Genomic DNA, 72089 nt, shown 5'->3' on the forward strand with positions numbered 1-72089 from the left:
CACTTTAATTTAACTTCCAGTCAAACCTGATCTATGAAATTAGCACTATGAAAACTGTAAGTTTTTTGCTTCTACTTCAGTTTTTCTATGGTCTCGTAGCGCATGTATTATTGTAATGCACTTTTAATATTTTGATCTACTAGTTTTTGTTTAAGAAAAAGTGTTTGACTGATACGATGACTTTTGGTGTATTATAATCAATGGCTGTGATATTCACGAATTGTGAAAGAAAAGATTTTGCTTGATGGAAGAGATTTTGTGGATCTAATTTCATTATAAAATTTTTAAAAAAATAATTTAGTACAGAAAAAGCTATAATATCGGAAAATATGAACTGCTAACGCCAAAGAAGCAAAGTCCTACAAAAGAGAACTTACTAGTTATTTCACAGGCTGCATTCCCTGTATTTAATCAAATCTCTATTAATCATAGCACTGAAGTCCTTCTGTGTTGTGGTTGCAGGATGCATTGTGCAAAAACTGTGGTTATATCAGCGAACTATACAGGGTGTTACAAAATGGTACAGCCAAACTTTCAGGAAACATTCCTCACACACAAATAAAGAAAAGATGTTATTTGGACATGTATCCAGAAATGCTTAATTTCCATGTTAGATCTCATTTTATTACTTCTCTTCAAATCACATTAATCACTGTACTTCCTCGATTCACAATCAACATGTGTGGGCTGACGAGAATCTGCACGCAATTGTGCAATCACGTCATCAACACAGATTTTCTGTGAACGTTTGGGCAGGCATTGTTGGAGATGTCTTGATTGGGCCCCATGTTCTTCCACCTACGCTCAATGGAGCACGTTATCATGATTTCATACGGAATACTGTACCTGTGCTGCTAGAACATGTGCCTGTACAAGTACAACACAAAATGTGGTTCATGTACGATGGAGCTCCTGCACATTTCAGTCAAAGTGTTCGTACGCTTCTCAACAACAGATTCGGTGACCGATGGATTGGTAGAGGCGGACCAATTCCATGGCCTCCACGCTCTCCTGACCTAAGCCCTCTTGACTTTCATTTATGGGGGCATTTGAAAGCTCTTATCTACGCAACCCCAGTACCAAATGTAGAGACTCCTCGTGCTCGTATTGTGGACAGCTGTGATACAATACGCCATTCTCAAGGGCTGCATCAGTGCATCAGGGATTTCATGCGACAGAGGGTGGATGCATATATCCTTGCTAACGGAGGACATTTTGAACATTTCCTGTAACAAAGTGTTTGAAGTCACGCAGGTACGTTTTGTTGCTGTGTGTTTCCATTCCATGATTAATGTGATATGAAGAGAAGTAATAAAATGAGCTATAACATGGAAAGTAATCATTTCCAGACACATGTCCACATAACATCTGCATCACAGCTCATAAACAAGATGAAAAAATGCCACCTCAAACTGATGAAAATGGTGTATCAGGAAGGAAGTCATTTCTCGTTTTTTTTTTTTTTTTATTAAATCTGTCCCTGAGTATACTGCATGTCTGTCCACGTCTAAATACAGTGAGAATTAACTATCATTCCTTTTTATTAGTGTCTAATGTATTACACACTTGTAGACTACGATACGATCAATATCCGTTTATTTTTAGAATTGCATCACCAAAAATATTGCTGTAATTGTTGCAGCAGCATGTATTAGTTCTGTGGAGAAATGCATAAAGTTTAACAGCCTATGGTTGTGACAATATTTCTTTCAAGGCTGTAGTCAATATTTTTGTCTTGATAGCCTTAATGACTGTATTTTTTGTATCTATACCTTTCCTTATTTAAAAAACAAATGCCATAGCATTTTTTGTTTTACATTATTAGAACTATAAAGAACAAATTAATGCACCAGAAGATATTTTTTGCACTGTAATATTGTATGAGAAAAGCGCTTTGTGTAAAATAAAAACGAAAGATTTTAAAAATTAGTTTAAAGACTACATTGCTTGGCGGTCATTGTTAAATCAGTTAAATTTAAAGGAAATATCTGATATTTCACTGATTAGTAATATACTTAAAAGATTCTTGTTGGTCACGTTGTGAGGATAATTCTTTTTTATACTAAACTTAATAGTAGCAGCTAGATGGGAAAGTCATACACAACCAAAGATCAACTTTATTTTAAATAAAAGACTTGCAGTAGATTCAGCTTTGTAGAAATAATTTATTTTCATTCATTTAAGAAAAAAGTAATCCAAACTTTAGTTAAGTAATATAATATTGGCACATAAAATGCATGACTTTAATATTTGTTACAGTTTACTATTCCCTCATTTCAAACAGTTCATAAGCATTTATCAGGAAGGTATAAGGTTTTACCCAAAATTAAATCTGACATAAAAAAGCTAAGCAAAATCTAAGAGAGGAGCACTGTCAGTCAAATTTGTTGTGATACAGATGTGTAAAAATTGTTTTAAGTTTAAAATGAACTGAGTTGGCTAAACACCAAATTGACTATCCACACACAAACATTTATTAGTAAAGCACAGAAGTGGTAAAGGCTGGTGATACCACCACAAATCTATCAACACTGTTACCAGTCTCTTTATTACTATAAATTCACTAACACATTTTCTTCATCTTGCTATTCAAAATAACTGTCATAAATTCTGTACCTGTTCAGAAGAGTTTTCCACATTAGAGTTACAGAAGTTTTGAAACACTATTTTTACCAATAATAATTATGTATGTAGTTCACATGAAAGTGTTTGCATAGAGAATCAAATATGAACAACAGATTTCAGTACATTTGAAATGAAATTTTTGAGATCGATTCACTAGAAAAATATGGTTTATTTTTGATACTAAACAAGAAGTAATCCGAACTTTTGTTGTAAATTGTAAATATAATCTATACCAGTGAAACACACTGTTACAAAAAGCTCTACGTCTCAAAAATTTGTGATATCTTACTGGTCTCTCCATTTCTAAAAACTGTATAAACTAATCGAATTGTAGAAAGTTATTTGCCTTTCTTCAAGAATTAATGTTCCTCCAAAAATACGTGTAGAAAAGGAAAGAATGGACAGTTCTTCAGCATATGTACTGCAAAAATGATACTGTCAGTTTGAAAATAATATTGGTATCAATCTATTTGAGCACAAAAGTTAGCGCAGCCTAGCAACTTAATGATCAGCTCATTTTTTGTGTTTAAGTCTGTGAATAGCCATCAGTAGATTCGTAAAATGTATAGGCTTAATAACACTGGAAAAATAACAAACCATGGAGTTGTTGGTGTCATGGCCATATACAGTTCCTTGGTTAACTGTTAAATGTAGAATCATAATAAATCAAACCACAGCAAGGTCCTACTGCCATGATCAGGTTTCAGTGGACCAGGAAAATGAATACGACCATGAGTGACAGTATGTGTCTGACATCAACCGTAAGAAACTCCAGGAAGTATTTTCCAAGTAATAATATTGCTTTTAACGTTAACATTTATTGTAGAGTGGATATTATTTACAATTAAAAAACGGTGTTTACCATTAATGGTGTTTGAAGCAATTTATCATCGAACACACAGTTGTCTGATTCGCTTTGCTTCAGATTCTTCTCTCACAGATACAGAACCCTTTTTAACCATTACAAGTAATTACTGGGCAGACGAAAAGCATGGCACAAAGCCTACCTACATTGGATGTGCACTGTACCATCAGCACGATTACCGACCCAAATGACCCATTGTCTTCGTGGTGCGCTGGCGTTTTCATCAGGACTTGCCTTCTAGTTTTTCATTTTCCGCCCTCTCTCGTAGTTCCTTGCCTTCCCAGTGCCTCACCTTCAAATCGGCAAAGAACCTGAAACAGACATCACTCACTATGACTCCTCCCATTACTCGAACGTGACATGTATGATAATATTGGTACACGTGTATACGTGCCACATCTCAAAAGAAAGCCCCAACTGGCTGTAAGTACACTGCTGGCTATTAGTACTGCAGAACCATGGCGTCGACGTACAACAAACACCAGGCTGGCATGAAATGCACTACGTGCTTGGAGCTGCAGTTGATTAGCAGTTTCGTGCAGCAACACAGGGCAGGTAAGAGTGATGTCATTCACGTTCTCTGTTCAGCTGCCATTACCGATGTCATTTTATGCAACCTGCAATGTTCTACCTACCTTCAAAAACCTGGGGCGATTTTTCATATTCTTGCGGGCGGCCTGTTAAAACAGATCTGTTGTCAGTTATTTGCACTTCTAGGATTTGAACATACTTTGGATGTCTCGAACGCTGAGCGACAATTTTAAATTGCTTATTACACTGAAGAGCCAAAGAAATCTGCCTAATATTGTGTAGGGCCCCCACGAGCTCGCAGAAGTGCCAGAACACGACTTAGCTTGGAATCGACTGATGTCTGGAGTTGTGCTGGAGGAAATTGACACCATGAGTCCTGCAGGGCTGTCCATAAATCAATAAGAGTAAGAGGGGGTTGAGGTCTCTTCTTTACAGACTGTTGCAAGGCATCCAAGGTATCATCAGTGATGTTCATGACCAGGGTGTTTGGTGTCCAGCAAATGCCACAGTGAGTGTTCCTGGAGCCTCTCTCTAGAAATTTTAGACGGTGTCGCATTGTCCTGCTGGAAAATCCCAAGCCCGTCGTAATGCACAATGGACGTGAATGGATCCAGGTGATCAGACAGGATGCCTACGTATGAGTCACCTATCAGAGTCATATCTAGACGTATAACTGGTCCCGTATCACTCCCACTGCAAACGCCCCACACCATTACAGAGCCTCCACCAGGTTGAACAGTCCCCTACTGAAATACAGGGCCCATGGATTCATGAGGTTCTCTCCATACCAGTACACGTCCATCCGTTCGATAGAAATTGAAACCAGACTCGTCCGACCAGGCAACATGTTTCCAGTCATCAACACTCCAATGTTGGTGTTGACGAGCCCAGGCGAGGCATAAAGCTCTGTATCGTGCATTCGTCAAGGTGGCATTCGGCTCCAAAAGCCCATATCGATGATGTTTCGTCGAATGGTTCGCAAGCTGACACTTGTTGATACCCCAAAGTTGAAATCGGCAACAATTTGCGAAAGGGTTGCACTTCTGTCACGCTGAACGATTCTCTTCAGTCGTCGTTGGTCCCATTTTTGCACGATCTTTTTCCGGCCGCAGCGATGTCAGAGATTTGATGTTTTACCAGACTCCTGATATTCACGGTACACTCGTGAAATGCTACGGGAAAATCCTCACTTCATTGCTACCTGGGAGATGCTATGTCCCATCGCTCATGCGCTGACTGTAACACCACTTTCAAACTCAGTTAAATCTTGACGATCTGCCATTGCAGCAGCAGACACCGATCTAACATCTGCCCGAGACACTCGTGTTATATAGGTTTGCCGACCACAGCGCCGTATTCTGCCTGTTTACATATCTCTGTGTACTAATACGCATGCCTATACCAGTTTCTGTGGTGCTTTAGTGTATTTGCGCGCAGTCTTTGGTCAGAGTAGCTGACTTGCTGGAAGATGTGTTTGTTTTGTCATCGCTGCCTGGCGCTGGAGTCCTATAGTTGGAGTGGTAATGAGACAGACGCCGATCAGGTGACTCGTATGTAGACGTAAAGTTAAGGGCACGTGTGTTGAAGTAGAATGATTTGTGTTTGAATATTGTGGAACACAGAAGAAGGATTCGATTAGTGATTTAGGATGAAATGAGATGTAATGAGATTAGAAAAGAGTAAGAAGAGGGATGGAGGTAATATTTTTTATTCAGTTGCATTGCAGTCACGCGTGGTTTGGAACCATTGTTTAATGAGACATCTATGTCGAGGGACTTCAGGTTTTTCTTTAAAGATTGAGTAATTTTCACTGTAAGGTATTTTTAATGTTTATTATTTATTTGTCTAACATTTTTGTGAGTAGGGGTTTGATATCAATGTTGCCCTTTGTCAACGTTAATGAGTGTTGTAACATAAATTTCGCACAAGTGATAGTATAGCAGGTAATTTAAAAACAGTGTGTTAAAGATATATTTTAGCAAGAGCACTGTCCACATCCTCGATGCAGGTCATTTTTATTTAAAGAGTGTCTCGCTCAGTGACGTGTATAAAATAGATTAATTGTCGCCTGGAGCATTGAAATACGCTCTCAGCAACTGTAGTGAGAAATTTGCAACTGGTGCACCGAAAGCAGCAAGCAACGCCTTCCTAAGCAGTTACATTACGAGGTGAGATATTTTCGTTTCAGGGTCTGTTTGCTATGACATGGACCGTTTCATGAACAGCATGATGTACAAACAATGTAAGAGAGCTGCACAGATTGTCGCCTATATCGCTTATATACATTAGGAACAGCAGAGGGTCTATAACACTTCTTTGTGAGACGCCAGGTATCACTTCTGTTTCACTCGATGGTTTTCCATAGGTTACTACAGACTACTTCTGACAAGAAATCACGATTCGGGCTCCGCAACTTAAACAATGAAAGCAATTTGAACAGAAGCTGCTTGTGAGGAACTGTGCTAAAAGCCTTATGTAAATTCAGAAATATGGAATCAACGACATCCACCGTTGGTAGCACTCCTTACTTTGAGTGAATAAAGAGCCATTCGTGTTGTGAATGTGCGCTGTGTGTTAGTAAATCGTTTTTTCGAGGTATTCAATAGTGTTTGGATACAGTAATGTTCCAAATACGCTGAAGAGCCAAAGAAACTGCTATAGGCATGTGTATTAAAATACAGAAACATTTAAACAGGCGTAATACGGCGTTGATGTCAGTAACGCCAATATAAGACAAAAAGTGTCTGACGCCGTTGTTAGATCCGTTATTGCTGATACAATGGCAGGTTATCGAGGTTTAAGTGAATTTGAACGAGCTCTTATAGTCGGCGCACAAGCGAAGGGACACAGCGGCCCCGAGATTAGGATGAAGTGGGGATTTTCCCATACGATCACATCACAAATGTACTGTGAATATTAGTAATCCGGTAAAACATCAAATCTCTGACATTGCTGCGACCGGAAAAAGATCATGCAAGAACGGGACCAACGATGACTCAAGAGAATCGTTCAATGTGGCAGGAGAGCAACGTTTCCGCAAACTGCTACAGATTTCAGTGCTGCGCCATCAACAAGTTTCAGCACGCAAACCATTCAACGAAACATAATCGATATGGGCTTCCGGAGCCGAAGGGGCACTCATGTACCGTTGATGACTCCACGGCACAAACCTTTATGCCTCGCCCTGGCCCGTGCTAAACGACATTGGACTGTTGGTGACTGGAAACAAGTTGTGTTATCGCACGAGTCTCCTTTCACATTGTATCTAACGGATGGACACGTACGGGTATGGAGACAACCTCATGAATCCACGGATCCTGCGTGTCAGCAGGGGACTGTTCAAGCTGGTGGAGGCTCTGTAATGGTGTGGGGTGTGTGCAGTTGGAGTGATATGGGACCTCTGATACGTCTAGATATGGCTATGACGGGTAACACGCCGGCCGGTGCAGTTCTAGGCGCTTCAGTCTGGAACCGCGCGACCGCTACAGTCGCAGGTTCGAATCCTGCCTCGGGCATGGATGTGTATGATGTCCTTAGGTTAGTTAGGTTTAAGTAGTTCAAAGTTCTAGGGGACTGATGACCTCACATGTTAAGTCCCACAGTGTTCAGAGCCATTTGAACAGGTGATACGTACGTGAGCATCCTGTCTGATTACCTGCATCTACTCATGTCCACTGTGCATTCCGACGGACTTGGGCAGTTTCAAAACGACAATGCGACTCCCTATACGTCCAGAACTGCTACAGAATGGTTCCAGGAACACTCTTCTGAGTTTAAACACGTCCGCTGTCCACCAAACACGCCAGACATGAACATTACTGAGCATATCTGGGATGCCTTGCAACGTGCTGTTCAGAAGAGACCTCCGCGCCCTCATAATCTCACGGGCTTATGGACATCCCTGGTGTCAATTCCCTCCAGAACTACACTACTGGCCATTAAAATTGCTACAACACGAAGATTATGTGCTACAGACGGGAAATTTAACCGACAGAAAGAAGATGCTGTGATATGAAAATGATTAGCTTTTCAGAGCATTCATTCAAGGTTGGCGCCGGTGGCGACGCCTACAATGTGCTGACATGAGGAAAGTTTCCAGCCGATTTCTGATGCACAAACAGCAAAATGGTTCAAATGGCTCTGAGCACTATGGGACTTATCTTCTGCGGTCACCAGTCCCCTAGAACTTGGAACTACTTAAACCTAACGACATCACACACCCATGTCCGAGGCAGAATTCGAACCTGCGACCGTAGCAGTCACGCGGTTCCATACTGTAGCGCCTAGAACCGCTCGGTCACTCTGGCCGGCCACAAACAGCAGTTGACTGGCATTGCCTCGTGTAAGGAGGAGAAATGCGTACCATCACGTTTCTTTGATAAAGGTCGGATTGTAGTCTATCGCGATTGCGGTTTATTGTATTGTGACATTGCTACTCCCGTTGGTCGAGATCCAATGACTGTTAGCAGAATATGAAATCAGTGGATTCAGGAGAGTAATACGGAACGCCGTGCTGGATCCCAACGGCCTCGTATCACTAGCAGTGAAGATGACAGGCATCTTATCCGCAGGGCTGTAACGGATCGTGCAGCCACGTCTCGATCCCTGAGTCAACAGATGGGAACATTTGCAAGACAACAACCATCTGCACGAACAGTTCGACGACGTTTGCAGCAGCACGGACTATCAGCTCGGAGACCGTGGCTGCGGTTACCCTTGACGCTGCATCACAGACAGGAGCGTCTCATTTCGTGTACTCGACGACGAACCTGGGTGTACGAATGGCAAAACGTCATTTTTTCGGATGAATCCAGGCTCTGTTTACAGCATCAGTGTAGTCGCATCCGTGTCTGGCGACATCGCGGTGAATGCACATTGGAAACGTGTTTTCGTCATCGCCATACTGGCATATCACCCGACGTGATGGTATGGGATGCCACTGGTTACACGTCTCGGACACTCTTGTTCGCATTGATGGCACTTTGAACAGTGGACGTTACATTTCAGATGTGTTACGACCTGTGGCTCTACCCTTCATTCGATCCCTGCGAAACCCTACATTTCAGCAGGATAATGCACGACAGCACGTTGCATGTCCTGTACGGGCCTTTCTGGATACAGAAAATGTTCGACTGCTGCCCTGGCCAGCACATTCTCCAGATCTTTCACCAATTGAAAACGTTTGGTCGGTGGTGGCCGAGCAACTGGCTCATCACAATATGCCAGTCTCTGCTCTTGATGAAGTGTGGTATCGTGTTGAAGCTGCATGGGCAGCTGTACCTGTACGCGCCATCCGAGCTCTGTTTGACTCAACGCGCAGGCGTACCAATGCCGTTATTACGCCCAGAAGTGGTTCTTCTGGGTACTGATTTCTTAGGATCTATGCAGCCAAATTGTGTGTAAATGTAATCACACGTCAGTTCTAGTATAATATATTTGTCCAATGAATACCTGTTTATCATCTGCATTTCTTCTTGGTGTAGCGATCTTAATGGCCCGTAGTGTACTTCAGACATTACTCGAGTCCATGCCACGTTATACTGTGGCAGGTTCGCGTGCTCGCGGGGTCCCTACAGGATATTAGGCAGGTGTACCAGTTTCTTTGGCTCTTCACTGAGTATGTTGTTGCAATTTTACTATCCAGCAGTGTAATTTACCAAGTACCAGAAGCTCAGTCGCGGGCCGAACCCTCGCCTTACCTGTCCTTGACGTGCTCCAGCACCTGTCGCTCTGCCTCGGTGAGTCCCTCTCGCACCTCTCGCAGTGTCCTCAGGTTCAAGTGCAGCACCTCCCTGCAGTTGGCCCCTACGATGTGCGTCGCCTGGCCCTCGCGCGTCAGCGCGTGGTATACAGCGAGCTTACCCAGCTCCACACCCTGGCTCTGGGAACAAAAGGCGCCAGAGGTGGACTAGGCTATGTTCAGAGGCGCCATTACATTACGTCAGTAACGTTCCGTGGGATGTAGAGAAACCAGGAAAAGGAGAGAATCGAAGTGCTGAGACGTGGTGCTATAGGAGGACCGTGAAAGTTAGGTGGACTGACTAGACCAGGGGTTCCCAACAAAATTTTCTCGGGGACCCTCTCATACAGCATGACTGGTACCTTGTCATATCAGAGTATCAACTACCTAAGAAAGGCAAATTAAGAGTCTTTTTACACGTTTTATATTTTTGTTACTTACAAAAAACATTGACATGTTCATTGTTGAAAAAATATTGAGCTTAAAACTTTTTCAATTTAGCCATCATTCTCGTTGTTGTTGTTGTGGTCTTTAGTCCTGAGACTGGTTTGGTGCATCTCTCCATTCTACTCTATCCTGTGCAAGCTTCTTCATCTCCCAGTAGCTACTGCACCCTACATCCTTCTGAATCTGCTTAGTGTATTCATCTCTTGGTCTCCCTCTATGATTTTTACCCTCCACGCTGCCCTCCAGTACCAAATTGGTGATCCATTGATGCCTCAGAACATGTCCTACCAACCGATCCCTTCTTCTAGTCAAGTTGTGCCACAGACTTCTCCCCAAATCTATTCAATACCTCCTCATTGGTTATGTGATCTACACATCTAATCTTCAGCATTCTTCTGTAGCACCACATTTCGAAGATTCTATTCTCTTCTTGCCATCATTGTTATTGTTAAATTCTTGATTATTGCTCAAAATCTTTGTCTTCAAATCTGGGTGTTTAGTATAATAAACTCCTTAAAAAAATTGAGTATGAACTGAAAATGAGGGGGCCGGCCGCTATGGTCGAGCGGTTCTAGGCGCTTCAGTCTGGAACCGCGCAACCGCTACGGTTGCAGGTTCGAATCCTGCCTCAGGCATGGATGTGTGTGTTGTCCTTAGGTTAGTTAGGTTTAAGTAGTTCTAAGTTCTAGGGGACTTATGACCTCAGATGTTAAGTCCCATAGTGCTCAAGCCATTTTTTTGAAAATGACAGGAAAAAATTAAAAGTGAGTGCACTGGTCTTTCAAGTGTACTACACTTGAGATTGAATTGAGTAGACATGTGTGAAAAATAAGAAAACACTAATTTCATACAAGGTATTATTTACTTGAAAAAATAGTTACAACAGAGTACACCATCGTTATACAGTTAGTTTTAATTTTCAGTTTTTAATGAAATGAGGTCATTCTGACCTTTCAATCCATTATTTGTGAAATAGTATGTTCCAAACTTGAAACTTCCACGGTCTGTGAAAGCACTGACAAGAAATTAACAATGGCCGATTGTCGTCTGAAATGCGAGTTTCTGCGTAAAGTGACTGTCAGTTGTCAGCTGCAAAGAGGCAGCGCGCGCAGTCTAACGGCATACAGCAGAACTATTTGCGTCTATCTAATTCTAGTTTTGCGCTAGAACGTGGTAGTGTCAGTTGGCTCTAGGAACACGCTAGACGCAGAAGTTAGCGTTCGCTAAAGCTCTGCTCGTGAAGGAAGCGGCCAAAACAAAAAAATCTGTTATCATACGAAATATATTCAATACATTTTTTATTCTAATAGCATCTTGCGGACGCCTCTAGCATAGCTCGCGGACCCCTGGCGGTCTGCGGATCACCTGTTGGGAACCACTGGACTAGACAAACAAAAGAACAGGTGCCACATTACCAACTGTCTGACTGCGGTAATAGGTACAAGTATGGCAACGATGTCACTAATAAATGGTATCAGTGTCAAATGGTATGTGATGCGATACAGAGAGAACTCGGTGACAACAAAAGGAAGGATACAAAGCTAATATCTTAAAAAGTAATGGCTACGCCTATTATACAAGGCGTGTTTCTTAAGTATGTACCGTTTTGAAATTAAAATAAAGACGTGCTAAGATATCTCAATAATTTTATTTTTACACGAAAGCCTGTACCTTAACCTACTTTTCTACATAATTTCCGTCAATACTGACGCACTTGTCATAACGTTGCACCAGTTTTGAATACCCTCCTCATAGAAGTCTGCCGCCTGACTTGTTAACCACTGCATCACCACTGTTTTGACTTCGTCATCGTCTTGAAGACGCTGACCGCCCAGGTGTTTCTTCAAGTGCAGGAACAGACGGTAGTCACTCGGCGCAAGATCGGGGCTGTACGGAGGATGATCCAGAGTTTCCCGTCGAAAAGATGTGACGAGATCTTTGGTCCGATTCGCCACGTGCGGACGGGCATTGATTTGCAGCAAAACGATGCCCTTGTTCAACTTCCACGGACTGTTGCTTTGATTCTGGTGTGACGTAGGCGACCCATGTTTCATCGCCCGTAACAGTTTGGCTTGAGGAATCATCACCGTCGTTGTGGTACCGCTCAAGAAAAGACAGTGCACTGTCTAAACGTTTGGTTTTGTGCACATCTGTCAACCTTTTTCGGTACCCAACGTGCGCACAATTATCGGTAATTCGAGTGCTCGGTCACAATGCCGTACAAAACACTACGAGAAACATCAGGAAAATCATCCCGCAAGGAGGAAATCGCAAAGCGTCTGTTTTCTCTCACCTTATTGTCCACTTCCTGCACCAAACTTTCATTAACGATCGAAGGACGTCCACTCCGTTGTTCATCGTGCACATTTGTGCGGCCATCTTTAAATGCTCTCACACACTTTCTTACCATTCCATCACTCATAATGTTTTCTCCGTAAACTGCACAGATCTCACGATGAATATCGATGCCTTTTAGGCCTTTAGCATTAAGAAATCTTATAACAGCCCAACAGTCTTGATTATCGGAGGCATCTTAAACACTCAGTACGCAACGTAAACAAGGAAGTATCAGACCGTAATGGCGTCAGTGCGTAGATTAAGGTACAGGCTTTCATGTAAAAATAAAATTATTGAGATATCTCGTATATGAAAGCAGATCTTAGACATAGACTGAGAAAGACAAGAGATGAACACTCCCACCTGCAACGAATTTTTTATGGAAAGTTAAGAGATCAAATACACAACAGTATTATAATAGAAACACCGAATGTATATTGCCGGCCGCTGTGGCCGAGCGGTTCTAGGCGCTTCAGTCCGGAGCCGCGCTGCTGCTACGGTCGCAGGTTCGAATCCTGCCTCGGGCATGGATGAGTGTGATGTCCTTAGGTTAGTTAGTTCTAAGTCTAGGGGACTGATGACCTCAGTTGTTCAGTCCCATAGTGCTTAGAGCCATTTGAACCATTCGAATGTATACTGCGTGAATAAAAATCAGGACGCAGATCCGTGAAACGGAAACAACGCATCAACAGGATGGGGACGACAGATTAGTTAAGCAAGCAACCAATTATAAACCAACAGGAATGGGAAACGAAGGAGCACCAAGGAACAGTTGGGTTCAGTGAGGACACAGCTGGTTGCAAGTCTACTCCATGAAGTGAAGAAGAAGAAGAAAAGATAAGAAATGAGGATGTTCTGAGAAGGGGGACATGTGGAAAACATTGACACAGAGAAGAAGAGGAATGACCGGACGTGTGTTAAGACTTCAAGGAACAACGTCCATGGTGATTGACAGAGCTGTGGCGAGTAAAATTTGTATGAGAAGACAGAGATTGGTATATGCCAAATAAATGTTTGAGGTTGTTGGGTGTAAGTGCCACTATGAGATGAACAGGTTGGCAGAGAAGAGAAATTCATGGCAGGACACATCAAAACCAGTCACATGACTGAAAAAATCGAAAAAATCTATGCAGTCCACAGAGATGGGTCTAGTCAAGGATGTACGTTTGTTTTAATACAAGTGCAAGTCAGCGAAATGATTTCATGCTACTGTAGTATGGAGACAATTCTAACCATGGAATAACTTAAGACACTGAATTTAAGAGTTTTCCTAAAGACGCTATACGGTGGAGTATAATCAGTTGATCAGTGGAAAGTTCTTCAATTTAATGTTAAGCTTCAACACGATATCTAAGTGACATATAATGCACTCTGAAAGATTGTCTCTGACTCCATTCTGTACTATTGCACAAACGTTTTGTAGAGGTTGTATTTGGTCCTGGTGTCGTATTCATGTATTCACAGTTTTATAAGCAAAGAGAAATTTTGGTAACGGCAAAGGTATTAATAAATATACACTATGTGATTAAAAGTATCCGGACACCTAGCTGAAAAAGACTCTCCGCTGGTAATGCTGGAATTCAGTATGGCGTTGGCCCACCCTTCGCCTTGATGGCAGACGCTACTCTCGCAGGCATGCGTTCAGTCAGGTGCTCAAAGGTTTGTTGGGGAATGGCAGCCTATACTTGACGGAGTGCAGCACTGAGGATAGGTATCGATGTCTGTCGGTGAGGCCTGGCACGAAGTCGGCGTTCCAAAACATCCCAAAGGTGTTCTATACGATTCATGTCAGGACTCTGTGCAGGCCAGTCCATTACAGGGATGTTATTGTCACATAACCACTCCGCCACAGGCCGTGCATTATGAACAGCTGCTCGATCGTGTTGAAAGATGCAATCGCCATTCCCGAATTGCTCTTCTACAGTGGGGAGCAGGAAGGTACTTAAAACATCAATGTAGGCCTGTGCTGTGATAGTGCGACGCAAAACAACAAGGGGTGCAAGACCTCTCCATGAAAAACTCTACCACACCATAACACCACCGCCTCCGAATTTTACTTTTGGCACTACACACGCTGGCAGATGATGTTCACTGGGCATTCGCCATACCCACACCATGCCACTGGATCGCCACACAACGTTTTCCCACTGTTCAATGTTTACGCTCCTTACACCAAGAGAGGCATCGTTTTGAACTTACCGGCGTGATGTGTGGCTTATGAGGAGCCACTCGACCGTGAAATCCAAGTTTCCTCACCTCCCGCCTAACTGTCCTAGTACTTGCAGTGGATCCTGATGCAGTTTGGAATTCCTGTGTGATGGTGTGGATAGATGTCTGCGTACTACACATTACGACCCTGTTCAAATGTTGGTAGTCTCTGTCAGTCAAGAGAGGTCGGCCTGTACGATTATGTGCTGTACGTGTCCCTTCACGTTTCCACTTCACTATCAGATCGGAAACAGTGGACCTAGGGACGTTTAGGAGTGCGGAAATCTTGCGTACAGACGTATGACACAAGTGACACTCAGTCACCTGACCTCATACGAGGTCCACGAGTTTCGAGCAGCGCCCCATTCTGCTCTCTCACGACGTCTAATGGGTACTGAGGGCGTTGATATGGAGTACCTGGCAGTAGGTGGCAGCACAATGCATCTAATATGGGAAACGTATGTTTTTGGGGGTGTCTGGAGACTTTTGATCACACTGCGTACACTGCCTGACAAGACACGTGAAGCACCATGGTGGGGAGGAGGAAAGTAACTGAGACTTCAGCGAAGGAGAGGCTATGAGAAGTTATTTCAGTAATTACAATATCGAGGACACTTTAGAAAGAACTTGACCGGTGCCTCTCCACAGGAACCCCACACAGTGGCTGAAGGTGGTCATCAAGGGGGGGTACATGACCGTGATTCATCACTGAGCACAGTGTGACAGCAGTCCACGCTTCCCAACCGTGGTGCTACAAACAGAACCGTTTGTGTTACAGTGTTATTGGCAGCCTAAACACGAGATGGTAATACCCCAGTCCAGCTGCTGCTGGTCTCCAGCCAATGGCGTGTTATGACACACAGTATTGCAGGGAGTTCATTGCTTGTCCTCCAATGGCAGCAGCAAATGACAAGGGGCAGAATGTATCTGGTGCACAATACAGCGACCCCTCTTACGGTGGACAGTTGTCGACCAGCACCTCGACAATGTGTACACATGCCCCTATGGTCCGAGATGGTGCCACTGTCAGCTCCTAACAGCTCCCAAATCTGGATACTGTACAACTCGACCAGCTGGCCAAATGGAGACCCGCAGAAAAAAGCTCTGTCGGTTGCTGATAATGCTGTCTTGCACAAGCACCCAGCATCTCTGTGTCCGTCATAGTGACCGCTGGCCAGGTGACACTGTTCGTCCCCCTTATACAGGGTGATCGACAAAGCACTCCGACTTCAGGCCACAAGTGGACCATCGGGACCATCCGACCGCCATGTCATTCTCAGCTGAGGATGCGGATAGGAGGGGCGTGTGGTCAGCACACCGCTCTCCCGTTCGTTATGATGGTTTTCTTTGACTGGAGCTCCCCAGTTGGCATCACGAAAAATGGCAACAACGCATGGCGGCCCGGATGGTCACCCCGGCCACGCCCAACAGCGCTTAGCTTCGGTGATCTGACGGGAACCGGTGTACCCACTGCGGCAAGGCCGTTGCCATGATTCACAAAGATATGCAAATACAGGGTGTTACGAAAAGGTACGGCCAAACTTTCAGGAAACATTCCTCACACACAAATAAAGAAAAGATGTTATGTGGACATGTGTCCGGAAACGCTTAATTTCCTTGTTAGAGCTCATTTTAGTTTCTTCAGTATGTACTGTGCTTAATTTCCTTGTTAGAGCTCATTTTAGTTTCTTCAGTATGTACTGTGCTTCCTCGGTTCACCGCCACATGTGTGGGCTGACGAGAATCCGCACGCAATTGTGCAATCACGTCATCAACACAGATTTTCTGTGAACGTTTGGGCAGGCATTGTTGGTGACGTCTTGATTGGGCCCCATGTTCTTCCACCTATGCTCAATGGAGCACGTCATCATGATTTCATGCGGGATACTCTACCTGTGCTGCTAGAACATGTGCCTTTACAAGTACGACACAACATGTGGTTCATGCACGATGGAGCTCCTGCACATTTCAGTCGAAGTGTTCGTACGCTTCTCAACAACAGATTCGGTGACCGACAGGCTGGTAGAGGCGGACCAATTCCGTGGCCTCCACGCTCTCCTGACCTCAACCCTCTTGACTTTCATTTATGGCGGCATTTGAAAGCTCTTTTCTACGCAACCCCGGTGCCAAATGTAGAGACTCTTCGTGCTCGTATTGTGGACGGCTGTGATACAATACGCCATTCTCCATGGCTGCATCAGCGCATCAGGGATTCCATGCGATGGAGGGTGGATGCATGTATCCTCGCTTTTTAATCAGAATTAATAAAAAATCGAATACAATAACAACTCCTACTACAATAAATCAACCAAACAGAAAAAATAAAAATAACTAAAGAGAGCAATTAAAATAAGAACTCATAATAGAAGAAATAAGCCTACAATAATCAAATGAAAACAATTAAACACAGCCATGCAAAAACATATATATAAGACATGATAAAATAATAAACAAACCTACATAAAAAAAGAACTAGAGACAGTTTTAATCTTCCTCCAAGTGTCATATCAGCCCACACTCCACTGCAGGGTGAAAATTTCGTTCTGGAAGTATTCCGACTATTGTTCAGTCCAGCCCAAGACAAAATAATGAGGGACAGGGAAAAAGAAGTAAAAATCTACAGATAATGGGAAGCAACGCAACGAGGAAGAGCCCGAGTGAACACAGAAATCTCAAACCTCCATTTTGAAGACAGCTGGGCCATACTCTCAAACCAAACAATTAGAAATGTGTATGTGGTGTCTGTCCTTCTGGACATGTTCAAAAAAACAGAGACCGTATGTACAATATGGTCCATCTGAAGTTTTGGATGAGATTATCTCGAAACCTATACATCGGGCAAAAATAGTGGGTACGACAAGTTTGTAAGTCCAAAGGGGGACACCAAATGATACTACACGTAACCCCCAGCCCCCGCTCCCATGGGTAGGATGAGGGGCAACATATAAATCTTATTGCAGATTCGGATTCTCCATAAAAAAGCAATCAAGTTTTGTCTGAAACATTTTTTTAAACCATTGACAGATGGCGCTGAAATCGAGAAACATTAAAATTGGGGAAGAGCTCCGATTTATTTAGCATCAAATCTATACAAAATGTGCACCAATTCCTTCATTATGCCAAATTAAGCTATTTTTGTACAAAATGTATCCTACCCGCCACAGTTTTGGATGGAAGGAGGCAGAATGGTATCAAAATCGTCGCCGGCCGTAGGCCGTGCGGTTCTAGGCGCTTCAGTCTGGAACCGCGTGACCGTTACGGTCGCAGGTTCGAATCCTGTCTCGGGCATGGATGTGTGTGATGTCATTAGGTTAGTTAGGTTTAAGTAGTTCTAAGTTCTAGGGGACTGATGACCACAGATGTTAAGTCCCATAGCGCTCAGAGCCATTTGAACCATTTATCAAAATCGCCTTAGGGAACTCTTCACAATTGCGTTACTACCGTGATAAAATTGCGAACTATGGCTCAGTATAAAGCTCGATGCAATGCGATCAGACGTCACTTCACTTTCAGATTGTGGACCGTAAACATCAACTGACGAAGGTAAATTATTCTTTAGCGAAACATGGCTCACTATCCTCCTACAGAGATTGTTGATATGATGTTAATTTTAGTTGAATGCCACAACAATTACGCTGCAGCTGCGCAATTGTATGCGCATCGTTTCCCAAACATACATCCAAGTCAAAACATATTCGAAATTGCACTCAACGAGCTCAAAATGTATACAACATCGCGAATACAAGGAAAATGACACTTGTACCTTTACCTTTCTCGCATTAGTTCAACTGGGCGCATAAATTGGTAGTCGTGCAATTCAGAGACAAACTGGAATACCGAAATCAACTGTTTTGAGGATTCTGAAGGCACATAAATATCATGCGTATCATATCAGATTGACTCAGGCATTAACGCCAAAAGCTATGCAAATACGCGTGCATTTCTGCCAATTTGCCTGGGAAACGGTGAGAGGTGACAATGATGTTTTTAGATACGTTATGTTCACTAATGAAGCCACGTCCAAAAACGATGGCGAACTAAATCGTCATGATTGTCATTGTTGGTCCCCTGACAATCCACACTGGCACAGACCCGTTGACAATCAACGCAAATGGTCGTTAATGGTCTGGTGTGGAATTTTAAACGGTTACTTGATAGGACAGTATTTTTTTGTGCGAAATGTAACTGGGGAATCTTATTTACAACTTCTCCACGATGATTTGTTGGAAGATGTTGATTTAGAAACTAGGCAACGAATGTGGTTCCAATAGGACGGAGCAGCTCCCCATTATGCTAAAAATGCGCGTAACGTTTTAAATATACGGTACCCTGGTCGGTGGATAGGACGCGGCGGACCAATTCAGTGGCCTCCACGTTCACCAGACCTAACATCTCCTGATTTTTCTTGTGGGGTTATTTAAAAAAATACTGTTTATGAAAGACAGCCCACAATCTGGAACGATATGGAGCAACGCATTCGAAGAGTGTGTGCAGCCATACCATGGGATGTGCTGCTCAAAACTGTGGCCAACTTTCGCAGACGATTGACTTTATGCATTGAAGCAAATGGGGATAATTTTCAACAATTTCTTCGTGGCTAATTTCATTGATTAAGCGCCCCAACATGTGAGAGGCAAGGGGACTCACGCTAATGAAGCACCCCATGGGAACATCATTCTACTAACTCCACGTCGTTGTTCCTGGGTAACGGTAAAAGAAGGATACAGTACATTTTGTACAAAAATGGCTTAATCTGGTGTAACCAAAGAACTGGTGCACTTTTTCTATCGATTTGGCGCGTCTTTCTCGGATAATTCTTAATAAATTAGATTTTTTCCCCCATCTTACTTTTTTCACGATTTCAGCGCCATCTGTCAATGGTTTAAAAAAATGTTTCAGACAATACTTGATTACTTTTTTATGGAGAATCCGAAACTGCAATAAAAAATAGGTGTTTCCATTTAAGATTTAAAAGTTGCCCCCGGCCTCACCCAAGGGGGCGGGGGCTGGAGGTCTCGTGTAGTATCTCCCTTTGAGCTTACGAACTTGTCTCATCCACTATTTTTACCCGATGTGTAGCTTTCGAGATAATCTCATCCTAAACTTTAGATGGACCAACCTGTATAATTAAGAACAGAGTAGTCAATGATCCCTTCAGTGCAGATGCACACCACACTTGAACACTTACGGGAAACGGCGAAACGCAGTGAGTAATGGGCAAGGGGTACTACATCAGTAGTGTGTCGGTAAGTTGACAGTCCAGGTCTGACAGGAGGCGTGCTAGGGTAATCCATGCTGTTACCATGGCCACTGCGTCTGGATCGCTTAGTGTAGAGCGTGTTCAGTCAGAGGGTTAGGTGCCCTCTGTAAAAAAAATAATAAAACTGAGTTAATGAGTCAACGATGAACTTGAACTAGCGTCATGTGATGTCCACTCTAAACGAACAATAACGAACAAAATGAGATAAAAAATAACAAAAGTGGTCACAACATCTATCTAGTGAGCAGGATACCTGGGTTCGAATCACGACCCGGCACAAATTTTTAACTTCCCCCTTGATGTAAGTCAATGCCCACTAGCCCCTAAATATCATTAATTACTTTGCATCTTGAAACAGAACTACTAAAAGAATGCACAGAAGAAGTTGGCCTGCAAACCTCTTTCCAGAAGTCTCAGTTCTTTTACTCACAACTAAAGATACGAAAATTAGACTCAAAATACGAGATGAACCGAGTTACACATTTCAAATATCTAGGTCAAATCCTCGAAACCACAGCAGGTGAGAAGATACAGAAGACAACACAAAATGAAAAAATCGTACAGCGAGACACAGGACGTATGACAGCACTCCGTCTTCAGGCCACAAGTGGGCCATCGGGACCATCCGACCGCCGTATCATCCTCAACTGAGGATGCGGATAGGAGGGGAGTGTGGTCAGCACACTGGTCTCCCGATCGTTATGATGGTTTTCTTTGAGCAGAGCCGCTACTATTTGGTCGAGTATCTCCTCAATTGGCATCACGAAGCTGAGTGCACCCCGAAAAATGGCAACAGCGCATAGCGGCTGGATGGTCACCCATCCAAGTGCAGGCTACGCCCGACAGCGCTTAACTTCCGGGATCTAACGGGAACCGGTCTATCCACTGCTGCAAGGTCATTGCCTAGATACAGGACACATACAATAAGAAATTCATGCCCATTAACTCAATCGTTAGACACTACAACACAGTAACTAGGCCTTAAATACAGTATGCAAACGAGACATTAACAGTTCATATGAAAAAGTGATACAGAAATTCTGAAGGAATAAAGCAAAATAGTGAGAAAAATCCTCAACCCAAAGCCGACAGAGGACATGTGCAGATAAGTCTCTAGGAAAATCGCAAAGGAGATGTCAAACCTATCAGCAGATTTCAGACAAATAAGACCAAAATGCTATGGACACATCATCAGTAATCACCAACAGAATTCTGACATACATACAAGGAGATAAGCCAACAACACCACAGGTCACACAAATCAAACTTGACCTAGAGGAATCATATAATGATCCAACTCATTGACTTATTAAATGAAAATGACAAATGAAAGAAAGAAAAATGTTACTGCAGCATTATATTTAGCAAGTCTGTGTCTTAAATGAATATTTTTTCTTGAATTAACTGTCTCCTCGCATGGGGAACTACTGGATAATACTACTGGACAGATTTGGTAATCACTGAAAGGAAGTAAGGAAGTTGAATACTTGCCAGAATCTGGCACGAATGGGAAACCCAGCTGCCATACCTATCTTACACAGCATACCAAACAACATATTCCAGCAGGATAATGCGCGCCATTGCGCTGCAGCTCAGCCCATTGACACCTTTATGGTTGTAGTGGACCTAGACTGGTCTGTCCGGTCCCCTATTTTGTCTCCCTTATAAAATGTCTGGGATGCAGCAGAAAGACATATGCTTACACTCCATATTCCATCCAGCATCCTTCATCAACTGAAACAGTATCTGCTTCAGCCATGGCTAGAAATTTCTCAAGATGACATTCAGTGGTTGTAGACTTCCAGCCCAGAGTCAATACAGGAGGACCTTCGTGCCCTTGGGGCTCATGTCTCAAAGAGTGAGGTCTATGGTCCCATCAGGGAAGGGCGAGGAAGGAAGTTGGGTGTGGCCTTTCAAAGCAACCACCTCGGCATTTGCCTGAAGTGATTTAGGGAAATCGTGAGAAGCGTAAATCAGGATGGCCAGATGGGGGTTTAACTGATGTCCTCCTGAATGCGAGTCCAGTGTGCTAACCACTGCACCACCTCGCTCGGTGGGATGGTAGAATAAGAATGGAAGATCAAGAAAGAACTATTTGGATTAGAAAGAGTTTTAGACAGGTATGTAGTATTTGGACTACCGTTCATCTATACATGAAGCAAATAATGACGAAAACAGACGGAAGTTTGAGGAGTGGGATTAAAATTTAGGGTGAAAGGATATCAACGATAATTTTCGCTAATGATAATGATATCTCTACTGGAAATGAGGAAGAATGACAACACTTTTTGAAAGGAATCAACGGTGTCATGAGTACTAAGTACTGGCAGTAGGCCGACAAAAGACTAAAGTGATAAGCAGTACCAGGAATCAGCTTAGGGATACTTAATATGCAAATTTTGTGCCATGAAGCAGATGAAGTAAAGGAGTTCTGCTAGTTTGGACGGAAAATAATACAAAATGGACGATATAGGGAGGGCATAAATAACAGACTAGCACAGCTGATAAAGGCATTTCTGATCAAAAGAAGCTTACTGGCATCAAAAATCGGCCTTATCTTGGAGAAAAAATTTCGGGGAATGTGCATCTGGACACAGCATTGTGTGGAAGCGGATCATGGACTGTGGTAATAACGGAACAGAATTGAATCGAAGCGTTCGGCGTGAGGTACTAAGAAGGATGTTGATATTGTAAGAAGTGAGAGGTTCTTTGCAGAATCGCTGAGGAGCGAAACATGCAGAAAAGACTGACAAGAAGGCAGGAGAAGATGAGAGGATATTTACCCGTATTAACACATCGGGCAATAACTACCACGACACCTGAGGGAGCTGTAGAGGGGAAATATATAGGGAAAAACAGAGATTGGAACTTATCCAACAAATAACTGAGAATGTAGGATGCTAGTGTTCCACTGAGATGAATAGGTTTGACAGGAGGGGATACTGCCAGGCCACATCAAGCAAGTCAGAAGATTAATTTCAAAATAAGTGAGGAAGATCAGCCTGAAGTTTGATATATATCGGACTGGAGTCTCGTGGTATAAAGATTTCCGTTCCTATCAGCATGATGTACCCAGCACAGCACGCTGCTACAGACTCACCTTGAAGAAGGGCATGTACTCCTGGAGAGTGCTGTCGACGAGGGTGTCTCGGCAGTAGGAGAGGACTGTGCTGATCCTGATGTCCTTACTCCTGGTGATGATGTCCTTCAGTGCAGACACAGGGTAGCCTGTGATCCCAATGAACCGTGCCTTGCCCGCCTCTGCCGCCTCCTTAACCACAGGCAGGGTCTCGTTTATTACCATTTCCGAATCTGGAGCAAACTCCACATCGTGCACCTGCAAACGGGAATGCACAGACGCTGCTAAATGTTTATATGAACAGTGCTAACCATTAAAAGTGCAACACCACAAAGAGGCATGCAACAACCACCAAACTGACATTGTGTGCTATGCAGTCCAGTCACACTGATGTGACCAGAACCTATGTTCAATATGAACATGCAATAACCACTCAAAGACAACAGGCGACAGACTACAGTGGAGGATATATAAAGAGGGGGAGGGGGGGGGGAAGGGAAAGGACACAGGTAAACACTGTAGCAATTGTCGTATAGTGGAAACAGAATTATATACCCAACTTCCAAAAGGGTATGACCATTAGCTTTTGGGCCTAGAATGGAACCATCTCTGAATGGTTACATTTGTAGGCTGTTGGCATACTGCTATGGGTAAAATATACTGGCGCCGAGGCAACTGTGGCGCACCACAAGCCATAGATGACAAGGGCGAACGACCAATGTAGATCATGATGTTTGGCTTGGGGGCATTCAACTGTGCGGTCATCAGTGCCAATACAATGTTCCAATTTCTACACAGTCCAATTCTGCCACTGTCACTAATGATGACGATGATGATGAAATGATGAGGTCAACACAAACACCCAGTCCCCGGGCAGAGATAATCCCCAACCCAGCCGGGAATCGAACACGAGACCTTGTGATCCAGAGGCAGCAATGCTAGCCACCAGACCACGAGATGCACATGGACCAATGTGGAGATGTGTTCAGGTGAACAGATGTGCAGCTGTTAAGCAACTGATAGCCCAGAGGCCAACAAAAGTGTCACCTCCACAACAACCATTCAGAATATGTTGCTGCGTAAAGACCTATGCAGCAGGTGCCTAGTCCATGCACCCACGCTGACTGCAATACACTGGCGATGAAAGCTGGAATTTGCTCACGAATACCTCAACAGGACGTCCACTGAATGACGACAGGTGGACTTTTCAGATGAATCAAGTTTTACGTTCCATTGGATGGATAGCTGTTGGTATATAATGCGTGAGACATATGAAAGCAAACATTCTGCCACAGGCGGGAGCAGTATGATATGCAGGTTGTTTTCATGGAATTTCCTGGACGGTCTTGTTATTCTGGAAGTCACAATCGATCAAGACAAGCATACATCTATTGTTAGAGCACATGCACGCAGTTTGTTTTTCCTCAACACCATCTACCAACCAGACCACGCATTGTGTCACACAGCTCATAGCATATCTGCAGGTCTGAAGAGCACCAGGATGAGTTTAAATTGGCATGGATCCACATGCTTGTTGGTACCTTCCAGAACCTCACTGACTCGCTTCCTGCTCATCCCACATTGCAGAGGGTGGTTATTTAGGTTTTGGACAAGTGCTTACATTTATGTGACTGTACAGTGTGTATTTTGAGGTACGTGAATGATTAGCATTTCAGTACAACTGTGTAACAGAGAATTAAGGTTGTTTATATCGTCTTCTGTCTATATACACATTCACTATGTGGCTGAAAATGACTTACAAGTTCGTGGCGCCTTCCATCGGTAATACTGGAATTAAGTATGATATTTGCCCACCCATAGGCTTGACGACAGCTTCCACTCTCGCAGGCATACGTTCAAACAGGTGCTGGAAGGTTTCTTGGGGAATGTCAGCCCATTCTTCACGGAGTGCTGCACTGAGGAACGGTATCAATGTCGGCCAGTGAGGCCTGGAAAGAAGTCGGCGTTCCAAAACATCCCAAAGGTGTTCTATACGAATGAGGTCAGGAGTCTTATGCAGGTAAGCCCATTACAGGGATATTGTAGTCTAACCACTCCGCCATAGGCCGTGCATTATGGACAGGTGCTAGATTGCATAGAAAGATGCAATCGCCAACCACGAATTGCCATTCAACGGTGGAAAGCAAAAAGGTGGCTAAAACATCAGTGCAGGCCTGTGCTGTGATAGTGCCACGCAAAACAACAAGGGGTGCAAGCCTCCCTCCATGAAAAAACACGACCACACCGTACACCACCACCTCCGAATTTTACTATTGGCACTACACACGCTGGCAGATGGCGTTCACCAGGCATTCGCCATACCCACCCACTGCCATCGGATCGCCTTATTGTGTACCGTAATTCGTCACTCCAAACAATGGTTTTCCACTGTTCAATCGTCTAGTGTTTACGCTCCTTACACCAAGCGAGGCGTCGTTTGACATTTACTGGTGTGATATGTGGCTTATGAGCACCTGCTCGACCATGAAATTCAGGTTTTCTCACCTCCCACCTAACTGTCAAACTACTCGCAGTGGATCCTGATCAAGTTTGGAATTCCTGTGTGATGGTCTGGGTAGATGTCTGTCTATTACACATTATGGCCCTCTTCAACTGTCGGTGGGCCCTGCTAGTCAGTCAACAGACAAGGCCAGCCTGTACGCTTTTGTGCTGTACATGTCCCTTTACGTTTCCACTTCACTATCACATAGGAAACAGTGGACCTAGGGATGTTAAGGAGTGGAATTCTCGTGTACAGACGTATGACACAAATGACACCCAGTCACCTGACCATGTTCGAAGTTTGTGAGTACCACGAAGTGACCCATACTGCTCTCCCATGATGTCTAATGACTGAGGTAGCTGATATGAGTACCTGGCAGTGTGGGGCACCTAATATGAAAAACGTATGTTTTGGGGGCATTCTGGATACTTTTGATCACATAGTGTATAAATTAAAGTGTGACACTTTAGTTTCTGGTTGTACATACAAGTTAATCTCAGGAACTGCTGTAGGGTTTTTGATGTGGTTTTCTCTACCAAATAGACTGATTCATGAGGAAGGTTTATGTTTCTGATTTATAAACATTTCGTGTTGGCTACAGAATGGTCCATTCAAGTACCCAGCTGCCATGAAAATGATACTGTTGCCATCTAGTGGTGATAGGCGTATGACTGCCTGACAGTAGCACCAAACCGGCGCGAGCTACCTCTGTAGCAAGGCTGATGTGTGCTACCGCCAACTTCCTAAATGACCTTGGATTCAGGACGTATTGGATATTAAACTGACAAGAACAAATTGCATAGTGTAGAGCTAATGTTTACGTGGTGTGAAGGGAAATGTGGGGAAAGTTTAAATAGAAAATGTAGTCGCTCGCACCAGACTGCCACTGCAGTCAGCCAGAACGGGTGGTGCAGTAGGTTTCAGATACCAACACTGCCATGAGATATCATGCAAAACACCAATTTAACATTGAACAGAAAACATTTTTGCCTCCTAAGGATGTTCGTGCCATGTAGATCTTACTTATGTTAAAGTGAAGATAATCAGTTACACAACAATGTTCTCTGAATTTTATTTGTAGCTGAACACATCAACGCTACCACAGACAAGTTATCTAGTTGTAGATACTTACTATAGCTCTCTCCATGTGAAGCGAGGGTGGGTCACTAGTTTTGTATATAACGACAGATTAACAGCGGGATATCTCATTGGTAAATCTTTGTTTGTTTGCGAGAAGATACTGTTATGTCTCATCTAAAAAGGAGAAACATCTTCAAGCACGTACTGGCCTGTTGAGAGTGTTCTTGGCCAATTTGCAACATTTTTTATGGCCAGAATGCGATTTTCAATCCGCAGCGGAGTGTGTGCTGACATGAAACTTCCTGGCAGACTAAAACTGTGTGCCAGAACGAGAATCGATCTCAGGATCTTTGCCTTTCGCGGCCAAGTGCTCTACCAACTTACCTATCCAAGGACGACTCACGACCCATCCTCACAGCTTCAGTGCTGTCAGTACCTCGTCTCCTACCTTCCAAACTTCACAGAAGCTCTTTGCGAATCTTGCAGAAATAGCGCTCATGGAAGAAAGGCTGTTGCGGAGACAGGGCTTAGCCACAGCCTGGGGGATGTTTCCAGAAAGAGGTTTTCACTCTGCAGCGGAGTGTGCGCTGGTATGAAACGTCGTGGCATATTAAAACATAGTGAGCGTTCGACGGTTGCCCTGGCCAATACGCCGGATTGCTCACCCAGAGGTTGCTGAGAGACTGGCCCGCCACCACTCGGCAGCCACTCTGACTGGTGGACTCTGACACTGAGACGAAGGAGTGGGGAATGACGTACCCATATGGGTTATCAGACTCACTTCTCTCTATTGTTCACAGTTTTTATGATCATGATGCACCCATTTTTCTTTCATTATCAATGACACATAACTTTTTAAGTCTACCCAACTTTCTTACCTTTTTTTGTCACTGGGCGTTGCTTCTCACTATCTCAATCTAAGTTGTATATTTTCGCTGTACTCATACTGTACATATGTAAGCTTCGTTTTTCATTTCCTGTAACTTAACATGCCAAAACAGGTTGTGGAATGAACAAAGTTCATATCAACAACTAGGGTGGCCTTTCATTTATTGGTATATGATGAAGGACGCAGTTGAGATTAAATTACCGAATGACTTTATAAATGGAGACAGGTCTTTTTTTCTTTTTAATTAATTCTGTGTGGAATCTTGCTCTATACCTGGTCAGTCAAAAGAGGATGAGGTTAGTGCTATTTACTGCCCTGTTGATGTTTTACTATCTATAACGGTTGCCATTGGCTGTCTTTGGTCATGTTATTGTGTGTATTTTCTCCGTGTGTAGTCTCTTGTTTCCTGGCTGTTGGCCCTCCCATTAAGTTTTTAAATTGCTTTGCACGGCTCTCTCTCTCTCTCTCTCGCTTTTTCTTCCTTGAAAATGAGTGGCTTTTCACATGTCAGAATATCGGCTGCCTTGGTAACCGCTTCCAGGCCACATTCCCATAAGTTGTTTGAACAAGTAGTCATTTCATATTCAATGCTAATCGCTTGATGGAAGAACAGTAAGGGCGTAAATGACACAGATATCATGCACCCAGCCATCTGCCCATACATCGCACCTATCCACCAATTCACACACCCATCCATCCACCACCCATACATGCATCAATACACCCACCAATCGCAGTGTCGCGTAGCCTCACTGTCTGAGATGCCTTGCCACAGTTGGCATGGCTCCCCATGTCGGTCTTTCGAGTCCTCCCTCAGGCATGGGTGTGTGTATTGTCCTTAGTGTAAGTTAGTTTAAGTTAGATTAAGTAGTGTGCAAGCCTAGGGACCGATGAGCTCAGCAGTTTGCTCCCATGGGAACTTACCACAATTTTCCAAAAATATCCACTAATCCACACACCCACCCAACCACACACTGATCCATCCATTGATCAGTCCATCCATTCATCCCATGCATACGTACATCCATCTACCAACCCATCCCCTGCCCGTCCACCCACCCTATCTATTCATTCATCCATTCATCTGGTAACATATATGAATTGTACAGAAAGGTTGCTCACCTGCAAAATGTCAACATAGTCCAGCTGCAACAGCTTGAGGCTCTTCTCGATGCTCTGCCGGGTCTTGCTCGCTGAAAAGTCGAACATGTGGTGAGGATGCAGTTCATAGCGGCCCACCTTGGTCCCTATGTAGTATGCCTGGCGGGGGACTTCCTTCAGGGCCTGAAAAGGCACCACTCAGTGAGGGAGTCAGCAACAAAAACATACCACATGGAATGTACCACGTGGAAATGATGCAAAACTTAATGGCATAACATGAGGCTTCTGGATCTATATCTATACCCATGTCTGTGTCTACATCCACATCTACATCTGCACCTGGCCCTTCACCAACATCTACATCTCTGTTTACATTTACATCTACATTTATATACATGTAACGACATCTATATCTATCTCTGCATGCAAAACATATCAGACATGAAAAATACCTTCAGACTTAAACACGAATTTAACAATCCGGATTCCAAAGCAGGCACCTTCTGATAGGTGTATGTATTACCGAGCCATCAGTTTTGGGAACTTACTTCTGCAAACTACTGATACGAATAATTCACAGGTAAAAAGCAGAAATCGATCTCAGGGATGATTGGTTTGGGTTACAGAGAAATGTAGGAACATGCAACGCAGTACTGACCCTACGACTCATCTTAGAAGATGGGCTAAAAAAAGGCAAACCTATCTTTATAAAATTTGTACACTTAGAGAACGTTTTTAAAAATTTAAGATGAGCACAATGTTCGAGATTCTGAAGGTAAGAGATATAAACGAAAGATTATCTACAACTTCTACATTAATCAATGGCAGTTATAGGTGTAAAAGCACAAATAGGGAAATAGTAGTTAAGAAGGTAGCGAGACAAGATTGTTGCCTATCCCTGGTGTTATTCAGTCTGTATGTTGAGCAGGCTGCGAATGAGCCCAAAGAAAGATTTGGAGAAGGAATTAAAACTTCAGGGGGAAGAAAAAGCCTTGAAGTTACCGACGACATTTAAGTTCTGAAGCAGACGGTAAATGATTTGAAAGGGGAGTTAGTCGGAATGATTTGTGTGTTGAAAAGGGGTTATAAGATGAACATCAACAAAATAAAAATAAAGATAACGGAGAAAAGTAAAATTACGTGATGCTGAGAGCGTTACATTAGAAAATGAGTCATCAAAACTAGTAGACGACTTTCGCTTTTTGGGGAGCAGAATAGTTCACGAAGGGCGAAGTAAAGAGGGCAGATTGGCAATAGCAAAAAACAAACGTTTCGCGATAAGAGAAATTTGTTGTTGTTGTTGTGGTTTTCAGTCCTAAGACTGCTTTGCTGCTGCTCTACGCGCTACTTTATCTTGTGCAAGTGCCTTCATCTCTAAATAACTATTGCAACCTCATCCTTTTGAATCTGCTTAGGGTATTCACCTCTTGGTCCCCCTCTACAACTTTTATTTCCCACAGTTCCCTCCAAGAGTACTATAAATTTATAATCCCTTGACATCTAAGAATGTGTCCTATCGATTGATCCATTGTTTTAGCCAAATTATGCTACAAATTTCCTTTCCCTCAATTTTGTACAGTGCCTCCTCATTAGTTACTCTATATATCTATCTCATCTTCAGCATTCTTCTGTAGCACCACATCCAAAAGCTTGTACTCCCTTCTTGTGTGAACCTTTATTGTTCATGTATCTCTTCCATTCTAGGCTACACTGCGGAGGAACATGTTCAGAAAGGACATCATAACGCTTAAATTTATATTCGATGTTAACAAATTTGTCTTCTTCGGAAACGCTTTTATTGCTATTGTCAGTCTATATTTTACATCCTTCCTACTTCGTCCACCATCAGTTACTTTACTGCCCAGGGAGCAGAACTAATCTACCACTTTTAATGTATCATTTCCTAGTCTATTTCCCTCAGTATCGGCTGACGACTTTCCATTACCCTCGTTTTACGTTTGTCGATATTCCTCTTGTTTTCTCTTTTATTGATCTTTACTAAAGTGCTAGCATGGACATGACAGTACGAAACAAACGAATATCATGGGCCAGGTAAAGAGAGTGGTGAACGGTGGTAGTACGTACACTACTGGCCATTAAAATTGCTACACCAAGAAGAAAAGCAGATGATAAACGGGTATACATTGCACAAATATATTATACTAGAACTGACATGTGATTACATATTCACGCAATTTGGGTGCATAGATCCTGAGAAATCAGTACCCAGAACAACCACCTCTGGCCGTAATAACGGCCTTGATACTCCTGGGCATTGAGTCATCCAGAGCTCGGATGGCGTGTACAGGTACAGCTGCCGATGCAGCTTCAACACGATACCACAGTTCATCGAGAGTAGTGACTGGCGTACTGTGACGAGCCAGTTGCCCTGCCACCATTGACCAGACGTTTTCAATTGGTGAAAGATCTGGAGAATGTGCTGGTCAGGGCAAGAGTCGAACATTTTCTGTATCCAGAAAGGCCCGTACAGGACATGCAACATGTGGTCGTGCATTATCCTGTTGAAATGTAGGGTTTCGCAGGGATCGAATGAGGGGTAGAGCCACGGGCCGTAACACATCTGAACTGTAACGTCCACTGTTCAAAGAGCCGTCAATGCGAAGAAGAAGTGACCGAGACGTGGAACCAATGGCACCCCATACCATCAAGCCAGGTGATACGCCAGTATGGCGATGACGAATACACGCTTCCAATGTGCGTTCACCGCGATGTCGCCAAACACAGATGCGGCCATCGTGATGCTGTAAACAGAACCTGGATTCATTCGAAAAAGATGACGTTTTGCCATTCGTGCACCCAGGTTCGTCGTTGAGTACACCATCGCAGACGCTCCTGTCTGTGAAGCAGCGTCAAGGGTAACCGCAGCCACGGTCTTCGAGCTGATAGTCCGTGCTGCTGCACGCGTCGTCGAACTGTTCGTGCAGATGGTTGTTGTCTTGCAAACGCCCCAGTCTGTTGCCTAAGGGATCGAGACGTGGCTGCACGATCCGTTACAGCCATGCGGATAAGATGCCTGTCATCTCGACTGCTAGTGATAAGAGGCCGTTGGGATCCAGCACGGCGTTCCGTATTACCTTCCTGAACCCACTGATTCCATATTCTGCTAACAGTCATTGGATCGCGACCAACACGAGCAGCAATGTCGCGGTACGATAAACCGCAATCGCGATAGGCTACAATCTGACCTCTATCAAAGTCTGAAACGTGATGGTACGCATTTCTCCTCCTTACACGAGGCATCACAACAACATTTCACCAGGCAACGCCGGTCAACTGCTGTTTGTGTATGAGAAATCGGTTGGAAACTTTCCTCATTTCAGCTCGTTGTAGGTGTCGCCACCGGCGTGAACCTTGTGTGAATGCTCTGAAAAGGTAATCATTTGCATATCACAGCATCTTCTTCCTGTCGGTTGAATTTCGCGTCTGTAGCACGTCATCTTGGTGGTGTAGCAGTTTTAATGCCCAGTAGTGCAGTTGTGTGACTTGACATATGTATTGTTTGTAGACCACCTAATAACAGTGTACATAGCAATAAGTACAAATTTCAGGCATTACCTCTCATGACAGACAACGCAGAGACTAACGGACTTCACTTAACGACTGAGAGTAATGGCGTTTACGTAGAGTTGTCAGTGCTAGCAGACAAGCAACACAGCATGAAATAACAGCAGAAATGTATGTGAGGCGAACCACGAACGTATCCGTTAGCACAGAGCGGCGAAATTTGGCGTTGTAGGGCTGTGGCAGCAGGGGACCGACAAGAGTGCCTTTGCTAACAGCGCGACATCGCCTGCTGCGCCTCTCCTGGGCTCGTGACCGTATCAGTTTGTACCCTAGGCTGGAAAACGGTAGCCTCGTCACGTGAGCCCCTATTTCAGTTGGTATTTAGAGGGAGACAGAGACTGGAATACATCCAGCAAATAATTGGGAGCGTAGGCTGGAAGTGCTACTTTGAGATGAAGAGGTTGGCATAGGAGAGGAATTCGTGGTGGGCCAGATCAAACCAGTCAGAAGACTGATGACCTCAAAAAAACAAAAAAGACAGAGGCTTACAGACAGTCGCCTTTCCCCCACATCATTTGCGAGTGGAACAGGAAAAGACTAGTGGTGCTAAGTGGTATTCTCCACCATGCACTGTAATGTGGTTTGTGGACTGAGTGTTAGATTTATATATAGAATTTACCGTGGCGGTCTGTGTAATGTAGCCTTCCACAGACAACCTTATGCAAACAACAACTTGTTCGGTTAGTATGTTTTGTTCTTTTTCAGCTAGGCTAGGCTGGGCCGGCCTGGACTGTTGTCTGGTGGCTTAACTTACCCAGGATGTCTTCGGAGCGGCCCTGTCCGTACCAAGGGGCCGTGTCGATGTAGTTGACCCCCTGGCGGATGGCCTCTCTGATGGTGGCGATGCACTTCTCCTCTGTGATGCTCCTGCAAACAGCAGAGTACTTCGTTACAATATTTCTTCCAAATGTACTGGAGGAGAAGCAACTACAGTGACACGCCCGCCAATTCCACTGTACAGAACAGGTTATTAGGATTGTGCAAAGGGTCAAATAAGGTGTCGGTCAGGTGCACTCAAAGTTGTAATTTATTGTAATTTAATAACACTTTTAAACCAAATTGGCCAATGCACCCACCCGACTGCACCATGCAGAGATAAATCCCTGGTCTGCGGCAACCGACTGGCTCCTCTCAGATTGCCGACAACGTAGTAACTAAGCATGCACGAAGACAACTCGGGAGTCAATGCACACACACACACAGCCGACTCATGAACGATTGGCGAGCGAAAACCCACCGTCCGGTAGGAAGATCGACCGAGGATCCACCAGGACTGTGGCCCGACTCAAGAGATGCGTGGCTGCAATGGTTGGGCGAGCCATGTCGACGCAGACCCCACTGCTCCAACCCGACTGCACCAGTACCGCATTGCAAGTCCAGACTGCGCTCCAGACACGTTCCAACTGACTGGCAGGCAGAACTCGCGACACAAAATCGCCACTCGAAATCGCTTACGGCAGGCGACGACTGGGAAGTACACTGCTGGCCATTAAAATTGCTACACCACGAAGATGACGTGCTACAGAGGCGAAATTTAACCGACAGGAAGAAGATGCTGTGATATGCAAATGATTAGCTTTTCAGAGCATTCACACAAGGTTGGCGCCGGTGGCGACACCTACAACGTGCTTACATGAGCGAAATTTTCAAACCGATTTCTCATCAGCAAACAGAAGTTGACCGGCGTTGCCTGGTGAAACTTTGTTGTGATACCTCGTGTAAGGAGGAGAAATGCGAACCATCACGTTTCCGACTTTGATAAAGGTAGGATTGTAGCCTATCGCGATTGCGGTTTATCGTACCGCGACATTGCTGCTCGTGTTGGTCGCGATCCAATGACTGTTAGCAGAATACAGAGTCGGTGGGTTCAGGAAGGTAATACGGAACGCCGTGCTGGATCCCAACGGCCTCGTATCACTAGCAGTCGAGATGACAGGCATCTTATCCGCATGGCTGTAACGGATCGTGCAGCCACGTCTCGATCCCTTAGGCAAGAAGGCAACAGATGGGGGCGTTTGCAGGACGACAACCATCTGCACGAACAGTTCGACGACGTTTGTAGCAGCACGGACTCTCAGCTCGGAGACCGTGGCTGTGCTTACCCTTGATGCTGCATCACAGACAGGAGCGCCTGCGATGGTATCCTCAGCGACAAACCTGGGTGCACGAATGGCAAAATGTCATTTTTTCGGATGAATCCAGGTTCTGTTTACAGCATCATGATGGTCGCATCCATGTTTGGCGACATCGCGGTGAACGCACATTGGAAGCGTGTATTGGTCATCGCCATACTGGCATATCACCCGGCGTGATGGTATAGGGTGCCATTGGTTATATGTCTCAGTCACCTGTTGTTCGCACTGACGGCACTTTGAACAGTGGACGTTACATTATAGATGTGTTATGACCCGTGGCTCTACCCTTCAGTCGATCCCTGCGAAACCCTACATTTCAGCAGGATAATGCACGACCGCATGGTGCAGGTCTTGCACGGGCCTTTCTGGATACAGAAGATGTTCGACTGCTGCCCTGATCAGCACTTTCTCTAGATCTCTCACCAACTGAACACGACTGGTCAATGGTGGCCGAGCAAGTGGCTCGTCACAATACGCCAGTCACTACTCTTGATGAACTGTGGTATCGTGTTGAAGCTGCATGGGCAGCTGTACGTGTACACACCATCCAAGCTCCGTTTGACTGAATGCCCAGGCGTATCAAGGCCATTATTATGGCCACAGGTGGTTGTTCTGGGTACTGATTTCTCAGGATCTATGCACCCAAATTGCGTGAAAATGTAATCACATGTCAGTTCTAGTATAATATATTTGTCCAATGAATACCCGTTTCTCATCTGCATTTCTTCTTGGTGTAGCAATTTTACTGGGCAGTAGTGTAATAGCAGTCGAGCAAAGATACTACGAGAGGGGACATATCGATAGCGCTGGTAGCGCCGGTCATGGTCCGGCAAAGCAGCAGGAGTGCGACAAGGGGACGTGCTGTCCCCAGTGCTCTTGAGTTATGCTCTTGAAAAAGCTGTTGGAGAATGGAGAAAAGCGGGTGCACCAGCACACAGACTGGGACCAAGACGTAGGGGCATAGAATTACACTGTTTAGCATTTGCTGACGACATGGCACTGATCGCACAAGATATTACCAATGCACAGAAACAGCTAGAATTATTACATGAGCAGGCTGCGAAAATAGGATTACAAATTTCATTTGAAAAAACAAAATTCATGGCTGACATCAAAGATGCACCTTCTGTTTTCAAAATTGGTAATAAGTATACCTCTCGAGTAAAAGAATTTAAATATTAAGGTGAATGGATTGTAGAAAATTGTAATGAAAAGAAATCTGTCAGATCAAGAGTCCAGAAAATGGAGACGGCGTTTTAGTTAACAAAAAACATTTACAACAAAAAGAGTCTCTTGTGGAATTGCAAAATACGACACTACACAACAGTAATTAAGCCCGAAGCTCTCTACGCATCTGAGACACTAAACCTTCAACACAGAACACTAAAAGGGGAATTAGAAGTGAAAGAACGTAAAGTAATGAGGAAAATCCTAGGACCAAGAACTGAAGATGGTGTGCATTATCCAAAACCCAATGCAGAAATATATAAAAATATCTCCAAAATAACAGACACAATGCCCATGAGAAGAATCCAGTTCATGGGGCATTTAGAAAGAATGGACTCAAACAGGTTAGCGTACAAAATCCATACATTTTTAAGAACAAAACTACAAGACCGAACTGGTACAAACAGACGGTAAAAGACCTGAGAATTAGGGTCTCCAAATCTACATGAAGAAATGAAATCAGAAAAATCACAAACACACGGGGTTTTGAGGAAGAAGAGAGAAAAACTAATCGACGTACGTGGTCTACGCAACGAAAGTTACCCCATTCGATGCTTGTGAAGGAATACTGGGCGAAAAGGAAGGCCAACAAATGTTGATTACGCGTGGTCCTAAGTGATCCATCCGCGAAGAAGAAGAAGAAGTAAAAAGTCCTAGTTGTAGCAAGCGCAAGTGTGAAGGTTAGTCAAGAGTGAAAGTGATCAGTTGATTGTGAAGTATTAATAACAGTAATTCATAGCAATTTCTCAGTAAAAAGATTGTTACAAGACTCGTAACAATATTTTTACTAATAACGTAACAATAGTTTCCCATGCCTAACTAGTAATACGAGTTATATATGGGAAACTATTGATACATATATCTCTGGTAATGGTGACTTTCCAGAAGATTCCTAAAAACTCATTGTTCCTATATAGGCCCTCTATCGAATACACTAGAAAGGAACGGGATTGACAATAAAAGTTCCACACACATAAATTGCCGGATGACGACATCATTGGAAACTCGCCCTTATATTATACGTCGTAAGGTACAAATTGGCTTTTCGCTTTCACAGTAGGTATTCGTTCACACTCCATGAAAGTCTGGAAGCGAACATTCTGGTAGCGAATGTTCTCGAAACAATCGAGCCACATAGCTACATCTACGTAACTATTCTGCTATTCACAATACAGTGCCTGGCAGAGGGTTCAATGAACCACACCTTCATGCTGTCTCTCTACCGTTCCACTCTCGAACGGCACGCGGTAAAAACGAGCAGTTAAATTTTTCTGTGCGAGCCCTGATTTCTCTTATTTTATCGTGATGATCATTTCTCCCTATGTAGGTGGGTGCCAACAGAATGTTTTCGCAATCGGAGGAGAAAACTGGTGATTGAAATTTCACGAGAAGATCCCGTCGCGCCGAGATACGCCTTTGTTTTAATGACTGCCACTCCAATTTACGTAGCATGTCTGCGGCACTATCTCCCCTATTTCGTGATAATACAAAACGAGCTGTCCTTCTTTGTACTTTTTCTATGTCATCTGTCAGTCCCACCTGATGGGGATCCCGCACCGCACAGCAATACTCCAGAATGGGGCGGACAAGCGTGGTGTAAGCAGTCTCTTTGGTAGACCTGTTGCACCTTCTAAGTGTTCTGCCAATGTAATCGCAGTCTTTGGTTTGCTCTAGCCACAATATTATCTATGTGATCGTTCCAATGTAGGTTATTTGTAATTGTAATCCCTAAGTATTTAGTTGAATTTACAGCCTTCAGATTTGTGTGACGAATCGTGTAATCGAAATGTAGCGGATTTCTTTTAGTACTCATGTGAATAACTTCGCACTTTTCTTTATTCAGGGTCAATTGCCACTTTTCGCACCATACAGATATCTAAATAATTTTGCAATTAGTTTTGGTCTTCTGATGACTTTACAAGACGGTAAATGACAGCATCATCTGCAAACAATCTAAGACAGCTACTCAGATTGTCTCGTATGTCGTTAATATAGATCGGGAACAATAGAGGGCCTACAACACTTCCTTGGGGAACGCCGGATATTACTTCTGTTTTACTCGATGACTTTCCGTCTATTACTACGAACTGCGACCTTTCTGACAGGAAATCACGAATCCAGTCGCACAACTGAGGCGATACTCCGTAGACACACAGTTTCATTAGAAGGCGTTTGTGAGGAACGGTGTCGACAGCTTTCCGGAAATCTAAAAATATGGAATCAATTTGACATCCCCTGTCGATAGCACTTATTACTTCATGGGTATAAAGAGCTAGTTGTGTTTCACAAGAACGATATTTTCTGAATCCGTGCTGACTATATGTCAATAAATCGTTTTCTTCGCGGTACTTCATAATGTTCGAATACAGTATATGTTCTAAAACCCTACTGCAAATCGACGTTAGTGATATGGGCCTGTAATTCAGCGGATTGCTCCTACTTCCCTTTTTGGGTATTGGTGTGACTTGAGCAATTTTCCAGTCTTTAGGTACGGATCTTTCTGTGAGCGAGTGGTTGTATATAATTGCTAAATATGGAGCTATTTTATCAGCATACTCTGAGGAACCTGACTGGTATGCGATCTGGACCGGAGGTGTTGCCTTTATTTTGTGATTTAAGCTGCTTTGTTACACCGAGGATATCTACTCCTATGTTTCTCATCTTGGGAGTTGTTCTTGATTGGAATTCAGGAATATTTACTTCGTTTTCTTTGGTGAAGGAGTTTCGGAAAACCGTATTTAATAACTCTGCGTTAGTGGTACTGGCGTCAGTGACTTCACCGTTGTTATCGCGCAGTGAAGGTACTGATTGAATCCTGCCACTGGTGTGCTTTATGTACGACCAGAATCTCTTTGGGTTTCATGATATAAGCGAAGCGGAGCCAATGCCAGGTAGTCAGTTTGAAAGTTACAGTAGTCGCGATAACTTGGAAGTCATAAAAAGCGAACAACTGCTATAGAATTCATCATTTAAGGAAGAGAACAATTGTAACTTTCTCATACCATAAGACAGCATTGTCTTGTATATGTGTATAATCAGTTTAAATGAAACATTGTTAAACGTTACATGTAAGTTGATTATTTTTTATTACGGTAAAAGCAAAGGCAGCACTAGATATCTTTAGCGCCACCACGCTGGTGTTTTTCTACATTCGCCACTGTGGCGAACGGGTTTCTGCGGACTCATTGTGTAACTATGGCGGATACGTTGAACGCCTGTGTCAGACAATCGCCGGCCGTTGTGACCGAGCGGTTCTAGGCGCTTCAGTCCGGAACCGCGTGACTGCTACGGTCGCAGGTTCGAATCCTGCCTCGGGCATGGATGTGTGTGATGCCCTTAGGTTAGTTAGGTTTAAGTAGTTCTACGAGTTGCATTCAAGTTCTAAGGCCTCCGATTTTTTTTTTCTAATTAACTACTCAATCGAAATCGATGAAACTGGCGTTACTTCTCGACGTAATCGCCCTGCAGACGTACACATTTTTCACAACGCTGACACCATGATTCCATGGCAGCGGCGAAGGCTTCTTTAGGAGTCTGTTTTGACAACTGGAAAATCGCTGAGGCAATAGCAGCACGGCTGGTGAATGTGCGGCCACGGAGAGTGTCTTTCATTGTTGGAAAAAGCCAAAAGTCACTAGGAGCCAGGTCAGGTGAGTAGGGAGCATGAGGAATCACTTCAGAGTTGTTATCACGAAGAAACTGTTGCGTAACGTTAGCTCGATGTGCGGGTGCGTTGTCTCGGTGAAACAGCACACGCGCAGCCCTTCCCGGACGTTTTTGTTGCAGTGCAGGAAGGAATTTGTTCTTCAAAACATTTTCGCATGATGCACCTGTTACCGTAGTGCCCTTTGGAACGCAATGGGTAAGGATTACGCCCTCGCTGTTCCAGAACATGGACACCATCATTTTTTCAGCACTGGCGGTTACCCGAAATTTTTTTGGTGGCGGTGAATCTGTGTGCTTCCATTGAGCTGACTGGCGCTTTGTTTCTGGATTGAAAAATGGCATCCACGTCTCATCCATTGTCACAATCGACGAAAAGAAAGTCCCATTCGTGCTGTCGTTACGCGTCAACATTGTTCGGCAACATGCCACACGGGCAGCCGTGTGGTCGTCCGTCAGCATTCGTGCACCCAGCTGGTTGACACTTTTCGCATTTAAGGTCGTCATGCAGGATTGTGTGCACAGAACCCACAGAAATGCCAACTCTGGAGGCGATCTGTTCAACAGTCATTCGGCGATCCCCCAAAACAATTCTCTCCACTTTCTCGATCATGTCATCAGACTGGCTTGTGCGAGCCCGAAGTTGTTTCGGTTTGTTGTCACACGATGTTCTTCCTTCATTAAACTGTTGCACCCACGAACGCACTTTTGACACATCCATAACTCCATCACCACATGTCTCCTTCAACTGTCGATGAATTTCATTTGGTTTCACACCACGCAAATTCAGAAAACGAATGATTGCACGCTGTTCAAGTAAGGAAAACGTCGCCATTTTAAGTATTTAAAATAGTTCTCATTCTCGCCGCTGGCGGTAAAATTCCATCTGCCGTACGGTGCTGCCATCTCTGGGACGTATTGACAATGAACACGGCCTCATTTTTAAACAATGCGCATGTTTCTATCTCTTTCCAGTCTGGAGAAAAAAAATCGGAGTCCTTAGAACTTGAATGCACCTCGTAAGTGCTAGAAGACTGATGACCTCAGATGTAAAGCCCCATAGTGCTCAAAGCCATTTGAACCATTTTTGTCAGACAATCGGGGACGGCCCGGCGATTTACACGAACAACCTGTTTCTCGGACCCGTTCACGCCATTGTCTAATGCTCTGTGCTGTAGGGGGATCCACACCGTACCTAGTATGAAAGTCACGCTGAACATATATTACTGACCCGCACTGCACAAAACTTAGAACACAAAACGCTTTCTGTTGTGCCTACACCATTTTTACTACAACTGAAGTGGGTGCACACTGCTGCTACCTAGTGGGAAGCTTGTAAAACTCGAGACTTTGCTCTTTCCAACAGCACATTTGAGCCGTGGACGGCTCGCCATCCCACCGTTTGGTATTTTACACCCTGTTTTAACGTATTTCCATCTCACCATGTTGATTTAAATTACTGGCGTAACCGATTTGTGCTTGGTGTAAAGAATAGCAGCTAACTCTAAATATAGATAAATGCAAATTAATGCAGATGAATAGGAAAAAGAATCCTGTAATGTTCGAATACTCCATTAGTAGTGTAGCGCTTGACACAGTCACGTCGATTAAATATTTGGGCATAACATTGCAGAGTGATATGAAGTGGGCCAAGCATGTAATTGCAGTTGTGGGGAAGGCAGATAGTCGTCTTCGGTTCATTGGTAGAATTTTGAGAAGATGTGGTTAATCTGTAAAGGAGACCGCTTATAAAACACTAATACGACCTATTCTTGAGTACTGCTCGAGCGTTTGGGATCCCCATCAGGTCGGATTGAGGGAGCACATAGAAGCAATTCAGAGGCGGGCTGCTAGATTTGTTACTGGTAGGTTTGATCGACATGCAAGTGTTAGGGAAATGCTTCAGGAACTCGGGTGGGAGTCTCTAGAGGAAAGGAGGCGATCTTTTCGTGCATGGCTACTGAGGAAATTTAGAGAACCAGCATTTGAGGCTGACTGCAGTACAATTTTACTGCCGCCAACTTATATTTCGTGGAAAGACCACAAAGATAAGTGAGGTTAGGGCTCGTACAGAGGCATATACGCAGTCATTTTTTCCTCGTTCTGTTTGGGAGTGGGACAGGGAGAGAAGATGCTAGTTGTGGTACGAGGTACCCTCTGCCTCTCACCGTATGGTGGATTGCGGAGTATGTATGTAGATGTAGATGTAGCTGCTGCTTTGCCTGACCATCATAGGCGCTAGCAGCGTGTACCGATATATCCCCTCTGATGCGATCTTTGCTCAGCTGCTATGACTTCCCGGTTGTCATCTGTCGTGGACTGTGAACTCCCCCTTGCGGATGATGCTCTCTCTCCCTCCATCTATCCCTCCTATCAACTCTGATCCTCACCCCCCTCCTCCTTTCTTCTGTCCTTTCCCTGGGCTCCCTCTTCCCCCTTCCATCCTGTGTTTCTCCCCACATAACCTCTCCCTACCTCCATTCTCCCCCCCCCCCCCCTGAGTCCTTTTCTAAACCCCTCCTCTGCCTTCTCCACTCCCTGTCGCGTCTGCCCTGCACCCCTCCCCCCCTTATGGGTCCTCATCCTCCATCGGCTCCTTTCCCGCCTCCTCCCCCCTTCGTTTTTCCTCTCCTTCCCCCCTTTTTATTTTCCCATCATCTGTCCAGTTTCCCCCCACCTGCCCACAGCTGTGGTATGTCATATTTGCCAACTTTTTAGTGCAGTGGTCAAGTGAATGTTGAGTGTTGTTCGTCTCTCCAAAGTATTGGAACAGAAATCATGCTGTTGCTGGGTGTGAATTTTATGTCTTTTGTGAACAGAAACCAGACTGTCACCATGTTTCATAATTGTCTGTCTATTATTTCACCTGTCTGCCTCATATGTATTTTATTAGCATCATCATCCCTTTGTTCTATGTTTCAAGCTCCACGATTTTTTCGCCATGTTACCATTTAAGCCTCCGATTTTATCGCCTCTTTTTTTATTACTTATTACCTTCATCTTTTTAAAACAAATTCTGTAGGCTGAAGAGCGGCATACTAAGCTGCTGCCAGCCTGCCCCCTTTGGGGGGAATCGAAACTCAATAAAGAAAGAACAAAAAACTGCTCTGGAGTCAGTAAGAACGTGCGAGGAGGAGAGCTCACGGTGGCAGTTTGGGTCACAAATGAGTTGGGCCCTGGCAGACAGTTGCAATGCATCTGGAGCGCAGCCCGGGCCAGCCAGTCGCCGGCTCGCAGCATCAGTGAGCCCTGCGTGGACGTCGCCCGCCCGTCCGTTGCCGCCACGCATCACTTAGGCCGGGCCTGACTTTTATTGGTCTGTCAGTTGGTCCGAGGACATCTCCGTGCGGCGTGGTTGACTGGGGCCGCTGGCGGCGTCTGCGCAGTGTCGGAGTCTGTCTGGAGCTGTCTGATTGGTATGACCATCGTCGCTCCTCGACCCGGGACGTGAAGGTTGAGTGGTTTTGAGCATTATGTTGTTCGTTCCGGCGTTGCTGTTGTGGAGGTTTTCCTGTGAGCAACAATGAGTGACGTGTATCCAAGGTTCTCAGGTGTCCGGCCGGATCCGATCGTTCGAATTTCCACGATATTTCGGCGAATAACCGTTCCGCCATCATCGGGTGGTGCTTATGGAATGGTCTGTCGAGCTGTGTCCGTGGTATTTATGTCCGCGGGGTCCCGAGTCGTACCCCGGCGAGGAGAATAACAAATGAAGTACGGCACGCGCGTACCGAAGCGATGGCTCTGCTGCCAGCGCTACGGAAGCCCAGCAGCGTACTTCGCGGTGACGTTGAATCCGTGATACGTGGAAAGAAACAAGGTCTCACAGTAGAATGGCAGGAAAGTATCGGAAAGTGTTTAATTTGTAACTACATAAGACGAAAAAGTAGCTTTTGTGAGAGTTTGTGTAGTCCGTTTTTCGGTTTGTATTTCCGTTTTTGAGTGCGCTTTTGCCTCAGAAAGTAAGGGCGTATCGAGTTGAAATTGTTATGGCGTACTGAGGTCGGTGGTCGCTTGGCGGTGTCAAAGTTTTAAGATTGTATGTGAATTCAGTGAGAAGTTACGGTCACTTATGTCGCGTGTTTTGAAACACGAAGAGAAGAGACGCCAATGCGGCGTCTAGCCCAGCTACGTTAGTTTGCGTTGACGTAGAACCATGAGACGCGGAAAGAAACTAGGTTGTCACAGTAGAACGAAAGGACAGTAACGGAAAGTGTGTAATTTGTAATTACAAAAGCCGAAAAAACAGTGTTTAAAAGGAGCTTTCCCCTGAGATTTTCATCCGGAGGCCCATCTACACTTGCTTAACGCAAGAAGGTCGGTATTCTGCAGACGGAATGGCCGTAGGCTCGAATGTAGTGAAGGCGCCTTCAGCTGCTCTTCACACACAAAGAATCGTAATTTGATGCAAGTATGGCCTTCCTGCACTGTGTACAATGCAGCAATGAAACATATGACGTCACCTTATTGGACAGATGCCTGCAGTGAACACCGGCGTGTTCGACGATACGAGGAACGGAGCTGGACTTGCAGGCTGTTTCCGCGCTGCTGAAGAGTGCATTTACGCTCCAGTGTGCCGTCGTAGCAGAGGAAAATACACTCCTGGAAATTGAAATAAGAACACCGTGAATTCATTGTCCCAGGAAGGGGAAACTTTATTGACACATTCCTGGGGTCAGATACATCACATGATCACACTGACAGAACCACAGGCACATAGACACAGGCAACAGAGCATGCACAATGTCGGCACTAGTACAGTGTATATCCACCTTTCGCAGCAATGCAGGCTGCTATTCTCCCATGGAGACGATCGTAGAGATGCTGGATGTAGTCCTGTGGAACGGCTTGCCATGCCATTTCCACCTGGCGCCTCAGTTGGACCAGCGTTCGTGCTGGACGTGCAGACCGCGTGAGACGACGCTTCATCCAGTCCCAAACATGCTCAATGGGGGACAGATCCGGAGATCTTGCTGGCCAGGGTAGTTGACTTACACCTTCTAGAGCACGTTGGGTGACACGGGATACATGCGGACGTGCATTGTCCTGTTGGAACACCAAGTTCCCTTGCCGGTCTAAGAATGGTAGAACGATGGGTTCGATGACGGTTTGGATGTACCGTGCACTATTCAGTGTCCCCTCGACGATCACCAGTGGTGTACGGCCAGTGTAGGAGATCGCTCCCCACACCATGATGCCGGGTGTTGGCCCTGTGTGCCTCGGTCGTATGCAGTCCTGATTGTGGCGCTCACCTGCACGGCGCCAAACACGCATACGACCATCATTGGCACCAAGGCAGAAGCGACTCTCATCGCTGAAGACGACACGTCTCCATTCGTCCCTCCATTCACGCCTGTCGCGACACCACTGGAGGCGGGCTGCACGATGTTGGGGCGTGAGCGGAAGACGGCTTAACGGTGTGCGGGACCGTAGCCCAGCTTCATAGTGACGGTTGCGAATGGTCCTCGCCGATACCCCAGGAGCAACAGTGTCCCTAATTTGCTGGGAAGTGGCGGTGCGGTCCCCTACGGCACTGCGTAGGATCCTACGGTCTTGGCGTGCATCCGTGCGTCGCTGCGGTCCGGTCCCAGGTCGACGGGCACGTGCACCTTCCGCCGACCACTGGCGACAACATCGATGTACTGTCGAGACCTCACGCCCCACGTGTTGAGCAATTCGGCGGTACGTCCACCCAGCCTCCCGCATGCCCACTATACGCCCTCGCTCAAAGTCCGTCAACTGCACATACGGTTCACGTCCACGCTGTCGCGGCATGCTACCAGTGTTAAAGACTGCGATGGAGCTCCGTATGCCACGGCAAACTGGCTGACACTGACGGCGGCGGTGCACAAATGCTGCGCAGCTAGCGCCATTCGACGGCCAACACCGCGGTTGCTGGTGTGTCCGCTGTGCCGTGCGTGTGATCATTGCTTGTACAGCCCTCTCGCAGTGTCCGGAGCAAGAATGGTGGGTCTGACACACCGGTGTCAATGTGTTCTTTTTTCCATTTCCAGGAGTGTAGATCAGGGGGGTCACACGATTTCCGAATTTTCGGCGACTGGGTATTAGAATGCACTGTGCCAGTTGCAAACATAGTGTTTAATAACTCGGTCGCGGCGTGTAAGAGTGCGTGCGACATGGTGCGAAATGTTAAATGCACTTCCTATCGGAGTATTTGGTAGCTTCTAAGGCTTCTCTTTGTTAAGGAATATTGTTGACAGGAGGGAAGGCTACACAAATTCAGGAAGCTGCATTCTTTATTCGTCGCTACATTTCACATATGTTAGAATTTTGAAATATTGCCACTGTTCAGACATATCTTCAAGAGAGTAGTTTGCAAACCATTCTCTTCTTGATACGGCCCGCTTCGAATAATTATTACTGTTAATGTTAATAATTATTACTGTCAATGTTAATAATTGTTGGTGTTAATGAAAAAGCGTCATCACCAACTTAAACCGCATCTTACAGCATGCTGAGTATTCTCGATTGTAATGCACGCAATATGATATGTAATATCAGCTCTGCTTCATGCATTACAGTACCTTTATTCCTTATCGCATAATTAACTCTTTTTAGAAGAAACGTTAACAATTCTGGTGACATTCTAAGTTGATTAAAAGAACTTCCTGGATCTTCCGTTATAAATTGTTTCAGCAAGGATGCTGAGCAACCGAGCTGACGTCTTTTCTTCATCCAGTCACGAATCGAAATACGTTTCTTATTTTTGTTTGTTATGCAGCGATTCCACGCAACAAGCTTTAACTCCATCACAAGTCGTGCGACGTGCAGCTGCCAAAACTTTCATTTCAGACACGACTCAGGGGCCCACAAAACGACGAAACTGAAGTGTATACTGACGTCGCCGTGTCTACAGTCAAATATGAAACCACTTGCGCGCAACTCATTCCACGCAACGAGTGGCGCAACCCAATGTCGTCGGGTAAACTAGGCTTAAGGTCTTAGCTTCCAGCTCTAGCCACATCTGTGGTTCTGCAACTTCGCTGTCAGCGGCAGTTGCATCTAGTGTGACACGCTTTTGTCCCGGTGATAAAGCCAATGGCGGCGGTCCTGAGGTCATACAGAGCTCGAAGTGTTGGAATCACATATAAAACATACTCCAGTAAGGTTACACGCCAGTCAGTCTATTCCAGTAGCTTCTTCAAGACTTTGTACGACAGACGAAGTCAGTCATATCGTGTAGTATTTCTCAGATCACGTTAGCCACTCTGGGCAGAAGCAGGCAGAGGTTTCCCAATATTAGTTGAGTCCATTTATTTCACAATTGTTTGAGTCCACATGTGTCGGCAAATTTCTCGGGTTTTATTTAAAATAAATTCTATAATGAGCACCAGCATTTGTTATTGCAGTAGCAGTATACTTCTTTCTTTCACTGACATGGTTATTGTTTTAATTTGTGTTCTAACATTAGCCACGTGGAGTATTCATGAATGACAGGGCCAGATTTCAAGATCGTGTTGATTTAAAGTTTCCGTTGCGTACATTAATACTGACAGATCTTGTACCCGATCATCTCTGACCTCCTCAGTTGGGAGGTAGAAAAGGACTTGCGAAAATCCCGCTTTTACCAAAGGCACACAATAAACGAGAGCGACCGTGTTAGATGATCAAGAAAATGTTGATGGCTGTCATACATTGCAGTATCTTCTTCTTCTTGTTGTCTTCTGTCGAAGGACTGGTTTCATACAACTCTCCATGCTGCTCTCTCCGGTGATTACTGCAACATACATCCCTCTGAATCTGTTTAATGTATTCATGCCTTGGTCTCCCTCTACGATATTTACCCTCCTCGCTTCCCTCCAGAACTAAATTGGTTACTCCTCGATGTCTCAGAACATGTCCTACCAACCGATCCCATTTCTGGTCACGATGTACCAAAAATTTCTCTTCTCCCCAATTCTGTTCAGAATCTCCTCATTATTTACATGATCTACCCATGTAATATTCAGCATTCTTCTGTAGCGCCACATCTCAAAAGCTTCCACTGTCTTCTTGTCTACATTGTTTCACTTCCATATATAGCTACACTCCACACGAATACTTTCAGAAAGGACTTCCTGACACTTAAATCTACACTCGATGTTAACAAATTTCTCTCTTTCAGAAAGGGTTTTGTTGCCATTGCCACATTTTATATCCTTCCTGCTTCGACCATCATCACCTATTTTGTTGCCCAAATAGTAAAACTCACCTACTACTTCTAGTGTCTCATTTCCTAATGTAATTCCCTCAGCATGAACCGACTTAATTCGACTACATTCCATTATCCTCATTTTGCTTTTGTTGATGTTCATCTTATAGCCTCCTTTCAATGCACTGTCCATTCCGTTCACCTGCTCTTCCAGGTCCTTTGTTTTCTCTGACAGAGCTACAATGTCATCGACAAAGTTTTTATTTCTTCTCCCGCGACTTTAATTCCTACTCCAAAATTTTCTTTTGTTTCCTTTACTGCTTGCTCAATATACAGATTGAATAACATCTCGGATAGGCTACAACCCTGCCTCATTCCCTTTTCGACCATCGCTTCCCTTTTGTGCCCCTCGACTCTTATAATTGCCATCTGGTTTCTGTACAGCATTTCGCTTCCTGTGTTTTATCCCTGCCACCTTTGCAGTTTGAAAGAGAGTATTCCAGTCAACATTGTCAAAAGCTTTCTCTAAGTCTACAAATGCTAGAAACGTAGGATTATCTTTCCGTAACCCATCTTCTATGAGAAGTCGTAGGGTCAGTCTTGCTTTGTGTGGTCCTACATTTCTCCAGAATTCAAACCGATCTTCCTCGAGTTCAGCTTCTACCAGTTTTTCCATTCTTCTGTAAAGGATTCGTGTTAGTACTTTGCAACCATGACTTATTAAACTGATAATTCGGTAACTTTCACACCTCTCAGCACCTGCTTCCTTTGGAATTGGAATTACTATATTCTTCTTCTTGAAATCTGCGGTTATTTCGCTTGTCTCGTACATCTTGCTAACCAGATATGACCTCTCCCAAGGCTCTCAGTAGTTCTAATGGAATGTTGTCTAGTCCTGGGGCCTTGTTTTGACTTAAGTATTTCAGTGGTTTGTCAAATTCTTCACGCAGTATCATATCTCCCTTCTCATCTTCCTCTGCGTCCTCTTCCATTTCCATAATATTGCTCTCAAGTTCATTGCACTTGTAAAAATCGTCTATAGTGTCAAAAAAATGGTTCAAATGGCTCTGAGCACTATGCGACTTAACTTCTGAGGTCATCAGTCGCCTAGAACTTAGAACTAATTAAACCTAACTAGCCTAAGGACATCACACACATCCATGCCCGAGGCAGGATTCGAACCTGCGACCGTAGCGGTCACGCGGTTCCAGACTGAAGCGCCTTTAACCGCACGGCCACAACGGCCGGCTCTATAGTGTCCTTCCACCTTCGTGCTCTCCCCTCTTTGCTTAGAACTTGTCTTCTGTCTGAGCTCTTGATATTCATACAGGTGGTTCTCGTTTGTTTAAAGGTCTTTTACCACCAGTGATATATGCTGGTACATCCTTACATTTGTCATGTATTGGGCGCTAATGACCTCAGCAGTTGAGCGCCCTTAAACCCTACCCAAAAAAAAAAAAAAAAAAAAAAAACAAATTTGTCATGTAGCCATTCCTGCTTACCCATTTTCCACTTCCTGTCGATCTCATGTTTTAGACCTGTTTATTCCCTTTCATCCGCCTCTTTATTGCATTTTTATATTTTCTGTTTTCATCTATTAAATTCAGTATCTCTTGTGTTATGAAAGTATTTCTACCAGCCATCGTCTTTTTACCTACTTGGTCCTCTGCTGCCTTCATTATTCATTTCGTCTCTCAAAGATACCAATTCTTTTTCTACTGTTTCCCTTTCCCCTGTTCTTGTCATTCGTTCCCTAACGCTCCCTCTGAAACTCTTTACAACCTCTGGTTCTTTCAATTTATCCAGGTCCCATCTCCTTAAATTCCCATATTTTTGCAGTTTCTTCAGTTTTAATCTACAATTCATAAACAATACATTGTCGACAGATTCCATATCTGCCCCTGGAAATGTTGTACAATTAAAAACCTGGTTCCAAAGTCTCTGTTTTCGCATTATATAATCAATCTGAAACCTTCTGGCGTCTGTTGGTCTCTTCCACGTATACAATCTTCTCTCATTGTCTTAAGTGTTTGCTGTGATTATGTTATGCTCTGCACAAAATTCTACTGGGTGGCCTCCTCTTTCATTCCTTTCCCCAGTCCATAATCACCTACTATTTTTCCTTCCTTTTTCTACAATCGTATCCCAGTCCCCCATGACTACTAAATTTTGGTCTCCCTTAACTATCCGAATGATTTCTTTTATCTCATCATACATTTCCTCAATCTCCTCCCCATCTGCGGAGCTAGTTGGCATATAAAATTGTACTACATTGGTGGGTGTGGGCTTCGTGTCTATCATGGCTGCAATAATCTGTTCACTACGCTGTTCACAATATCTTACGCATGTTCCTATTTTGTTATTCATTACTGAGCATACTCCTGCATTACCCCTATTTGATATTTTATTTACAGCCCTGTATTCGCCTGATGACAAGTCCCATTCCTCCTATCACCGAACATCACTAATTCCCACTATATCTGACTTTAACTTATCCATTTCCCATTTTAAATTTTCTGAACTACCTACCTGATTAAGGGATCTAACATTACACGCTCTGATCTGTAGAACGCTACTTTTGTTTCTCCTGGTAACGACATCCTCCTGAGTAGTTCCCGCCTGGAGATCGAAATGGGGGTCCACAGCTCGTGGTCGTGTGGTAGCGTTCTCGCTTCCCACGCTCGGGTTCCCGGGTTCGATTCCCGGTGGGGTCAGGGATTTTCTCTGCCTCGTGATGACTGGGTGTTGTGTGATGTCCTTAGGTTAGCTAGGTTTAAGTAGTTCTAAGTTCTGGGGGACTGATGACCATAGCTGTTAAGTCCCATAGTGCTCAGAGCCATTTGAACATTTGAGCCAGCCATCGAAATGGGGGACTATTTTACCTCCACAGTATCTTAAGGCGTCATTTAGCATAACATAGTAATGAGGTGTAGACTACGTAAGTAAGACATACTTCCAAGAGTGTAACAACACCAGTATACATGTGCTACTGCTGCTGCCCAATCGTCGCGTTTGTGTTTGTTTACATCTGATTTATTCTTATAATGAACAATGGCGGTCAGAGTGTCAGGTAGGACATATCCATATAGGCTGCTGAGGACGCCGCCGCCGCCACAGCCGAGGTGAGACACGTAGAGGCCGGTCTCGCCCAGTGGGTTGTAGTGCACGGCACACACCGCCGTCTCGTCGTGGAAGCCGGGCACGAAGGTGGGGGGTAGGCCGGTGTGGGGTGAAGTAGGGGGCGACATGCCTGCCTGCAGCTGATGCTCTGCCTGCTGTCAGCTGCTGAGCTGCTGCTGAGCTGGAGGGCAGCGAGGCATGCAAGGGGGAAGGGGGTCGTGCGTCGCGGTCAGTCTGCAGCAGAGAGCTGCGCGCCGTCCTGGAAACATTGGCACGAATGCAATTGCTACAACATGGGATACCTCCACTTGTTACAGTTCTGCTCCTAAAGTACATATATTTTTTCTCTCTTCACACACAGTATAGCTAGACTACTACACTATATGATCAAAAGTATCCAGACAGTTGTTACAGTTTTGCTCCTCAAGTACATATATTTCTTCTCACTCCACACAAGGCATAGCTATACTACTACTCTATATGATCAAAAGTATCCAGACACCCCTAAAATCATATGCTTTTCATATCAGGTGAATTGTGCTGCCATCTACCGCCAGGTGCTCCACATCTGCGACCTCAGTAATCATTAGACATCATGAGAGAGCAACTCCGTGGAACTCACAGACTTCGAATTTGATCGGGTGATTGGGTTTCACTTGTGTCATGCGTCTGTATGCATTTCCACACTCCTAAACATCCCTAGTTCCACTGTTTCCGATGTGATAGTAAAGTGGACACGTGAAGGGACACACTGACCCTGCCGATAGTTGAAGAGGGTCATAATGCGTAATAGACAGACATCTATCCAGACCATCACACAGGAATTCCAAACTGCATCAGAACCCACTGCAAGTGCTATGACAGCTAGGCTGGAAGTGGGAATACTTCGATTTCACGGTCGAGCGGGTGCTCATAAGACACACATCACACCAATAAATGACAAACGTCGCCTAGCTTTGTGTAAGGAGTGTAAACATTGGACAACTGAACAGTGGAGAAACGTTGTGTCGAGTGGCGAGTTACGGTACACAGTGCGGCGATCCGTTGGCAGGGTGTTGGTATGGCGATTTCCTGGTGAACGTCATCTGCCAGCGTGTGTTATGCCAACAGTAAAATTCGGAGGTGGTGGTGTTATGGTGTGGTCGTGTTTTTCGTGAAGGGGCTTGCACCCCCTATTGTTTTGCTTGCCACTATCACAGCACCAACCTACATTGATGTTTTAAGCACATTCTTGTTTCCCACTGTTCAAGAGTAATTCAGGGATGGCGATTGCATCTTTTAACACGATTGAGCACCTGTTCATAATGCACAGCCTGTGGCGGAGTGGTTGCACGACAACAACATCCCTGTAATGGACTGGTCTGCACAGAGTCCTGACCCAAATCCCATAGAATACCTTAGGGATGTTTTGGAACGCCGACTTCGTGCCAGGCCTCACCGACCGATATCGATACCTCTCCACAGTGCAGCACTCCATGAAGAATGGGCTGCCAGTGCCCAAGAAACCTTCCAGCACCTGATTGAGAGTAGAAGCTGTCATCAAGGCTAAGAGTGGGCCAACACCAGATTGAATTCCAGCATTACCGATGGAGGGCGCCACAAAGTCATTTTCAGCCATGTGTCTGGATACTTTTGATCACACAGTGTACATAACGAGTTATTGTTTAATGTTGTAACGAAAATATCATAATGTATTTTAACCTATTTACTTCCAATTTTTACACAATACTCTAGTGAACATCCGATTGGAAATAGGCTATAGATTTTCTAATATGAATATATATGTGATATATATTGTTAACCAAAAATCTTGAAAACTTGTTCACAGATATACCTCCAAGTCTTACACGTCAATCTAATAGAACCGCTTAGACAGACATAGGTCATGTATTTCTTGTAATATATATATATATATATATATATATATATATATATATATATATATATATATATTCAGAAAAAAAACATCTTGAACGACTAGACATAGAACATTCGTATTCACAGGACATATACATTAGTATATTCTGCAGAAATGATTACCATTTGAACATAGTCCCCCCGTGGGTGCAAAGTCAAGACCAATATCACTGCACAACACTACCTACCGGTAAAATGTGCCTACGGCTATAAACCGCAGGTAATGGATCAGTGTGACTTGACCAGAAGTGGAGGATGCCTGACAGATGTATGCACGAACTGTATCATCGAATCATTGAGTTTGGAAGAGGACGTATTATTGGCATAAGAGAGTTTGATGCCTCCATCTGGAGAATTGCTGATCATGTGAGACAAAGTGTTTTGGTTGCTCAACGGGAGTGTGCATAATGTTTCATGGAAGGCTGAAGAACAGGACAGGATGGGTCAGGTTGCACCAAATGGATCACCGCCAATAAGATCGACACCTCATCCAAATGGCATTGCAGGATGGACCAGCGTCCTCCTCAGCTCTGGCACAACGGTGGAACAGTGGAATGCATTGTACACTACCAGGAGTGACACTCAGTCGCCGATAATTACAGCAACGGTTACATATGCGTCTCCCACTTCTCCACCTACCTTTGACAAATGTGCAGTAACATGGTAGACGAAAAAAATGGTGCAAATGGCTCTGAGCACTATGGGACTTAACATCTGTGGCCATTAGTCCCCTAGAACTTAGAACTACTTAAACCTAACTAACCTAAGGACATCACACACATCCATGCCCGAGGCAGGATTCGAACGTGCGACCGTAGTGGTCACGCAGTTCCAGACTGAAGCTCCTAGAACTGCACAGCCACACTGGCCGGCTAACATGGTAGACGGCAATGGTGTTTGGAACGACGTCACTGCGGAAAGGATTGCCATCAGTCAGTGTTTTCGGATGAATCCCTATTCTGTTTGTTTGAAAATGGTGGCCGCATTTTGGTTCGCCGCAGACAGGGGGAGTGGCATCACAGTGACTGCATTCACACAAAACAATCAGCTCCAAGTCGAGCCCTTATGGTGTGAGGTGCTACTGGGTACAACCACAAATCACAGTTGGTGTGTGTCCAGGGGAGTATCACCATTGTGACCTACATGAATGACATCCCATGGCCTGCAGCCACACCCTTTCTGCACAACAGCCCAGACGCCATTTTTCAGCAAGACAATGCATGGCCACATCTTGCTGCACAGACACGTGCCTTCCTGGTATCACACGGCGTCGGCCTTTTGGCCTGGCCCGCCAATCGAAAATGTGTGGCATGTGGTGGAATGACGGGTGCAGTGCTGTGATTTAGTGCCAACCACTGCAGACGAACTTTGCAGCCAGGTGAATGCAGCATCGATGCCATTTGCGCCTTATACGCGTCGATGCCATCATGCATGGAACAAGTTATCAGGGCCGATGGCAGACCCTGTGCCTACTAGGCAGCAGGACATGTGCTGAACTGAGGTGACTGAAATACTAATATTTTCTGCAGAACATACTAATGTATCTGTCCTGTGCGTATGAACGTTCTATATCTAGTCGTTCAAGGTGTACTGTTTTTTCTGAACATTAGAGTATTTTAATATACAAATTCAGACAGGTCTAAGTGCAGACGTTAATGTTGCTGAATGAGGACAGTGTACTGAACAACATTTCATCCATATTTACATTATTTGAAGACTAATAATTGTACACTACTGGCCATTAAAATTGCTACACCACGAAGATGACGTGCTACAGACGCGAAACTTAAGCGACAGGAAGAAGATGCTGTGATATGCAAACGATTAGCTTTTCAGAGCATTCACACAAGGTTGGTGCCGGTGGCGACACCTACAACATGCTGACATGAGGAAAGTTTCCAACCGATATCTCACACACAAACAGCAGTTGACCGGCGTTGCCTGGTGAAACGTTGTTGTGATGCCTCGTGTAAGGAGGAGAAATGCGTACCATCACGTTTCAGACTTTGATAGAGGTCGGATTGTAGCCTATCGTGATTTCCGTTTATCGTTCAAAAATGGTTCAAATGGCTCTTAGCACTATGGGACTTAACATCTGAGGTCACCAGTCCACTACTACTTAAACCTAACTAGACTGAAGCGCCTAGAACCGCTCGGCCACTCCGGCCGGCCCGTTACTCGTATCGCGACATTGCTACTCGCGTTGGTCGAGATCCAAGGACTGTTAGCAGAATATGGAATCGCTGAGTTCAGGAAGGTAGTACGGAACGCCGTGCTGGATCCCGACGGCGTCGTATCACTAGAAGTCGAGATGACAGGCGTCTTATCCGCACGGCTGTAACGGATCGTGCAGCCACGCCTCGATCCCTGAGTCAAGAGATGGGGACGTTTGCAAGACAACAACCATCTGCACGAACAGTTCGACGACGTTTGCAGCAGCACGGCTGCAGTTACCCTTGACGCTGCATCACAGACAGGAGCGCCTGCGATGGTGTACTCGACGACGAACCTGGGTGCACGAATGGCAAAACGTCATTTTTTCGGATGAATCCAGGTTCTGTTTACAGCATCATGATGGTCGCATCCGTGTTTGGCGACATCGCGGTGAAAGCACATTGGAAGCGTGTATTCGTCACCGCCATACAGGCGTATCACCAGGTGTGATGGTACGGGGTGGGATAGGTTACACGTCGCGGTCACCTCTTGTTCGCATTGACGGCACTTTGAACAGTGAACGTTACATTTCAGATGTGTTACGACCCGTGGCTCTACCCTCCATTCGATTCCTGCAAAAACCCTACATTTCAGCAGGATAGTGCACGATCGCATGTTGCAGGTCCTCTACGGGCCTTTCTGGATACAGAAAATGTTCAACTGCTGCCCTGGCCAGCATATTCTCCAGACCTGTCACCAATTGAAAACGTCTGGTCAATGGTGTCCGAGCAACTGGCAAGTCACAATACGCCAGTCACTACTCTTGATGAACTGTGGTATCGTGTTGAAGCTGCATGGGCAGCTATACCTGTACACGTCACCCAAGCTCTGTTTGACTCAATGCCCAGGCGTATCAAGGCCGTTATTAAGGCCAGAGGTGGTTGTTCTGGGTACTGATTTCTCAGGATCTATGCACCAAAATTGCGTGAAAATGTAATCACACGTCAGTTCTAGTATAATATATCTGTCCCATGAATACCCGTTTATCATCTGCATTTCTTCTTGGTGTAGCAATTTTAATGGCCAGTAGTTTAACTATTACAAGTCATACATTTTCAGGTTGGCTAATACTTCCAAGGGCATGTGGCAGAGCACGCCATTAATGCTTATTTTACCATGGAGAGCAGCTCTGTTGTTGAGTTGTGGATGCGTTGACATAAAGGATAAAACGTTCAATCTATTCTGACAGACTTCTCTTATTTTATTTTGATGATCATTCCTACCTATGTAGGTTGGTCTTAACAAAATATTTTCGCATTCGAAAGAGAAAGTTGGTGACTGAAATTTCGTAAATAGATCTCGCAGCGACGAAAAACGTCTTTGCTTTAATGACTTCCATCCCAACTCGCGTATCACATCTGCCACACTCTCTCCCCTATTACGTGATAATACAAAACGAGCTGCCCTTTTTTGCACCCTTTCGATGTCCTCCGTCAATCCCACCTGGTAAGGATCCCACACCATGCAGCAATATTCTAACAGAGGACGAACGAGTGTAGTGTAAGCTGTCTCTTTAGTGGACTTGTTGCATCTTCTAAGTGTCCTGCCAATGAAACGCAACCTTTGGCTCGCCTTCCCCACAATATTATCTATGTGGTCTTTCGAACTGAAGTTGCTCGTAATTTTAACATCCAGGTAATTAGTTGAATTGACAGCCTTGAGAATTGTACTATTTATCGAGTAATCGAATTCCAAGGGATTTCTTTTGGAACTCATGTGGATCACCTCACACTTTTCGTTATTTAGCGTCAACTGCCACCTGCCACACCATACAGCAATCTTTTCTAAATCGCTTTGCAACTGATACTGGTCTTCGGATGACCTTACTAGACGGTAAATTACAGCATCGTCTGTCAACAACCTAAAAAAACTGCTCTTAACACCTGATATCACTTCAGTTTTACTCGATGATTTGCCATCTATTACTACGAACTGCGACCTTCCTGACAGGAAATCACGAATGCAGTCGCACAACTGAGACGATACCCCATAGGCCCGCAGCTCGATTAGAAGTCGCTTGTGAGGAATGGTGTGAAAAGCTTTATGGAAATCTAGAAATACTGAATCAACTTGAGATCCCCTGTCGATAGCGGCCATTACTTCGTGCGAATAAAGAGCTAGCTGCGTTGCACAAGAACGATGTATTCTGAAACCATGCTGATTACGTATCAATAGATCGTTCCCTTCGACGTGATTCATAATGTTTGAATACAGTATATGCTCCAAAACCCTACTGCAAACCGACATCAATGATATAGGTCTGTAGTTAGATGGACTACTCCTACTACCCATCTTAAACACTGGTGCGACCTGCGCAATTTTCCAATCTGTAAGTACAGAGGTGTTTGTGGGAAGACTGTTCGACACAGAGAAGAAATAGCGAACACACTGATGTGCATACATATTGAGGTGCCACATATAAAAATATCTGCATTTATACCCCTTATGTGTAATATACCTGTATAACAGAAAAACAAATTCTTGACAGCTTTTTTTTAATTTTTACATAATCATCTAATAAACATACAGAAATCAATAGAGCATATATACACTCCTGGAAATGGAAAAAAGAACACATTGACACCGGTGTGTCAGACCCACCATACTTGCTCCGGACACTGTGAGAGGGCTGTACAAGCAATGATCACACGCACGGCACAGCGGACACACCAGGAACCGCGGTGTTGGCCGTCGAATGGCGCTAGCTGCGCGGCATTTGTGCACCGCCGCCGTCAGTGTAAGCCAGTTTGCTGTGGCATACGGAGCTCCATCGCAGTCTTTAACACTGGTAGCATGCCGCGACAGCGTGGACGTGAACCGTATGTGCAGTTGACGGACTTTGAGCGAGGGCGTATAGTGGGCATGCGGGAGGCCGGGTGGACGTACCGCCGAATTGCTCAACACGTGGGGCGTGAGGTCTCCACAGTACATCGATGTTGTCGCCAGTGGTCGGCGGAAGGTGCACGTGCCCGTCGACCTGGGACCGGACCGCAGCGACGCACGGATGCACGCCAAGACCGTAGGATCCTACGCAGTGCCGTAGGGGACCGCACCGCCACTTCCCAGCAAATTAGGGACACTGTTGCTCCTGGGGTATCGGCGAGGACCATTCGCAACCGTCTCCATGAAGCTGGGCTACGGTCCCGCACACCGTTAGGCCGTCTTCCGCTCACGCCCCAACATTGTGCAGCCCGCCTCCAGTGGTGTCGCGACAGGCGTGAATGGAGGGACGAATGGAGACGTGTCGTCTTCAGCGATGAGAGTCGCTTCTGCCTTGGTGCCAATGATGGTCGTATGCGTGTTTGGCGCCGTGCAGATGAGCGCCACAATCAGGACTGCATACGACCGAGGCACACAGGGCCAACACCCGGCATCATGGTGTGGGGAGCGATCTCCTACACTGGCCGTACACCACTGGTGATCGTCGAGGGGACACTGAATAGTGCACGGTACATCCAAACCGTCATCGAACCCATCGTTCTACCATTCCTAGACCGGTAAGGGAACTTGCTGTTCCAACAGGACAATGCACGTCCGCATGTATCCCGTGCCGCCCAACGTGCTCTAGAAGGTGTAAGTCAACTACCCTGGCCAGCAAGATCTCCGGATCTGTCCCCCATTGAGCATGTTTGGGACTGGATGAAGCGTCGTCTCACGCGGTCTGCACGTCCAGCACGAACGCTGGTCCAACTGAGGCGCCAGGTGGAAATGACATGGCAAGCCGTTCCACAGGACTACATTCAGCATCTCTACGATCGTCTCCATGGGAGAATAGCAGCCTGCATTGCTGCGAAAGGTGGATATACACTGTACTAGTGCCGACATTGTGCATGCTCTGTTGCCTGTGTCTATGTGCCTGTGGTTCTGTCAGTGTGATCATGTGATGTATCTGACCCCAGGAATGTGTCAATAAAGTTTCCCCTTCCTGGGACAATGAATTCACGGTGTTCTTATTTAAATTTCCAGGAGTGTATTTTTAAACAACAAGTTGCAGGTTTTTTGTCGGAACCAACTGCACGAAAGAATATGCTGTATTCTGCTCAGTTATGAATCTGTGCGGTTTTGTTTCCTTCCTTGCAGTTCGGTTTCACAGAAAAATGGAAAGGATTATTTATGGCTTATCGGTTCATAATTGTAAGTGTATTATGGAATCTGAATTTTCAATGGCAATAAAGAAGGCTCAAGGTCAGAGAGAAGCGGAAAAAGGGTTGGACAGAGAGACGTGTGAAGATTAGATGGAGGGAGCTTGGGGACAGGAGTAGATGGAAAACTAAGAGGGAGGAGAAAATGAGAGAGTGGGGAGGAGAGTGGGACATATAGACCATTAAAAATATTCAATCTCTCATTTAAGCATGAGAGAGGACAAGTTACTCTCTCACCTATTTTTCGCATACAGAAAGCTATTCAAATGGTTCAAATGGCTCTGAGTACTATAGGACTTAACATCTGAGGTCATCAGTCGCCTAGAACTTAGAACTACTTAAACCTAACTAACCTAAGGACATCATACACATCCATGCCCGAGGCAAGATTCGAACCTGTGACAGTAGCAGTTGCACGGTTCTGGACTGAAACAGAAAGTTATTAAAGAATTTATTACATCCTGGCGCACCTTGAGTGTGACTCTAGAAAGTTAATGACCTGAGCAGACGTTGTGGAGCTTGGTAGGGCACTAAAAGCATGAGGTATTTTTATGATTCTTAGCTCGAAGAACTGGCTTGTTGGGACTTGAAAGCAATTGGGGGTGAACCCATCCCTCAGTAAATCTTGCTGCACAGGCCCACAGCTGTACAGGGCAGACAGGGCAGCCCTTCGTCAAAACTGGTCTCCAGCAGAACAATGCCGCGATACCTGTTGCGGTCCCAGCAGAAGCCTGGGCTGCTGTGACAGTCTAAAAAATGGTTCAAACGGCTCTGAGCACTATGGGACTCCACTGCTGAGGTCATTAGTCCCCTAGAACTTAGAACTAGTTAAACCTAACTAACCTAAGGACATCACAAACATCCATGCCCGAGGCAGGATTCGAACCTGCGACCGTAGCGGTCTTGCGGTTCCAGACTGCAGTGCCTTTAACCGCACAGCCACTTCGGCCGGCTGTGACAGTCTAATGTAATGGTTCAAATGGCTCTGAGCACTATGGGACTCAACGGCTGAGGTCATTAATCCCCTAGAACTTAGAACTAGTTAAACCTAACTAACCTAAGGACATCACAAACATCCATGCCCGAGGCAGGATTCGAACCTGCGACCGTAGCGGTCTTGCAGTTCCAGACTGCAGTGCCTTTAACCGCATAGCCACTTCGGCCGGCTGTGACAGTCTAATGTAATGCATCAACACAGTGGAGTTGTAAACTGGGCATTGTGTAAAGCCATACGGAATAAAAATTCAGGCTTTTGTGTTTGCCAATAGTGCAAATAGGCCAGTGAACCACTTGGCTGCCTTGGTTGTGTAAGAAAACTCCGGCGTCTGAGAAACGTTTAGAGACAGAATCTTTATTGCACCTCATAGCTAAGATTAACAAGCTACAAGGCACAGGCGATTTAGATAAAGATCTTTGAGATTGTATCTGTTTGCTTGTTGCTCTGGGAAGCGACGTGACTTCAGAGAATCATCTCTTCCCCCTCTGTGAAAACTTAAAAAAGTCTGTAATTGGCAGTTAATTTTTTTTTTCAGAGTCACACATTTCTTAACCCTTACCCTGGTTCGACATAAGTTTGTGCTGTCGTGTGGGAGGGGAGATTTCGTGCCTCTAGAGCCCAGTGATTGGCTCAAGACAGTGTGAAGGTGGTGTCATTTGTGCACTTTGTGGGAAAGCGGAGTTTTTTTTTCTGGAGAGGTGCAAGGCACTCAGGTGCAGGACTTTGGTCCGGTAAGGACTTCTGGTCGAAGCTCTGGCATGTGTGGTTGGTAGCTGAGACCTGTCCTGAGACTGACCTTACTTGCGAGTAGCTTAGACTGGGGAGCTCAAAAAAGGCTCAAATGGCTCTGAGCACTATGGGACTTCACTTCTGAGGTCATCAGTCCCCTAGAACTTAGAACTAATTAAACCTAACTAACCTAAGGACATCACACACATCCATGCCCGAGGCAGGAGTCGAACCTGCGACCGTAGCGTGCCGTGGGCACACTTATTGGTTTTTGGTTGACCAGTCTTGACAGTTGATATCCTTCTGTGCTCTGTCGTATATGTGAGCCAAATTTGACCTTGGATACCAGCGAATGGGTGTGTCACACACTGAAATCTACCATCATTTCAGGGCTCTGGTAGAGAGTAAATTGCGATCCATCTGCCTCATCGCTAGATCGTGAGATTTTTGCATTTCCTTCGTGGCCGCGATCGATTCACAGCTGCTGCCTCCACGTCTCATGTGTGGCCTAGCGGTTCTAGGTGCTTAAGTCTGGAACCGCGAGACCGCTACGCTCGCAGGTTCGAATCCTGCCTCGGGCATGGATGTGTGTGATGTCCTTAGGTTAGTTAGGTTTAAATAGTTTTAAGTTCTAGGGGACTGATGACCTTAGATGTTGTCCCACAGTGCTTAGAGCCATTTGAACTATTTTTTTCCATGTCGCCGCACGAAGCAAACAGGGTAACGTACTGCCGCTCCGGCATTGTCAGGTCGTACAAATCTACATCTACATCTACACATTCCGCTGGCCACCTGACGTTGTGTGGCGGAGGGTACTTTGAGTACCTCTATCGGTTCTCCCTTCTATTCCAGTCTCGTATTGTTCGTGGAAAGAAAGATTGTGGTATGCCTCTGTGTGGGCTCTAATCTCTCTGATGTCTTCGTGAGATATACGCAGGAGGCAGCAATATACTGCTTGACTCCTCGGTCAAGGTATTCTCGAAACTTTAAAAAAAGCCCTGGAGTTTATCTACCATCTCCGTAAAACTTTTGTGACTACTAAATGATCCTGTAACGAAGCGCGGTGCTCCCCATTGGATCTTCTCTATCTCTTCTATTAACCCTATCTGGTACGGATTCCACACCAGTGAGCAGTACTCAAGCAGTGGGCGAACAAGCGTACTGTAACCCACTTCCTTTGTTTTCGGATTGCATTTCCTTAGGATTCTTCCAATGAATCTCAGTCTGGTATCTGCTTTACCGATGGTAAACTTTATATGGTCATTCCATTTTAAATCACTACTAATGCCTACTCCCAGATATTTTATGCAATTAACTGCTTCCAGTTGCTGACCTGCTGTATTGTAGCTAAATGATAGAGAATCTTTCTTTCTGTGTATTCGCAGCACATTACACTTGTCTACATTGAGATTCAATTGCCATTCCCTGCACCATGCGTCAATTTGTTGCAGATCGTCCTGCATTTCAGTACAACCTCTCGATACACCACAGCATCATCTGCAAAAAGCCTCAGTGAACTTCCGATGTTATCCACAAGGTCATTTATGTATATTGTGAATAGCAACGGTCCTACGACACGCCCCTGCGGCACACTTGAAATCACTCTTACTTCGGAAGACTTCTCTCCAATGAGAATGACATGCTGCGTCAGATCTCAAACCCCACTTGCTCTCAGCTGCTCCTATGTAGAGAAACTTCAGTAGATTTGATGAATCAAAGTCTGCTCAGCGTCAGATCATTTCACTTTGCATTATCCACATTTTTAGGGCCAAAGTACTTGACTCACCGATCACCTAGTTAAACTGTCTTTGACAACCAGAATCCACCCAACGGAATATCAAATCACCTGTTCGTTGTTTAGGGTAATCAATTTATAGCTTGTTTAAGATAATTTATGTCAGTTAGGGAAAATAATATTGTTAGTACACTAAATTTTGCCAACATTCTCAATCATTTAAATAGTCCCACCAGACTTACCTTTGAAGCAGAGACTATCAAAAGTTTATTACTGACAGTCTACTTTTTTAATTACTGATAACAATGCGGCTATTAATTCGTTTGTAAACATTCTCTTTAAAGTAATATTAGTTAAGCAAATGCACATCGGTGAAGCTGCGGTGCAGATGGCTGCTACAAGGGAAACTGAATTTTCACTAAACCATCGGAGTTAATTATAGGAGCTTGTTGATTACGTGCTGTGAATCTCCACAACGTGAGGTATAACTCTTGTTGCCTCTAGGAATTATCTCTCTTGCGGGTTGCCTATCTAACGCATTCCTGGCACAACGGAAAGTTCATGTTGAGTATTTCGTACAATTACTGATTGTATTTAAAAATTTTAAAATTAATCATTAGGAGGAATAATCTTATGTAAATGGTTTATTACAATAAGTTAACTATTACAGCTGGAAACTGTGTGTGTTTCTTTGGGCAGCTTAACTGACGGCACGCAAACCCTTGGTATTTGACTGTGAGTATGTAAGTGAGAACAATTGTAGGACAGGTTTCAAATTATGCCTAAAATTTCTGGGAATGACGCCACTTAGCGACTTCGCCCCTATCACTACACGTAATTTCAAACCTTTGCGAAACATTTTCTCGTCGGCATCTCCAAGAAAATGAGGAAAGCAAAAAGCCAATCGGTTCCCACTTTTTCCCTGTTCCTGCAGCAAAACGGCGACACCTGGCACGACTTTTTATTTTGTTACTTTTTTCATTCTTAGTGCCGCCACTATTCTCAGAACAGCTTCCAGACAGCATCCAACTACAGCACTGAACGCACCTGGAAAATTATGCCGTCGTTCAAGAGCTATGACGTCACGAACAGTTAGAAGCGTCATAAATTGGCTTTCGCGGAAGCGCAACTTTCCTACGCTACATTCCTCCAGAGTTGAGTGATGAGAGGACTTTGCGACTTCCAAGAAATTTTAGGCATAATTTGAGACCTGTCCTACAATTTTTCTCGCTTACACGCCCACAGTCGAATACACTAACGGAAGAAAGTCCACACATCAACAAAAAGTTGTGCGAGGTAAACGAAAACTGGTAGGCGTGTTTGTACATCTGAAAGATGGCGTGAATTCAAATTCTACGCCAGTCACATAAGAGTAGTTGACAGTGGCGCCACTATTAGTTGCATATCAGGTTTGCTTTAAATACACGCTCTAACGATCGCGAGCGTTAGTTGCCTTTGAGACAGGAAGGATGAGTTGATGCTAGTCATGGCACTTTGTCAGCACGACCAGAAAGGATTCTTACTCATAGCAGTGGAAGTTCAAAAACATAGCAATATATATTTTTTAGATGTGAAATTTCATCATTTTTTTCACTTACTATTGGCTGCATTTATTGCTATAGGTACACTTTAATTCATAAGCAAGAGAGATTCTTCGATGAATTTTGCACAGCACACAAACCATACTTTCAGATGTATAAAACTCTACAATGTATTTAATTCATGAAAAAAATGAATGAGCTCTTACATTTTAAACTTCATGTTGATTACCTGTATTTTTACCACATTTTCTAATGGATATCGAAAATTCTAGAGTTTTATACACCTGTAAGTATGGTTTGTATTGTGTGTCACATTTTCTGAATAAAATGATGTATATATCACTCACAAACCCGCATGGGAAGTATTTTATTTTACTTTTTTTAAATATAATCTACAAATGTAATAAAATCGGTAATTTTTTTTTATATAGAAGGCTGTGGATTGTTGTGTTATGAAGCCCATGTACAGAAGAGGACGGCATCAGGTCGAGGAAGTTGAAACAAGGTTTAACAGACAAGAAACTTCGTGATGGTAAAACCTTAAGAGGCAGTGGGACAGTCAAAATGATTGATGAACTACAGCAGTATTATGGGATGGTCATTAGAAGTAATACTCTGAAAATGAAGCAGGCAGTATGGGCTACCTTATTCCACAGACTGTCAACTGATGAAAAACCAGTACACCACCTTCGCTCTTTTTTGTGGTGAGATCCTATGGGACCAAACTGCTAAGGCCATCGGAGGAGGAGGATATTAGTGTTTAACGTCCCGCCGCTAAGGCCATCGGTCCCTAGGCTTACACACTACTTAATCCTTAATCTAACTTAAACTAACTTACGCCACCTAAAACAAACACACACACACACACACACACACACACACACACACACACGCCCGAAGGAGGACTCGAACCTCTGACGGGTGCAGCCGCGCGAACCTTCACTCTCTTGGACCGGATTCATAGTGCAATTACCATAATGCCCAGTACCCAAACAGTTCATACAGCTACAAATCCAGCAGCAGTCATGGATATCTTTTTTTTTTTTTTTGGTCATCAGTCTACTGACTGGTTTGACGTGGCCCGCCACGAATTCCTTTCCTGTGCTAACTTCTTCATCTCAGAGTAGCACTTGCAACCTACGTCCTCACTTATTTGCTTGACGTATTCCAACCTCTGTCTTCCTCTACAGTTTTTGCACTCTACAGCTCCCTCTAGTACCATGGAAGTCATTCCCTCATGTCTTAGCAGATGTCCTATCATCCTGTCCCTTCTCCTTATCAGTGTTTTCCACATATTCCTTTCCTCTCCGATTCTGCGTAGAACCTCCTCATTCCTTACCCTATCAGTCCACCTAATTATCAACATTGGTCTATAGCACTACATCTCAAATGCTTCGATTCTCTTCTGTTCCGGTTTTCCCACAGTCCATGTTTCACTACCATAAAATGCTGTACTCCAGACGTACATCCTCAGAAATTTCTTCCTCTAGTTAAGGCCGGTATTTGATATTAGTAGACTTTTCTTGGCCAGAAATGCCTTTTTTGCCATAGCGAGTCTGCTTTTGATGTCCTCCTTGCTCCGTCCGTCATTGGTTATTTTACGCCTAGGTAGCAGAATTCCTTAACTTCATTGACTTCGTGACCATCAATCCTGATGTTAAGTTTCTCGCTGTTCTCATTTCTACTACTTCTCATTATCTTCGTCTTCCTCAGATTTACTTTCAAACCATACTGTGTATTCATTAGACTGTTCATTCCGTTCAGCAGATCATTTAATTCTTCTTCACTTTCACTCAGGATAGCAATGTCATCAGCGAATCGCATCATTGATATCCTTTCGCCTTGTATTTTAATTCCACTCCTGAACCTTTCTTTTATTTCCATCACTGCTTCCTCGATGTACAGATTGAAGAGTAGGGGCGAAAGGCTACAGCCTTGTCTTACACCTTTATTAATACGAGCACTTCGTTCTTGGTCGTCCACTCTTATTATTCCCTCTTGGTTGATGTACATATTGTATATGCCCCGTCTCTCCCTATAGCTTACCCCTACTTTTTCCAGAATCTCGAACAGCTTGCACCATTTTATATTGTCGAACGCTTTTTCCAGGTCGACAAATCCTATGAAAGTGTCTTGATTTTTCTTTAGCCTTGCTTCCATTATTAGCCGTAACGTCAGAATTGCCTCTCTCGTCCCTTTACTTTTCCTAAAGCCAAACTGATCGTCACCTAGCGCATTCTCAATTTTCTTTTCCATTCTTCTGTATATTATTCTTGTAAGCAGCTTCGATGCATGAGCTGTTAAGCTGATTGTGCCATAATTCTCGCACTTGTCAGCTCTTGCCGTCTTCGGAATTGTGTGGATGATGCTTTTCCGAAAGTCAGATGGTATATCGTCAGACTTATATATTCTACACACCAACGTGAATAGTCGTTTTGTTGCCACTTCCCCCAATGATTTTAGAAATTCTGATGGAATGTTATCTACCCCTTCTGCCTTATTTGACCGTAAGTCCTCCAAAGCTCTTTTAAATTCCGATTCTAATACTGGATCCCCTATCTCTTCTAAATCGACTGTTTCTTCTTCTATCACATCAGACAAATCTTCACCCTCATAGAGGCTTTCAATGTATTCTTTCCACGTATCTGCTCTCTCCTCTGCATTTAACAGTGGAATTCCCGTTGCACTCTTAATGTTACCACCGTTGCTTTTAATGTCACCAAAGGTTGTTTTGACTTTCCTGTATGCTGAGTCTGTCCTTCCGACAATCATATCTTTTTCGATGTCTTCACATTTTTCCTGCAGCCATTTCGTCTTAGCTTCCCTGCACTTCCTATTTATTTCATTCCTCAGCGACTTGTACGAGGTGCGGCTAGAAAAAAACCGGACTGATGCTGGAAAAAACATTTATTTACAATTATTTACAATTTCATGTTATCTCCTTCAATGTACTCTCCTCCTCGGTCTCTACACCGCTCCATACGAATTTTCCACTGTTCATAGCAATGCTGCAGATCATTTTCGGTAAGTCCATACATTACTTCCGTCGCTTTTTCTTTTACTGCTTCAACAGTCTCCAATCTACTTCCTTTCAAAGCTGACTTGACTTTAGGGAAAAGAAAAAAGTCACAGGGGGCCAAATCAGGTGAGTAGGGTGGATGATTTAAGATGGGAATGTTGTTTTTTGCCAAAAACGTCTTCACTGACAACGCGCTGTGAGCTGGGGCATTGTCTTGGTGAAGGACCCACGACTTTTTTCTCCACAAATCGTTCCGTTTTCTCCGTACTCGCTCACGTAGGGTAGCCAGGACGCTAATGTAGTAATGCTGATTCACTGTTTGTCCCTCTGGTACCCAATCAATGTGCACAATCCCTTTGATGTCAAAAAAACAATCATCATTGCCTTGAATTTCGATTTTGACATTCGTGCTTTTTTTTGTCGTGGAGAACCAGGAGTTTTCCAATGCATCGATTGGCGTTTAGTTTCGGGATCGTAAGTAAAAAACCACGATTCATCGCAAGTAATAACATTTTGTAAGAAGGTGGGATCACTTTCAATGTTTTCCAGGATGTCAGAACAAATCATTCTTCGGCGTTCCTTCTGTTCAATAGTGAGACACTTTGGAACCATTTTTGAACACACTTTGTTCATGTTGAAACTTTCATGAAGAATCTGCCTAACACTTTCCTTGTCAACTCCTGTTAACTCAGACACTGCTCTGATTGTTAAACGGCGATCTTGTCGAACAAGTTTACCGATTTTTTCAATGTTTGCATCAGTTTTCGCTGACAATGGTCTGCCAGTGCGAGTGTCATCACTGGTGTCTTCGCGGCCATCTTTAAATCGTTTAAACCGCTCAAACACTTGTGTTCGCGATAAACAATCATCGCCGTACACTTGTTGTAACATTACAAACGTTTCACTTGCAGATTTTCCTAGTTTGAAACAAAATTTGATGTTAACACGCTGTTCTTTCTGTACACTCAATGATGTGTCGACAGAAGCGCCGACACAGTGATATTTTGAGGGGGCCGATAGGCACGCTATCTAACGCAGACGGGCGTGAATTCTGGAACAAGATACGTTATGACTGCTATCAAGAAAATAAGTAGCTTTGGAATATACTTAACTTTAATTACTCCTTGTGATACATCTCTCTTGACTATACAAATGAGACTCGTAAGATACGTGCACTGTTACAATTGGCACCTTGCTAGGTCGTAGCCATGGACTTAGCAGAAGGCTATTCTAACTGACTCTCGGCAAATGAGAGGAAGGCTTCGTCCGTATTGTCGCTAGCAATGTCGTCGTACAACTGGGGCGAGTGCTCTATCGTATATCGAGACCTGTATTGTGGTGACGCTAGGTCTGCGATCACACAGTGGCGACACGCGGGTCCGACATGTACTAAATGGACCGCGGCCGATTTAAGCTACCACCTAGCAAGTGTGGTGTCTGGCGGTGACACCACATTCCTCCCCCGCAAATCGGCGAACGGTCGTGAGATAAGGCTTCCGCCCGCCGTGGGGAGGACCCCATGTTGACGTATGCGATGAGGTGGGGAGCCTAACAACAGGCGAGGCTGTGCACCCGCACCCGGCCATTCGGTCCGAGGGGAGCTAGGAAACGCCTGAAAACCTAGTCCAGGGTGCACGTCAACATGCGGTGTTTGCGCCCGTAATGAGACAGGAGGGGCCGAAGGGTCGACCTCCATGGCGTCGGGGTACCCGACGCGCGATGACGTCATGTGGTCCGGAGCGGGCAAGAGGTCCATGGCGGAGGACGGCTGGTCACGGGAAGCGATCGGCGGCGCGTGACCCAGGGAGGCGCTTGGCGGCTGCAGCGAAGCGTCGAATGCGGGCGGCGCCGGCGGGAGAACAGGCGCCGGCGGGAGAACAGGCGGCGGCGGCGGCGGCGGCGGCGGCGGCGGCGGCGGCTGCGGCTGCGGCGGCGCGTCGCCATGGGGCAAAATGGAAGGCATCGTCGGTAACACCTGCGGATGAGGCGAGCCAGTAGATGGGTCCCCAGGGCGCTGACCAGACGGCACCGTCGCTGAAAGCAGACGGGGAGCGGCAGAACCCGTGCGACGACAGAGGCGCAGCTGATTGAGATGCCGACGCACCTCACCAGAGGCCCCCAAAACCAAATACATCGCGCGGCCGAGGCAGCGAAGAATGCGCCCTGGGAGCCAACGCCGTGAACCTCGATAGTTGCGATAAAATACAACGTCGCCTGGAGCAAAAGCAGGAGTCTGCCGCTGCACAGGAACCTGATGCGGCGGATGCAGCAAAGACATCAAGGTGCGATGAGGACGACCGTGGAGCAACTCAGCCGGCGAGCGACCATCTCGGGCTGAGAGCGATACGAAGACAAAAAGAGCAACAATGCGTCCTCCCGAGAATGCGACTCTCAATTTCAACATCTGTGACTTGAAAGTCCGGACCAATCGTTCAGCGGCACCGTTTGACTGAGGCGAAAACGGCGCGGATGTCAGATGTTGAATACCATTGGCCTGGCAGAATGACTGAAATTCTGCGGACATGAATTGTGGGCCATTGTCGGAAACAATAGTCTGCGGAAGACCTTCAATGCAAAAGATAGCAGACAACGCTTGGATGGTGGCGGAGGACGTCGTGGAAGACATCCGGACAACAAAAGGAAAATTACTGAAGGCATCGACCAGAACCAACCATCGAGCATTCCAGAATGGACCAGCAAAATCAATGTGCAAGCGTTGCCAAGGGGAAGTGGCTTTTGGCCATGCAAAGACTTTCCGCGGCGGTGCGGATTGTTGTTCGGCACACGCCATGCAAGAAGAACACATATTCGTAATCGCAGCATCGATTCCGAACCAAGTACAGCGCTGACGAGCAAGTTGTTTCGTTCGCACTATACCCCAATGTCCTTGGTGAAGAAGCCGTAAAACAGAGGACTGTAACGAACGTGGGACCACGACTCTGGACTGATCATTATCAGAACGCAACAACAAAACACCACGTCGTACAAAAAGTCTCTCCTTGTGAGCAAAAAATCGGCGAACCAACGGATCCTCGATCCGAGACTTTGACAAAGGCCATTGCGTAGCAACAAAACGTAAAACGGTAGCAAGGACAGGGTCAGCAGCTGTGGCTGTAGCTACACGACGAAAATCAATCGGAAACGATTCGACCACTTCATCGGTTTCCGAATCAATGAACATGCAAGCAAGTTCGGAAGAATCGAATGCTTTATCCTCAGCAACAGGCAAACGGGACAACGCATCGGCGTTTCCGTGCTTAGCAGTGGACCGATACAAGAGATCGTAGCGGTACTGCGAGAGGAAAATAGACCAGCGAATGAATTTCTGCGCTGTACGCGGAGGTACAGGCTTGGTCGGATGAAAAAGCGATGTCAAAGGTTTGTGGTCTGTGATGATGGTGAAGTGACGACCATACAAGAAATCATGGAACTTAGTAACACCAAACACGAGAGCCAAAGCTTCTTTCTCTATCTGTGAGTAATTTCTTTGCACAGACGAGAGCAATTTTGACGCAAAGGCAATAGGGCGATCATGCGAGCCAACTTTGTGCGCAAGCACAGCACCGATCCCGAAATCCGATGCATCGACCATCAACAAAAGGGGTTTCTGGGGATCGAATGGCGTAAGGCAAGTATGAGAAAGCAACGCCGATTTCAACTGGCGAAAGGCGCGTTCGCATTCCGTCGTCCAGACGAACGGAACACCTTTACGGCGTAAGCGATGAAGCGGAGCTGAAATGGAAGAGGCATTGCGCACATCCACTCACACCCTGTGATTCTAGATCGTTGAACGTTCTTGCGACCTCATCGCGCAATGCGTGGGGAACATTGCGCGCTCTGAAAAATTTCGGTTGCGCGTTTACTTTCAGTTCCAAATGTGCTTCATAGTTTTTAGCGCAACCTAAGCCCGGTGCAAAAGTGTCTGCAAATTCTTCACAAACGCTAGACACACTGTCTGGAGGCACAGTCTGATTCACTGATAGGACCTGATTTACTATAGACATGTTAAACAACTGAAATAAATCTAAACCAAACAAGTTCACTGCAGTAGAAGAACGAAGAACGTAAAATGACACAAGTTTCGTTTGTCCCTTGTATGTTGCAAGAAGGCTGCACTGTCCTAACACAGGAATTTTCTGTCCTGAATATGTGGTTAGCTTAACATTTGCGGAACGCAACGGAGGTTTGCCCAGTTGTTTGTACGTGTCGTGATTGAGCAATGAAACTGCAGCTCCGGTATCGAGCTGGAATGGTATGACCTTGCCATTAAAGTCCAAATCTAGAAAAAGTTTATTGTCCTGCTGACGACAAGAGCGACTGTCTCGTGCAATTTGAACAGACACGGGTACAGAATCACTTGCTAATTGACGTGATTTCCGGCGACGTCGACGAACACTTTTTGTGGGACGAACACAGTCACTGTTAGAGAAAGTGTCACTGGACGAAGTGGAATTAACGACATGAATGTCCATGGGCGAAGGTCCACAAGCCTGAGTGTCCTTGGTTCGATTCCGGCGCGAAGCAAAGGGCCTGGAATGATTGTGATTGTCTGAACTGAGCTTTTTCTGGCAAACACTTTGAACATGTCCGTTCCTATTGCAGAAAAAGCAAATAGCTTGGCGTGACGGGCAATGTTCACGCGAATGTCTAGTAGCACACCGCGGGCATGATTTCACTGCCGTTCTGTGCTGGCGCGGCACACCTGGCTTAGAGCGCGGCGGCAGCTGTGCGGACGTGCGCGAGGGCAGGGTACCGGGCCGCGCAGCGCGGCCAGCGGGCCGGTTAATGTTACACACTGCTGGCGAAGTTTCAAAAGATTCCTGAGCACAGTCAAGTGTGTCTTGCCTATCTAATATGTCGATCACTTGTTGAAGGGAGGGATTAACTAGTTTCAAAATTTGCTCCCGTATGCGAACATCAGAAACGTTCTGTGCAATAGCATCACGTACCATTGTATCTGAATAAGAAAGACCACAGTCACAGTCAAAGGCACAGTCCCTAGTAAGTCCTTGCAATGTTGCTACCCACTCCCTATTAGTTTGACCGGCCGTACGTTTTGTACGAAAAAACGTATACCTTTTTGCAACCACATTAACTGTTTCTTTGAAATAGGCATCTAAAGCAGGCAAAATTTCCTCGTAGGACAGAGTTGCTACGTCGCGGCGGGGAAACAATTTCACTATCACACGGTAGGTGGACACACCGACACAAGAAAGCAAAAACGGCTGCCGCTCATTACCTTGAATTC

At 44.9% G+C, this 72089-nt stretch overlaps 1 protein-coding gene across 1 annotated transcript; it reads right to left on the minus strand.

Annotated features, from left to right (window-relative positions):
• Positions 1-3713: 3713 nt before the first annotated feature.
• LOC126426516 (uncharacterized) lies at positions 3714-50675 on the minus strand. The gene is made up of 7 exons (XM_050088421.1): positions 50454-50675; positions 43807-43877; positions 32976-33117; positions 28687-28848; positions 23114-23350; positions 9721-9902; positions 3714-3801 (listed from the first exon to the last, which is right to left on the minus strand). Exons 1-7 carry the CDS (start codon positions 50673-50675, stop codon positions 3714-3716), a joined length of 1104 nt encoding a protein of 367 aa, XP_049944378.1.
• Positions 50676-72089: the final 21414 nt, after the last annotated feature.

This window comes from Schistocerca serialis, chromosome 11 (genome assembly GCF_023864345.2).
Source record: "Schistocerca serialis cubense isolate TAMUIC-IGC-003099 chromosome 11, iqSchSeri2.2, whole genome shotgun sequence".
Taxonomy (NCBI): domain Eukaryota; kingdom Metazoa; phylum Arthropoda; class Insecta; order Orthoptera; family Acrididae; genus Schistocerca; species Schistocerca serialis.

Excerpts from the sequence above, each read along its gene's own strand:
- LOC126426516 (XM_050088421.1), bottom strand. The coding sequence starts at position 50,675 with ATGTCGCCCCCTACTTCACCCCACACCGGCCTACCCCCCACCTTCGTG. Across the intron at positions 43,878-50,453 it reads ATTATAAGAATAAATCAGAT|GAGTGTATTTTCCTCTGCTA; the intron begins GTAAACAAACAC and ends TTCAATTTCCAG. Across the intron at positions 23,351-28,686 it reads ACTATGTTGACATTTTGCAG|GTGCACGATGTGGAGTTTGC; the intron begins GTGAGCAACCTT and ends TCCCGTTTGCAG.